The sequence below is a fragment of the Bubalus bubalis genome, chromosome 3, assembly GCF_019923935.1.
Source record: "Bubalus bubalis isolate 160015118507 breed Murrah chromosome 3, NDDB_SH_1, whole genome shotgun sequence".
NCBI lineage: Eukaryota > Metazoa > Chordata > Mammalia > Artiodactyla > Bovidae > Bubalus > Bubalus bubalis.
In genome coordinates this window covers 69,850,332-69,921,978 of record NC_059159.1, presented here as the reverse complement: position 1 = coordinate 69,921,978, position 71,647 = coordinate 69,850,332, and the positions used below count along the sequence as shown (strand labels likewise).

Sequence of the window (71,647 nt, the reverse complement as noted above, 5' to 3'; positions counted from 1 at the left end):
TGATAGTTTCTTAAATGTTAGCTGCAGTCAATGAAACTGAAAGCATATCAATAATAATTTTATCCAGTTACATTTAAAACTTATTGGAATAGCTTACATTTTGGATGAATATTTTACCACTTTGGAAAATTACTAAGTAACGAAGAGCTTCCACATTTGATACATTTCAATAAAAAAAGAAAAAAATTTAAAAAAGTCACAGCCAATCTTATCAGGAAAGACATTGTTAGAAAATGTGGTGGTTCCAAATTTTCCAAAATTCTAATAATTGAAAGGTTAAATGTTATTAATAACAAAAATAACTGTCAGTTGCTGTTACAATAGGCTTTGTTCATTTTAAAAGAAAATACCCTCCAGATAACTAGAACTGAATAACTATTGTTAATTGGTTGTTCTGTCTAGTAAAAATTGAATTCTGTAAAAGTAGCTAGTTTAGTTCTTGTTTAAGACAACCTCCATATCTCTGTTCACCAAAATGCTTTATATGAGCTCCCCATTTTATCACTCATAATAATAAAAAGATGTGTACTGAAGTGTAACAGAGCACAGTGAACTCAGCCTTTAGCACAGCAGCTGTTGCTGAGCATCATTACTCTGCACCCTGTTACCAGGCAGTGGATCCTGTGAAGCAACTGGGCACTGCAGCAGTGGGCCCTGCCCACAAGCAACCAACTGCTAAGAAACCACAGTTAGTGAGGGGATTCAGACAACAGTGGAGCGGTGGTCGTGAGGTGGAGAATGAGGTCAGAGGTGAATCCTGGCCTTCCCTTCCAGGCCCTTCAGGTCACCCAGCCTTGGGCCAGCAGATGAGCTGGGGCCCCAGAGAACAGGTTTAGGGCTGAGTCCTGCAGGGCTTCAGAGCCCTCACCACACTCACCCGCCAGCCTCAGCCCAGGCCTTCGGCAGCGGTGCCCCTCTCTCCCATTCTGCTCTCTGCAACCTAACAGCAGTGGCAGTGTGCTGGGCCGCAGTCTGTGGGACCTCGTCTCCCACTTTGGGTGGCCTGAGGAGCCTGAGAGCCAGCTGGGCTGGGCGCCTGGCTTCTTTAGAGATGACAGCTGGGTGGAGCCTGGGGACCCGGCCCTGAGGGAGCTGCCAACTGAGCTCTGTCTCCTCTTAGCCAGGACCAGGACCTTGCAGGGTGAAAGTTGGACCTTGGCACCTTGCCCTTTCTTGTCAAGTCAGAGAACAACATTCATTTGGTAGTGATTTACAGAAACATCGTCACCTGGCCATGACCTGACCTCAAGAACAAAGGATCTAAACCAGGAGATTTGCAACAACTAACCTCATCCCTCCCTCACCTTTTTTGCTTTTCAAAGGGCTTTGATGAGAGCTTTCAGTAATTTTGGGGCTTCTTAGAGCGTAAGCCACTCATCAGTTTACATGGCCGTGCAATAAACCTGTCTTCCAAACTGCAGTGTTTTAGCATTGTTTGGCCTCACTGTGTGTCGGACACTTGGACTTCTGTTGTTCAGTAACACAGGGAGGAGCATGCAATAAAGTTAATTCTACTGTTTCATCCGGCAGAAAGTGGCTTTTTGAAAAGTTCTGAGCGAGTCACCCCATCATGTAGAGGTCCTGGCCAAAAGAGACATCAGCTGAGGGCAAAGAGAACAAGAAATGGAAACAAGGAATTTCTGTCATCCGAATACACATACATAGCATCTATTTTATATATCCTTGTATATATTATAAATTCAGCAGCATTATCATTTTTTCCTCCTTGCTTTTCTCTCTTACCTTGAGATATGGCAAATTGGTGTTGGTGAACTTTATAATTCGGTTCTTAGAACACAGACTATCAAGGCGAGATTATAAGTGACTTAGAAAAGGAATGAACAGTACTCAAAGATAGAGCCAACAGGCAGATGGGGTATTTGATATTTCTTTTTGAAGCCACCTTCCTTCCTTGTGGAACTGCCAGGTGGGTTCCCAACTGGAAGTGACCCCTGTCTACAGCTCTTCCACTTACTTTTTGGTTTTCCAGTTTGCTGACTACAGATTTTGGGGCCTCTCATCTCCATACTCCGGTGACCAATTCTGAGCTGTGTCATCAAGGGACGCGTGAAATGGAGAGCAGGAAGTGTAACTTCCAGTGGGAAACCGGTGGGCCAAGTTCTGAGGAGAGCTGCTGTTTCACTTCACCCTGAAGGTAGGCCTACCTCAAAAATAAAAAAAAGTTCAGGTATTCGACTTTTTGTCTCTGTCTCAAGAGTACCATTCATTTCTTTTCTGGTTCACTCATATTTGTATCACCTCTTGGTTCTGTGTCTCAGGAGGACCCAGCTTTATGATTATGGTCTAGAGTCTTTTCAGACTCAAGCTTAGAGTCTCTTTCTCTAGCCCTTAGTGTGAACTTTGTAGTCAACCAATTCCCAGTGTTAAATCTTCCTTTTTAATGTAGTGGAGGAGTTTTTCCTAGTTTGCAGTGGAAGCCAGGCTGATGCAAATAAATTATTTTAACATCACTCCAAATTATAATTACTTCTTTGTGATGGTTTCCAGGAAACATAGTTTTATGTTGTTTATTACCCTGGTCAAATAATTACTGGAAATCTCAGTAGAATCAGTTCAGTTCAGTTCAGTTCCGTCGCTCAGTCGTGTTTGATTCTTTGAGACCCCGTGAATCAACCAGGCCAGGACTCCCTGTCCATCACCAACTCCCGAAGTTGACTCAAAATAATGTCCATCGAGTTGGTGATGCCATCCAGCCATCTCATCCTCTGTCGTCCCCTTCTCCTCCTGCCCCCAATCCCTCCCAGCATCAGGGTCTTTTCCAATGAGTCAACTCTTCACATGAGGTGGCCAAAGTATTGGAGTTTCAGCTTCAGCATCAGTCTTTCCAAAGAACACCCAGGACTGATCTCCTTTAGGATGGACTAGTTGGATGTCCTTGCAGTCTAAGGGACTCTCAAGAGTCTTCTCCAACACCACAGTTCAAAAGCATCAATTCTTTGGCGCTCAGCTTTCTTCACAGTCCAACTCTAACATCCATACGTGATCACTGGAAAAACCATAGCCTTGACTAGATGGACGTTTGTTGGCAAAGTAATATCTCTGCTGTTGAATATGCTATCTAGGTTGGTCATAACTTTCCTTCCAAGGAGTAAGCGTCTTTTAATTTTATGGCTGCAGTCACCATCCTCAGTGATATTGGGGCCCCCCAAAATAAAGCCTGACACTGTCTCCACTGTTTCCCCATCTATTTGCCATGAAGTGTTGGGACCAGATGCCATGATCTTTGTTTTCTGAATGTTGAGCTTTGAGCCCACTTTTTCACTCTCCACCCTCACTTTCATCAAGAGGCTTTTTAGTTCCTCTTCACTTTCTGCCATAAGGGTGGTGTCATCTGCATATCTGAGGTTATTGATATTTCTCTCGGCAATCTTGATTCCAGCTTGTGCTTCTTCCAGCCCAGCGTTTCTCATGATGCTCTCTGCATATAAGTTAATTAAGCAGGGTGACAATATACAGCCTTGATGTACTCCTTTACCTATTTGGAACCAGTCTGCTGTTCCATGTCCAGTTCTAACTGTTGCTTCCTGACCTGAGTACAGGTTTCTCAAGAGGCAGGTCGGGTGGTCTGGTATTTCCATCTCTTGAAGAATTTTCCACAGTTTATTGTGATCCACACAGTCAAAGGTTTTGGCATACTCAAGAAAGCAGAAATAGATGTTTTTCTGGAACTCTCTTGCTTTTTCCGTGATCCAGCAGATGTTGGCAATTTGATCTCTGGTTCCTCTGCCTTTTCTAAAACATCTGGAACATGAACATCTGGAAGTTCATGGTTCAAGAATTGCTGAAGCCTGGCTTGGAGAATTTTGAGCATTACTTTATTAGCGTGTGAGATGAGTGCTATTGTGCGGTAGTTTGAGCATTCTTTGGCATTGCCTTTCTTTGGGACTGGAATGAAAACTGACCTCTCCCAGTCCTGTGGCCACTGCTGCGTTTTCCAAATTTGCTGGCATATTGTGTGCAACACTTTCACAGCATCATCTTTCAGGATTTGAAATAGCTCAACTGGAATGCCATCACCTCCACTAGCTTTGTTTGTTGTGATGCTTTCTAAGGCCCACTTGACTTCACATTCCAGGATGTCTGGCTCTAGGTGAGTGATCACAGCATCTTGGTTATCTGCATCTTAAAGTCTTTTTTATACAGTTCTTCTGTGTATTCTTGCCACCTCTTCTTAATATATTCTGCTTCTGTTAGGTCCATACCGATTCTGTCCTTTATCGAGCCCATCTTTGCATAAAATGTTCCCTTGGTATCTCGAATTTCCTTGAAGAGCTCTCTAGTTTTTCCCATTCTGTTGTTTTCCTCTATTTCTTTGCATTGATTGCTGAGGAAGACTTTCTTATGTCTCCTTGCTATTCTTTGGAACTCTGTATTCAGATGCTTATATGTTTCCTTTGCTCCTTTGCTTTTCGCTTCTCTTCTTTTCACAGCTATTTGTAAGGCCTCCTCAGACAGTCATTTTGCTTTTTTAAATTGCTTTTCCTTGGGGATGGTCTTGATCTCTGTCTCCCGTCCAATCACGAACCTCCGTCCGTCGTTCATCAGGCACTCTGTCTATCAGATCTAGTCCCTTAAATCTATTTCTCACTTCCACTGTATAATCATAAGGGATTTGATTTAGGTCATACCTCAATGGTCTAGTGGTTTTCCCTACTTTCTTGAATTTAAGTCTGAATTTGGCAATAAGGAGTTCATGATCTGAGCCACAGGCAGCTCCCGGTCTTGTTTTTGCTGACTGTATAGAGCTTCTGCATCTTTGGCTGCAAAGAATATAGTCAATGTGATTTTGGTGTTGATCATCTGGTGATGTCCATGTGTAGAGTCTTCTCTTGTGTTGTTGGAAGAGTGTGTTTGCCAAGAGAATGCCAGTGCATTCTCTTGGCAAAACTCTATGAGCCTTTGCCTTGCTTCATTCTGTACTCCTGGGCCAAATTTGCCTGGTACTCCCGGTGTTTCTTGACTTCCTACTTTTGCATTCCAGTCCTGTATAATGAAAAGGACATCTTTTTTGGGTGTTAGCTCTGAAAGGTCTTGTAGGTCTTCATAGATTCGTTCAACTCAGTAGGAATAATTCCTTTAAAAATTATGAAATTATTTCAACTTATCAGAAAATGTATACATCCTCCTATGTTTCCAGTAAAGGTTTACATTTTACCACATTGTTCGTTTCTCTACTCACTGATTTTTAATATATATGACAATTGTTATTTGTATTGACTTGTAAGAATCCTTTACTTATTGTTTAAAATATTTTGTACTTTGTAAACTTTCTTCTTAGCTTTTAGAATTTTTATAGTAGAATTTTATATGTAGAAATTCATGTAAGCTACATTTAATGGCAGTTTTTATGTTTATTTTTCAGTTCCATAGTTTTTAATTCTGAATCTAATTGTTCTGGGTCCTGAGATAAAAAGTTAATATAAATAGTGACATTCACTTTGCTGTGCAGGTGAAACTAAAAGATTGTAAATCAACTATACTCAATAAGAATGTAAAAGTTAATGTAAGTGGTGACAAAGAAGAACACCGATTTATTCCCAGTTTCACTGGGAACTTCATTTTAAAGAATGTTCAATGATTAATTTTCAATGATATTTATTATTAGGTTAGGAAAGCTTGCTTTTATTCCTACCTGGCTATGAAGTACTTTTCATTGTCAAAAGAGTTTAAATGTTATTTAAGGCTTTTTCTGTATGTGCTGCGATGAGCATATGTTTTATGCTTTTAATATCCAGTAAGAAATTATATAAACTATGCTTGCCTTTAGAGAAATAAACCCTACTTTGTGAAAATGTTATTTTCTTCCTTCTGCTGAAGATGTTCTTTCCTCATTTTTGCTGAATTTGATATACTTGTTATTTGTGATTTTTGTTGGATCTCTGTACATGAAGTTGGTATTTCTTTCTTGTATTGCTTTTGTCCAGAGTTTTACTGGATGCATAATATTAGTTAAATACCTTATCCTTTGGTTTTATCCTGTAATGTAATTTCTGCTTGTGAATAACTGAGGTCTGTTCCTTAAGGTTTAACACTCAGCAGCTTACCTTTGAGGACTGCTGTCTGTGGGTAAAATGTAGGGAAAACAATCCATTTGTTATTAACTTCGTCGTGTTAATCAGATGTTTACTTTTTATAAATTGATACTATTCATTTATAGTTTCACTTAAAATGACACATCCCACGTAAGTGTCTTAGTAATTTTTTCATATGTTTAAATATCTGCTATGGTGGCAGAGGGTAAAGAATCTGCCTGTAATGCAGGAAATCCAGGTTCGATCCCTGAGTTAGGAAGATCCCCTGAAGTAAATGGCTACCCACTCCAGTATTCTTGCCTGGGAAATCCCATGGACAGAGCAGTGTGGCAGGCTACAGTCCATGGGGTCCCAAAGAGTCGGACATGAGTGAGCAACTGACACTGGCAACTCTCTTTCATTGTTTGAAATAGTGGAGGTGTTGGTGTCCAGCATTTGAAAGTGGACTGCCAGCTTTATGAATCTAATAGCAACAAGCATAATGGCAGTTCCCCAGCAGTGTAACAACGAGCCCAAAGAAGGGCACAGCCAAGAAAATGCCTCCTGGGACCCGAGTCATCAGCGTGTGTCTAGAAGGCTAGGCACATGTGCTAAGGTGTAACTACCCACTTAGAACAAGGAGAGTATGGTATGGGCAGACTTGAAACATTTCCAGGCCACGGTGGAATTTATTACAAAAGGGCGAAACTCTCATTCGCTACTGGGAGTCAAGCACATTTTGACCAAATACTAGATGGAGAAAAGGCCACTCTGAATATCAGTGAAGGCATAGAATGAAAATGAGTATTTCAGACCAAATGGAGAATCTTAAACTGCAGTAGAATAGCCAAAATTAAACATAAAATTAAATGCCCCTTTAAACTCAAAGGGAAGGGGTAGTGTTCTTGGAATCTTTGCAGTAGGTCCTGTGGGTCTAGTATGTGATCCCTGAGGAAAGGGTTAGCCTATCTGGTACGGGAAACTCAGGGATTTGGTGAACATTTAGACCTGGGACTCAAAACTGGGAGGCTACAATGCTTGGTAGCTGTGCCAGTATGGCTGAGACTTATAGTCTTGTTGGTTCTGAGTGTAACCAAATATGTATATAGCAGAAATTACGGGTGCTACTAAGGCGAAAGCTGTTAATGAGACAATTCTGACATGAACACAAATCAAATTTTCCCCGGGTTTCAAATCTTTCTCTAGTTCCTGCCATTGGTAGAAAGGAACAGGAGAGGATTGGCATATAAGACATGTAATCTGTAGGTAACCAGTCCTTGTGTGACAAGGCCAGAGTACAAGGAGGAAGGGCATGTGGGATAGAGGAACAGTAAATCAGACACACACACGAACACCATCCACAGACTGTCTCTGCTCCAGACACACACAGAGAATAATTCCATAAAAATTGACCACTTAAAATTGCTTAAAATAATGGAAAGTAGAAATAGGCTAGGGATTAGTAAATTTTGTTTACTGGTTGTTTATGGTCCCAAATGATTAGAAAAAGTTGGAATTTTTTGCCAATGATCTAGGACAAATGTTATAACATTGTTACTTCCAGGAGATTACAATCTAATACTTGGGAAAGATCATTAGGCTTGGGCAGTCTCTTGAAATAGGAGCTATTGGTTTTTCCTTCTTTGTTGTTTTTTCAGTAGGCACATTCTGTGTTTCTTCCTCAGGTAAAGTTAGAATATTCTGTGCTTTTATCCTAAGTGAAGCTGTAACATGTCTATTTTTTAGGTAGTTTTTGTGGAGTTTTCGCAGATTTTGGTGGAACAGAGGCTGTTGGTGGAACAGCCTCTTCTTGTTTTTCTTTCTTTTTTGGTCTCATGAATAGCAAAAGCAAAAGCAACAGACAAGGTATTAGAAACAAAAGAAGAAACAGTAAATATAGTAGCAGGTTCCTCTTTTCCGCCCTTTCTTCTGTTTGGCGCTCAGGGGCTGGGCCACTGTCCACACTGCCTCCTGTGCCGTTTTCCTGGCAGACGGGAGGGCCCCACCCATAGTGGCAGTGGCAGTGCTGTCTGTTGTTGCAGACTCCCCTCAAAGAGCAGAGCTGAGGCGAGCAGTTACGTGGCACAGTGGAATAAGAGACACACCTCCTTCTGATGCAGATGTTTTCGGGACCACACTTTGTACCATCTTTCACTGCACCAATATCAGCTATTCTTATCCCGAGGTGGTAGTCTGTACCCCAGCAAGTGTTATTATCGAATTTAGTCCAATGCAGAGTAATATGATCACTCATTAGAGGAATTTCTTTGACGTTCTCACACTGTATCCTCCCACACAGGCTGTCTGCCATGTTGCATCTTACGTATGAGGTTTCTGTGATACCACAGTTACCAAAACGGTCACCTCGGGTATTCATTGCCATGTAGCAACTCGAGTTTGCATTTTTGGCCTCTTTGCCAAAGATTTGCCTACAATGTTCATCACGATCATTGCATCTCTTTTGATAGCAGTAACTACCGCCTGTGCAGGAGGCCCCATCCTGCACGTACACATCATCTGGACACTGATTGGATGTCCCATTGCACCACTCTGGAAGATCACATTCATTTTCTACTTTCCTGCACAAAGTGCCTGATTGGCTGAACATGCAGTTATGGCAACAAAGCCCAAAAGCACAGTTGACACCAGCTGTCATAGTGCAGTTTAACTGACAACAGGGATCAGTGTTACACATCTCCAAGGATCCACAGTCACACTCTTCTCCTTCGTCAACAAAATTGTTTCCACAGCGTGGCACCCTGATGACTGTCTGTGGCTTTGGTGTATTGTACAAACAGGATCTTCTACGACCAACGTTCCAATAATCAGCATAGCTGCAGTTGCTGAATTTAGTTGATGCCTCTACTTCTGTAAACATTACACACTTTGGTGCTCCACAATTACATGTTGCGGTATCATGATGTATACCCAAATTATGACCCAGGTCATGAGCCACAATATATGAGAAAAAAAAAATCCCTTGATCGTGGAAAGTCTCAACTGAACAGCTAAAACGAATTATACATGCTTGTGCATCATAAGCTAGGCCAAATGGTTTACCAAAATCCTTTTTTACAAAAAGATGTGCCACATCATGGGGCAAACGATTTTGTAAGCCACTTCGCTTCCATCTGCAAAAGTTCCTCAAGGTAATTAAAATGCTTTCTATTGTAATAAGGCTTCTTATAGTCCATATCTCTATTCCCTTGAAACGTAACTCAAGATCCAGTGGTTTAAACATTTCACTTACTCCATTTAAAACAAGGTATGCTTCTTTCTGCACAATCGAAAGATTACTGTCATGATGAAGATATCGACTGTAATCTATGACCACTGCCACTTCAAGAAAATAGTGGTGGGTCCACCAGCCTGTATAGTCACTTTGCATCAAAGTGGAATTAATGCTTTCTTGAATCTTCAATTGTCCTGCTATTTTTTCATCTGTTAACCCACATTGAAAGTATGAAAAATTTGTGTCCTGATTGTCTAGCTTATATATTAGATGCTCAAATGCAGTAGAAAACCTTTTGGGTTCAATTTCATAAACAATGTCATTTGTCTGTAGCATTCCTTGAAAGCCCCCGAAGCAGTTACTGAGGGAAACCAGAGACTCTGGGTCCCCCTCCACGTAACCACGGTAATAACAGTCATCCTGGACAAAAGGGTGGTCTTCCAGGAGAACGCCCTTGTCTGCGTAGGTGAACACTGGGAAGTTTTTGGACAAAAAATTCTTCTTGACCTTTATATGAACAACATGTCTCTGGCCCCCAAAATGCAGTTTGTAAGAGAACCAGCCTTGAAGCTTCATGCCTCTGCCAGTGGGTGTTACCCTCCGGGGAATCACCACTTCTGGGGGGCCAAGTCTTTGGGAGTGCCCAAGCTGGGGCCATCCAGGAAGGAAGAGGAATACTTTCAGCCAGACAAGCAGGAGAGTAACCTTCATATACACCAGGAACTCACCAACACCTATCGCGGAGCCATCGTATCTAGCCATTGGTAGAAAAAGAGGGCAGGACAGCATACATCAATGTTCAGTCTCCTCCGTCTAGCTGATGTATTCAACGTTAACCTTTAGTTTGTTGTCTGGCAAAGTCATGCAGTCAAAGCAGCAGCACTAAAAGAAAAACAAAAAAGTAGAACAGGGACTGGGTGGGAGTGATGAGCAAACCAAGATAGAGGAAAAAGGAAGGGTACAGGTTAGGACGAATGAGAGTTTGGCTTAAGACATGTCTGACGTGCTCTTAAGTAATGGTGAGGCAGAGTGAGACTGTGTGAGTACACACGAATGGTGACTGGCCTACGATGACACTTGTTGGATCTAGAGGAAGGGCACATGGTGATTCGTGATACAGTTCTTTATGTCTATTAATATGTGCAAACGTTTCCACAATGTATAACACAAAAGAGTCTTACTGGAAGGTGAATGAGTATCATCTTCTGATAAAGGAGTCTTGTGTTACACATTTGGATGTTATGATAATAAACTATAGGTCTTCCTTTTACTTACAAGTGAGAATTCTTTCATCATAATACTCAGGAGAGATATAAATATTTTCACAGATATTATATTTTCTCATTGTCCATATAATGTATTTCCATGTAACAAGTCATTATTTGTCCTAAGTCCTCTGCATTTCTCTTCATCTAAGTCTATGAAATTGCAGGAGTCCAACATTGCTAACTTTCACAGCTTTGAGGATCTACTGTAATGCTACCTAATGCAATGATTGGTAGACCCAGGTGGTCGTGGGAGGGGGACTAAGTTGGGTTGTTGATGGATGTTACTCAAATGTATTTACATTCTATCATACTGTTAAGAAGAAGAGCATTTAAAAGCCTGTACCCTTATAAAATGGAAGGAAATCAGGGTAGCTGGGAGGGTAGCAATTGAAAATTGGAATGTACTGAATGCAAAATAACCTTCAGAAGTAAAAAGGAAATCAGTGGCTCCTTGAAGGAGGAAAGCTTGGAGTAAGGAAATATTGTCTTAGAGTGGCAAAGACATCAAAGTCTCCACATTATAGGACTTTAAGGTAATCAGTTCCCTAGTGCAACCTCACAATGTATTACTTCATAATAAAAACAGATAATACATATGCCATATGAAAATACCGTCTACAGTTATCTCCATCATACAAATGTATTATCATCTATTTGTTAGCATGAAATCTGACAACATGCCTGGCTGGCAATACTGATGTTCTGCTTTCTTCTTTGACCAAAGCATTTAAAAAACATGTAATGTTCATACATGATGGTATACATTTAGAAAACATAAATGAACACCCAGATGAAGATTATTAACTGGTCTAGAGCTCTAATTTGAACAGAGGTTTTAGGGAAACAGCACATTTGGAATTTTTAGAAGTGCTTTCAATACTTTATATTTAAAATGCTTGCTTTAACTTACCTAGTGAAATATCCACTGTCTTTATCAGATCATGAAAATAATTCTGTTGTGTACAGTCAGAAGCCTTGGCCTAGTTGAAAAAGACACAGAAAAGCTAGCTCTGAGGATGCTAATTCAGGTTGATCCAGTCTACTTCCCACACTAGGTATAAAAATGAAAGATGCGTGATTAAGGAAGGACCTGCCATCTACTAGATCCTGTAGTCATTTCTGCTTAATTAGAAAATATTTTGTGTCTATGTTCCTTGACTTCCTTTCTCTGGAATCGTTTTCCTGTCATTTATGGAATTTTCATTTCATAAAAGGAAGAAACAATGTCCTGTGAGCTCACACTTCTTCACAGAAAGCCTCTTATTCCTAGTTAGTTCTGCTAACCCTTTAAATCAAAAGGATAAGGTGACAATGTGTAGCCCAGCAGAGAAGATTTCCATTCTCAGAATCTCCATGTGCCATACAGACTAGACATTTGTTAGTAATTTGCTTTGATGATCAAACATACTTCCAGACCTCTAAACAGCTAGCCATCCCACTAAGCTGTGCTGTGCTTGGTCGTTTAGTTATGTCTGACTCTTTGTGACCCCATGAACTGTAGCTCACCTGGCCCTCTGTCCATGGAATTCTCCAGACAAGAATACTGGAGTGGGTTGCCAGGCTCTCCCTTCAGGGGATTTTTTCCAACCCAGGGATTGAACCCAGGTCTCCCGCATTGCAGGCAAATTCTTTACTGTCTGAACCACCAGGGAAGCCCCTCATTAAGCTACCATTTACATTACATTCTTACTCTTAAACCAGTTCTCAAATCAGTCCTACACAAACTTCAAAGAACTGGGCATCTGATTTACTAAGGTATTATCCACCAATAATTTCACTTACCTTCTGGGTACCAAGAGAGGGAACGTCTAGGCTAATTTCACAGCTCATTTTCAAAAATGTTTAGATGTTGACTTAAGGACATGGCCGGTATCTTAATATCACCTTGACTGCCCTAACTCCTCCGTAGTATGAAACTGTTAGCCACAACCTCACTCCTAATGAAAATTCACTCCTCGGATTTATAAAGGGTGAAGATAACTTTGCATCATTTCCCCCTTTTCAGGGCCCTTTATTTGACTCTTTACTACTGTAGTCTTGTTTTAGATCCCGTCAATTCAACCACTGTTGACTAAAATCCTGAACCCAAACTAGTGCAGATTTTTTCACTTGCTTTCACACTCTTAACAACAACTGCAGAACTGCTCAGGAAGTAAATTACAGATTTTTTTTTTGGTAATTAATGAGTAAAAGGCAGGCTAAAATTGGCACCAGGTACCTGGTGCGTGTGCTGTGTGTTAAGTCATGTCCAGCTCTTTGCCATTCTGTGGACGTAGCCCACCAGGCTTCTCTGTCCATGGGATTTCCCAGGCAAGAATGTTGGAGTGGGTTGCCATTGTCTACTCCAGGGGATCTTCCTGAACAGGGATTGAACCTGTATCCTCTTTCACCTCCTGCATTAGTAGGTGGATTCTTTACCACTGAGCCACCTGGGAAGCCTGAGATGCCTGATACTTTAGTCAAAATGATGAAATAATGAACTGATACTTTCTTCAACACTTTGTTTTTAATACATTCACCTTTTTTGCGAGCATATTGTAATATTGTTTAACTTGCTAGTTTTCTAAATTTTCTTTTCTGCTTGGATATAGTAATGTTGTTTCTTAACATGCTAGTTTTCTAAATTTTCTCTTCAGCACCTAGGACCCTCAGCTTAGCGATCTACTGTCTTTATTTCCACAAGTAGTTATTATTGAATTGAAAGGATGGTACTTTAAACCATAAAGCCACAAAATTTTTATTTTGTGTATGTTTAACGCAGAATTTGATACCTCTGTCCTTTATTGTTGCAGCGAGTTGGTGGGGGACTTAACTTTTTAGATTGAGTATTTTTTTTTTTTTTTCACCATTTAAGTAACCTGAGATCCTGGGGTATTAGGGTACTTTTCTTGTACTAAAGAGGAGCATATTTGACAAAATATCAAGGCTCCATAATGAAGGAAGATCCTAAATGGAATCCTTAAATGGGATCTATTTTAGGACAGCAACCTCTAAATTGTGAGTAGAATCCTTGCAATTTTCACCTCTACATTCTACGTATGGGAATACATGGGATGAGAATAAGGACAATAGTCATTATATAGTCCTAGGCAGGGACTCTAGGGACACTGCTCACGAGGGAATATAACACTTTCACTAGTAATGTGGTACAGTGCCATGTACTAGCACACACACTTCAACCTAGACTGACAAATGTTATCTCTAGATTCCTTTTTTCATTTTTTCCACAGCTTCGTCAAATTCAGTCATCTCGGTATCATAATTATCACAGCCTCCTCCCTTTCATTTACAGCCCAATTCAGTATTTTCCAAATTGCAAAAATGCATTTGTATACTATTTTTAAACTCTGAATCAAGTAGAATAGGGCAGAATAGGACATAATATAGGTCATAGATACCCCTCTAGTTTTGAAAAATTCACAAGGAATCATGTTGTGTTTGTATGGATGAGTGTTTGTGAATTCATGCGTGCACAAATGCTAGCACTTTTCCCTTCACAGTTAAATTCTTGAAAGACTTACCACAGGTAGAATTAAGGGTTACCATGGTATTTTCTAGTTACGACTTTGTGATAGTTTGTGCCACCAAGGTCTGTGAACAAAGATTTAAATGGAAACATCACATGACAAAGAACAATAAAAATCTCTCCCCTTTCATCTCTTCATTCTTTAAGCTCCAGATTGAAGTGCTTAGCAACAAGGCTCCTCGAGTTCTAAAGACCATGGCAATTGGATAAAGGTCTTCCACATTCTGGCTTTGCCTTCTCCATCATACTCTAATTACTCCTCAATATGAATAAACCTGAGTATAGTCCTTATTCCCATCCCATGTATTCCCTGCACGTAGTACAAGTGTTTAGTGTTTTTTATTCATACTTTAGTGCTTTGATTCATACTGTTTCACGCATCTCAGATTATTTCCTCAGCACAGAACCTCATAATGAAACAGTTGAATTGCTTCAAGTTCCAGAAATAAGTTTGATCTGGTTTAAACCATTGTTCAAGGATTGAGGCTTCAGTAACCATCTATGACTTTCACTCTAAGGTCAAGGATAACTTGGAGACACTTCACATGTGTGAATAAGTGTGCCTCATCCATTACAAGAACTGTTGTCAGTAAAGAAGTGGCACAAAGAGATTACAAAGAAGAGCGAGATGAAGCAAGTAGAGTGTGGGTGGTGATGCTAGCATCGTAGTGGCATAAGTTGTTCCTATTTTCTCTCTGCTTCATTTTACAGTTAATTTGACACCCTTGTATTAGCAAGACTGCTTGATACCAGAAGGGATTTGGGGAAACAGTCATCATTTGTGCATCAGAAAATAAACAAGAGCTTGTAAAGGCCTTGAATTCCTTGGAATTGGGTTAATAGTACCCACGGGGCTTCCCAGGAAGCTCGGTGGTAAAGAACCCGTCTGCCAATGCAGGAGATTTGGGTTGGATCCCAGGGTCAGAAGATACACTGGAGGGGGAAATGGCAACCCATGCCAGTATTCTTGCTGGAAAATCCTGTGGACAGAGGACAGTGGCGGGCTATTGTATATGGGTTCACAAAGAGTCAGACATGCTAAAGAACTGAGCACACACACATGGTCTTTTCTAGCCTTAGCCCTGCCATTGGAGAAGGCTCTAGTGACCCACTCCAGTGCTCTAGCCTGGACAAACCCATGGACGGAGGAGCCTGGAAGGCTGCAGTCCATGGGGTTGCTAAGAGTTGGACACGACTGAGCGACTTGACTTTCACTTTTCACTGTCATGCATTGGAGAAGGAAATGGCAGCCGACTCCAGTGGTCTTGCTTGGAGAATCCCAGGGACGGGAGAGCCTGGTGGGCTGCCATCTACGGGGTCGCACAGAGTCGGACACGACTGAAGTGACTTAGCATAGCATAGCATGTATGTGAACGCTAAGTTGCTTTAGGGTCTGACTCTCTGTGACCCTGTGAACTGTAGCCGGCCATCGAGTCCCTCTGTCCATGGATTCTTCAGGCAAGAATATTGAAGTGGTTGCCATACCCTCCTCCAGAGGATCTTCCCGTGTCTCTTATGTCTCCTGAATTGGTAGGTGGGTTCTTTACTGCTAGCACCACCTGGGTAGCCCAAAGCTAGAGGTAGTAAGAGAAGTGCAGCAGAGTTATTTACAATCATAAAAGATGATGCTATTAAAGTGCTGCACTCAATATGTCAGCAACTCAGCAGTGGCCACAGGACGGGAAAAAGTCAGTTTTCATTTCAGTCTTAAAGAAGGGCAATGCCTAAGAATGTTCAAACTACGGTACAGTTGCCCTCATTTCACATCCGAGGCAAGGTAATTCTCAAACTCCTGCTGAGTCCTGCAGGGCTTCAGAGCCCTCACCACTCTCACCCCCTAGCCTCAGCCCAGGCCTTCGGCAGCGGTGCCCCTCTCTCCCATTCTGCTCTCTGCAACCTAACAGCAGTGGCAGTGTGCTGGGCCACAGTCTGTGGGACCTCGTCTCCCACTTTGGGTGGCCTGAGGAGCCTGAGAGCCAGCTGGGCTGGGCGCCTGGCTTCTTTAGAGATGACAGCTGGGTGGAGCCTGGGGACCCGGCCCTGAGGGAGCTGCCAACTGAGCTCTGTCTCCTCTTAGCCAGGACCAGGACCTTGCAGGGTGAAAGTTGGACCTTGGCACCTTGCCCTTTCTTGTCAAGTCAGAGAACAACATTCATTTGGTAGTGATTTACAGAAACATCGTCACCTGGCCATGACCTGACCTCAAGAACAAAGGATCTAAACCAGGAGATTTGCAACAACTAACCTCATCCCTCCCTCACCTTTTTTGCTTTTCAAAGGGCTCTGATGAGAGCTTTCAGTAATTTTGGGGCTTCTTAGAGCGTGAGCCACTCATCTGTTTACATGGCTGTGCAATAAACCTTTCTGTCTTCCAAACTGCAGTGTTTTAGCATTGTTTGGCCTCACTGTGTGTCGGACACTTGGACTTCTGTTGTTCAGTAACACAGGGAGGAGCATGCAATAAAGTTAATTCTACTGTTTCATCCGGCAGAAAGTGGCTTTTTGAAAAGTTCTGAGCGAGTCACCCCATCATGTAGAGGTCCTGGCCAAAAGAGATATCAGCTGAGGGCAAAGAGAAAGAGAAATGGAAACAAGGAATTTCTGTCATCCGAATACACATACATAGCATCTATTTTATATATCCTTGTATATATTATAAATTCAGCAGCATTATCATTTTTTCCTCCTTGCTTTTCTCTCTTACCTTGAGATATGGCAAATTGGTGTTGGTGAACTTTATAATTCGGTTCTTAGAACACAGACTATCAAGGCGAGATTATAAGTGACTTAGAAAAGGAATGAACAGTACTCAAAGATAGAGCCAACAGGCAGATGGGGTATTTGATATTTCTTTTTGAAGCCACCTTCTTTCCTCGTGGAACTGCCAGGTGGGTTCCCAACTGGAAGTGACCCCTGTCTACAGCTCTTCCACTTACTTTTTGGTTTTCCAGTTTGCTGACTACAGATTTTGGGGCCTCTCATCTCCATACGCCGGTGACCAATTCTGAGCTGTGTCATCAAGGGACGCGTGAAATGGAGAGCAGGAAGTGTAACTTCCAGTGGGAAACCGGTGGGCCAAGTTCTGAGGAGAGCTGCTGTTTCACTTCACTCTGAAGGTAGGCCTACCTCAAAAGTAAAAAAAAGTTCAGGTATTCCACTTTTTGTCTCTGTCTCAAGAGTACCATTCATTTCTTTTCTGGTTCACTCATATTTGTATCACCTCTTGGTTCTGTGTCTCAGGAGGACCCAGCTTTATGATTATGGTCTAGAGTCCTTTCAGACTCAAGCTTAGAGTCTCTTTCTCTAGCCCTTAGTGTGAACTTTGTAGTCAACCAATTCCCAGTGTTAAATCTTCCTTTTTAATGTAGTGGAGGAGTTTTCCTAGTTTGCAGTGGAAGCCAGGCTGATGCAAATAAATTATTTTAACATCACTCCAAATTATAATTACTTCTTTGTGATGGTTTCCAGGAAACATAATTTTATGTTGTTTATTACCCTGGTCAAATAATTACTGGAAATCTCAGTAGGAATCAGTTCAGTTCAGTTCAGTTCAGTTCCGTCGCTCAGTCGTGTCTGATTCTTTGCGACCCCGTGAATCAACCAGGCCAGGACTCCCTGTCCATCACCAACTCCTGAAGTTGACTCAAAATCATGTCCATTGAGTTGGTGATGCCATCCAGCCATCTCATCCTCTGTCGTCCCCTTCTCCTCCTGCCCCCAATCCCTCCCAGCATCAGGGTCTTTTCCAATGAGTCAACTCTTCACATGAGGTGGCCAAAGTATTGGAGTTTCAGCTTCAGCATCGGTCCTTCCAAAGAACACCCAGGACTGATCTCCTTTAGGATGGACTGGTTGGATGTCCTTGCAGTCTAAGGGACTCTCAAGAGTCTTCTCCAACACCACAGTTCAAAAGCATCAATTCTTTGGCGCTCAGCTTTCTTCACAGTCCAACTCTAACATCAATACGTGATCACTGGAAAAACCATAGCCTTGACTAGATGGACGTTTGTTGGCAAAGCAATATCTCTGCTTTTCAATATGCTGTCTAGGTTGGTCATAACTTTCCTTCCAAGGAGTAAGCGTCTTTAAATTTCATGGCTGCAGTCACTGTCTGCAGAGATTTTGGAGCCCCCTAAAATAAAGCCTGACGCTGTCTCCACAGTTTCCCCATCTATTTGCCATGAAGTGACGGGACCAGATGCCATGATCTTCATTTTCTGAATGTTGAGCTTTAAGCCCAGTTTTTCACTCTCCTCTTTCACTTTCATAAAGAGGCTTTTTAGTGCCTATTCACTTTCTGCCATAAGGGTGGTATCATCTGCATATCTGAGGTTATTGATATTTCTCCTGGAAATCTTGATTCCAGCTTGTGCTTTTTCCAGCCCAGCATTTCTCATGATGCTCTCTGCATATAAGTTAAACAAGCAGGGTGACAATATATAGCCTTGATGTAGTCCTTTTCCTATTCGGAACCAGTCTGCTGTTCCATGTCCAGTTCTAACTGTTGCTTCCTGACCTGCGTAAAGGTTTCTCAAGAGGCAGGTCGGGTGGTCTGGTATTTCCATCTCTTGAAGAATTTTCCACAGTTTATTGTGATCCACACAGTCAAAGGCTTTGGCATACTCAAGAAAGCAGAAATAGATGTTTTTCTGGAACTCACTTGCTTTTTCCGTGATCCAGCAGATGTTGGCAATTTGATCTCTGGTTCCTCTGCCTTTTCTAAAACATCTGGAAAATGAACATCTCGAAGTTCACGGTTCATGTATTGCTGAAGCCTGGCTTGGAGAATTTTGAGTATTACTTTACTAGAGTGCGAGATGAGTGCTATTGTGCGGTAGTTTGAGCATTCTTTGGCATTGCCTTTCTTTGGGACTGGAATGAAAACTGACCTCTCCCAGTCCTGTGGCCACTGCTGCGTTTTCCAAATTTGCTGGCAGATTGTGTGCAACACTTTCACGGCATCATCTTTCAGGATTTGAAATAGCTCAACTGGAATGCCATCTCCTCCACTAGCTTTGCTTGTTGTGATGCTTTCTAAGGCCCACTTGACTTCACATTCCAGGATGTCTGGCTCTAGGTGAGTGATCACAGCATCTTGATTATCTGCATCTTAAAGTCTTTTTTGTACAGTTCTTCTGTGTATTCTTGCCACCTCTTCTTAATATATTTTGCTTCTGTTAGGTCCATACCGCTTCTGTCCTTTATCGAGCCCATCTTTGCATGAAATGTTCCCTTGGTATCTCGAATTTCCTTGAAGAGCTCTCTAGTTTTTCCCATTCTGTTGTTTTCCTCTGTTTCTTTACATTGATTGCTGAGGAAGACTTTCTTATGTCTCCTTGCTATTCTTTGGAACTCTGTATTCAGATGCTTATATGTTTCCTTTGCTCCTTTGCTTTTCGCTTCTCTTCTTTTCACAGCTATTTGTAAGGCCTCCTCAGACAGTCATTTTGCTTTTTTAAATTGCTTTTCCATGGGGATGGTCTTGATCTCTGTCTCCCATCCAATCACGAACCTCCATCCGTCATTCATCAGGCACTCTGTCTATCAGATCTAGTCCCTTAAATCTATTTCTCACTTCCACTGTATAATCATAAGGGATTTGATTTAGGTCATACCTCAATGGTCTAGTGGTTTTCCCTACTTTCTTGAATTTAAGTCTGAATTTGGCAATAAGGAGTTCATGATCTGAGCCACAGGCAGCTCCCGGTCTTGTTTTTGCTGACTGTATAGAGCTTCTGCATCTTTGGCTGCAAAGAATATAGTCAATGTGATTTCGGTGTTGATCATCTGGTGATGTCCATGTGTAGAGTCTTCTCTTGTGTTGTTGGAAGAGTGTGTTTGCCAAGAGAATGCCAGTGCATTCTCTTGGCAAAACTCTATGAGCCTTTGCCTTGCTTCATTCCGTACTCCAGGGCCAAATTTGCCTGGTACTCCCGGTGTTTCTTGACTTCCTACTTTTGCATTCCAGTCCCGTATAATGAAAAGGACATCTTTTTTGGGTGTTAGTTCTGAAAGGTCTTGTAGGTCTTTATAGATTCGTTCAACTCAGTAGGAATAATTCCTTTAAAAATTATGAAATTATTTCAACTTATCAGAAAATGTATACATCCTCCTATGTTTCCAGTAAAGGTTTACATTTTACCACATTGTTCGTTTCTCTACTCACTGATTTTTAATATATATGACAATTGTTATTTGTATTGACTTGTAAGAATCCTTTACTTATTGTTTAAAATATTTTGTACTTTGTAAACTTTCTTCTTAGCTTTTAGAATTTTTATAGTAGAATTTTATATGTAGAAATTCATGTAAGCTACATTTAATGGCAGTTTTTATGTTTATTTTTCAGTTCCATAGTTTTTAATTCTGAATCTAATTGTTCTGGGTCCTGAGATAAAAAGTTAATATAAATAGTGACATTCACTTTGCTGTGCAGGTGAAACTAATAGATTGTAAATCAACTATACTCAATAAGAATGTAAAAGTTAATGTAAGTGGTGACAAAGAAGAACACTGATTTATTCCCAGTTTCACTGGGAGCTTCATTTTAAAGAATGCTCAATGATTAATTTTCTTTTTCTTTTAAACAGTATCTCTGTTTCTTTATTGTATTCATAGAATGTTATTTATATTTGTGGGGCATATTCTAAATGCAGTTATGTATCATCTAAATCAGGTCCAGGATTACATACATAGTAATCTAGATTTATACAGTTTTGGTTGGTTTTCTTTGAAAAAGCTGATTCTCTTTTTGAATTTTAGAAATGATTTAATGACTTTAGCGTGGGTTTCTTTTTTTTTCAAACAAATTTATCAGTTGTATTAAGGGAAATTCACTAATGTGGTCCTTGTGGCAGCACCAACAAAAGGTGTTTATTATGAACTAGTGTCTTTGGTAGGCTTTCTGGGCTCAGCAGATGTTACCTCACACAAAACAAGTCTACTGTGGTTTTATCCACTAGGATTTGTTTTCATTCTTATGCTAGTTTAATTTTTTTTTTTAGACAAAGCAATTGATTTTCCATGCAAATTTCCTGACTGTTTCCCCTTCCTTCCATTTCTCAATGTCCACAATTGACTCACATTATTTTCATTTGCCTCTGCTAGTTTTGATTGATATATTTAATTATTTTTTAATTTTTTTAAATTTTATTTTATTTTTAAATTTTACAATATTGTATTAGCTCTGCCAAACATCGAAATGAATCCGCCACAGGTACACCCGTGCCCTGCATCCTGAACCCCCCCCCCCCCCCCCACACTCTCCCCCTGGGTCGTCCCAGTGCACCAGCCCCAAGCATCCAGTATCGTGCATCGAACCTGGACTGGCAACTCGTTTCATACATGATATTATACATGTTTCAATGCCATTCTCCCAAATCTCCCCACCCTCTCCCTCCCCCCCAGAGTCCATAAGACTGATCTATACATCAGTGTCTCTTTTGCTGTCTCGTACACAGGGTTATTGTTACCATCTTTCTAAATTCCATATATATGCGTTAGTACACTGTATTGGTGTTTTTCTTTCTGGCTTACTTCACTCTGTATAACAGGCTCCAGTTTCATCCACCTCATTAGAACTGATTCAAATGTTTTCTTTTTAATGGCTGAGTAATGCTCCATTGTGTATATGTACCACAGCTTTCTTATCCATTCATCTGCTGATGGACATCTAGGTTGCTTCCACGTCCTGGCTATTATAAACAGTGCTGCGATGAACATTGGGGTACACGTGTCTCTTTCCCTTCTGGTTTCCTCAGTGTGTATGCCCAGCAGTGGGATTGCTGGATCATAAGGCAGGTCTATTTCCAGTTTTTTAAGGAATCTCCACACTGTTCTCTGTAGTGACTGTACTAGTTTGCATTCCCACCAACAGTGTAAGAGGGTTCCCTTTTCTCCACACCCTCTCCAGCATTTATTGCTTGTAGACTTTTGGATTGCAGCCATTCTGACTGGTGTGAAATGGTACCTCATAGTGGTTTTGATTTGCATTTCTCTGATAATGAGTGATGTTGAGCATCTTTTCATGTGTTTGTTAGCCATCTGTGTGTCTTCTTTGGAGAAATGTCTATTTAGTTCTTTGGCCCATTTTTTGATTGGGTCATTTATTTTTTTGGAGTTGAGCTGTAGGAGTTGCTTGTATATTTTTGAGATTAGTTGTTTGTCAGTTGCTTCATTTGCTATTATTTTCTCCCATTCTGAAGGCTGCCCTTTCACCTTGCTAATAGTTTCCTTTGTTGTGCAGAAGCTTTTAAGTTTAATTAGGTCCCATTTGTTTATTTTGGCTTTTATTTCCAATATTCTGGGAGGTGGGTCATAGATCGTGCTATGATGTACGTTGGAGAGTGTTTTGCCTATGTTCTCCTCTAAGAGTTTTATAGTTTCTGGTCTTACGTTGAGATCGTTAATCCATTTTGAGTTTATTTCTGTGTATGGTGTCAGAAAGTGTTCTAGTTTCATTCTTTTACAAGTGGTTGACCAGTTTTCTCAGCACCACTTGTTAAAGAGATTGTCTTTAATCCATTGTATATTCTTGCCTCCTTTGTCAAAGATAAGGTGTCCATATGTGTGTGGATTTATCTCTGGGCTTTCTATTTTGTTCCATTGATCTGTATTTCTGTCTTTGTGCCAGTACCATACTGTCTTGATAACTGTGGCTTTGTAATAGAGCCTGAAGTCAGGTAGGTTGATTCCTCCAGTTCCATTATTCTCTCTCAAGATAGCTTTGGCTATTCGAGGTTTTTTGTATTTCCATACAAATTGTGAAATTATTTGTTCTAGCTCTGTGAAGAATGCTGTTGGTAGCTTGATAGGGATTGCATTGAATCTATAGATTGCTTTGGGTAGTATACTCATTTTCACTATATTGATTCTTCCAATCCATGAACATGGTATATTTCTCCATCTGTTAGTGTCCTCTTTGATTTCTTTCACCAGTGTTTTATAGTTTTCTATATATAGGTCTTTAGTTTCTTTAGGTAGATATATTCCTAAGTATTTTATTCTTTCCGTTGCAATGGTGAATGGAATTGTTTCCTTAATTTCTCTTTCTGTTTTCTCATTATTAGTGTATAGGAATGCAAGGGATTTCTGGGTGTTGATTTTATATCCTGCAACTTTACTATAGTCATTGATTAGTTCTAGTAATTTTCTGGTGGAGTCTTTAGGGTTTTCTATGTAGAGGATCATGTCATCTGCAAATAGTGAGAGTTTTACTTCTTCTTTTCCAATTTGGATTCCTTTTATTTCTTTTTCTGCTCTGATTGCTGCGGCCAAAACTTCCAAAACTATGTTGAATAGTAATGGTGAAAGTGGGTACCCTTGTCTTGTTCCTGACTTTAGAGGAAATGCTTTCAATTTTTCACCATTGAGGATAATGTTTGCTGTGGGTTTGTCATATATAGCTTTTATTATGCTGAGGTATGTTCCTTCTATTCCTGCTTTCTGGAGAGTTTTTATCATAAATGGATGTTGAATTTTGTCAAAGGCTTTCTCTGCATCTATTGAGATAATCATATGGTTTTTACTTTTCAATTTGTTAATGTGGTGTATTACATTGATTGATTTGCGGATATTGAAGAATCCTTGCATCCCTGGGATAAAGCCCACTTGATCCTGGTATATAATCTTTTTAATGTGTTGTTGGATTCTGATTGCTAGAATTTTGTTAAGGATTTTTGCATCTATGTTCATCAGTGATATTGGCCTGCAGTTTTATTTTTTTGTGGGATCTTTGTCATGTTTTGGTATTAGGGTGCTGGTGGCCTCATAGAATGAGTTTGGAAGTTTACCTTCCTCTGCAATTTTCTGGAAGAGTTTGAGCAGGATAGGTGTTAGCCCTTCTCTAAATTTTTGGTAGAATTCAGCTGTGAAGCTGTCTGGACCTGGGCTTTTGTTTGCTGGGAGATTTTTGATTACAGTTTCAATATCCGTGCTTGTGATGGGTCTGTTAAGATTTTCTATTTCTTCTGGGTCGAGTTTTGGAAAGTTGTACTTTTCTAAGAATTTGTCCATTTCTTCCATGTTGTCCATTTTATTGGCATATAATTGTTGATAGTAGTCTCTTATGATCCTTTGTATTTCTGTGTTTTCTGTTGTAATCTCTCCATTTTCATGTCTAATTTTATTGATTTGATTTTTCTCCCTTTGTTTCTTGATGAGTCTGGCTAATGGTTTGTCAATTTTTTTTTTATCTTTTCAAAGAACCAGCTTTTGGCTTTGTTGATTTTTGCTATGGTCTCTTTTGTTTCTTTTGCATTTATTTCTGCCCTAATTTTTAAGATTTCTTTCCTTCTACTAACCCTGGGGTTCTTCATTTCTTCCTTTTCTAGTTGCTTTAGGTGTAGGGTTAGGTTATTTATTTGACTTTTTTCTTGTTTCTTGAGGTATGCCTGTATTGCTATGAACTTTCCCCTTAGGACTGCTTTTAAAGTGTCACATAGGTTTTGGGTTGTTGTGTATTCATTTTCATTCGTTTCTATGCAAATTTTGATTTCTTTTTTGATTGCTTCTGTGATTTGTTGGTTATTCAGCAGCGTGTTGTTCAGCCTCCATATGTTGGAATTTTTAATAGTTTTTCTCCTGTAATTGAGATCTAATCTTACTGCATTGTGGTCAGAAAAGATGCTTGGAATGATTTCTACTGTTTTGAATTTACCAAGGCTAGCTTTATGGCCCAGGACATGATCTATCCTGGAGAAGTTTCCATGTGCGCTTGAGAAAAAGGTGAAATTCATTGTTTTGGGATGAAATGTCCTATAGATATCAATTAGGTCTAACTGGTCTATTGTATCATTTAAAGTTTGTGTTTCCTTGTTAATTTTCTGTTTAGTTGATCTATCCATAGGTGTGAGTGGGGTATTAAAGTGTCCCACTATTATTGTGTTATTGTTAATTTCTCCTTTCATACTTGTTAGCGTTTGTCTTACATATTGCGGTGCTCCCATGTTGGGTGCATATATATTTATAATTGTTATATCTTCTTCTTGGATTGATCCTTTGATCATTATGTAGTGACCATCTTTGTCTCTTTTCACAGCCTTTGTTTTAAAGTCTATTTTATCTGATATAAGTATTGCTACTCCTGCTTTCTTTTGGTCCCTATTTGCATGGAAAATCTTTTTCCAGTCCTTCACTTTCAGTCTGTATGTGTCCCCTGTTTTGAGGTGGGTCTCTTGTAGATAACATATGTAGGGGTCTTATTTTTGTATCCATTCAGCCAGTCTTTGTCTTTTGGTTGGGTCATTCAACCCATTTACGTTTAAGGTAATTACTGATAAGTATGATCCCGTTGCCATTTACTTTATTGTTTTGGGTTCGATTTTATACACTGTTTTTGTGTTTCCTGTCTAGAGAATATCCTTTAGTATTTGTTGGAGAGCTGGTTTGGTGGTGCTGAATTCTCTCAGCTTTTGCTTGTCTGAAAAGCTTTTGATTTCTCCTTCATATTTGAATGAGATCCTTGCTGGGTACAGTAATCTGGGCTGTAGGTTATTTTCTTTCATTACTTTAAGTATGTCTTGCCATTCCCTCCCGGCTTGAAGAGTTTCTATTGAAAGATCAGCTGTTATCCTTATGGGAATTCCCTTGTGTGTTATTTGTTGTTTTTCCCTTGTTGCTTTTAATATTTGTTCTTTGTGTTTGATCTTTGTTAATTTGATTAATATGTGTCTTGGGGTGTTTTGCCTTGGGTTTATCCTGTTTGGGACTCTCTGGGTTTCTTGGACTTGGGTGATTATTTTCTTCCCCATTTTAGGGAAGTTTTCAACTATTATCTCTTCAAGTATTTTCTCATGGTCTTTTTTTTTGTCTTCTTCTTCTGGGACCCCTATGATTCGAATGTTGTAGCGTTTAATATTGTCCTGGAGGTCTCTGAGATTTTCCTCATTTCTTTTAATTCGTTTTTCTTTTATCCTCTCTGATTCATTTATTTCTACCATTCTATCTTCTAATTCACTACTCCTATCTTCTGCCTCTGTTATTCTACTATTTGTTGCCTCCAGAGTGTTTTTGATTTCATTTATTGCATTATTCATTATATATTGACTCTCTTTTATTTCTTCTAGGTCCTTGTTAAACCTTTCTTGCATCTTCTCAATCTTTGTCTCCAGGCTATTTATCTGTGATTCCATTTTGATTTCAAGATTTTGGATCAATTTCACTATCATTATTCGGAATTCTTTATCAGGTAGATTCCCTATCTCTTCCTCTTTTGTTTGGTTTGGTGGGCATTTATCCTGTTCCTTTATCTGCTGGGTATTCCTCTGTCTCTTCATCTTGTTTAAATTCCTGAGTTTGGGGTGTCCTTTCTGTATTCTGGCAGTTTGTGGAGTTCTCTTTATTGTGGCATTTCCTCGCTCTGTGTGGGTTTGTACAGGTGGCTTGTCAAGGTGTCTTGGTTAGGGAAGCTTGTGTCGGTGTTCTGGTGGGTGGAGCTGTATTTCTTCTCTCTGGAGTGCAATGAAATGTCCAGTAATGAGTTATGGGATGTCTGTAGTTTTGGGGTGACTTTGGGCTGCCTGTATCTTGGAGCTCAGGGCTGTGTTCCTTGTTGCTGGAGAATTTGCTTGGTATGTCTTGCCCTGAAACTTGTTGGCCCTTGTGTGGTGCTTGGTTTCAGTGCAGGTATGGAGGCATTTGATGAGCTCCTGTCAATTAATGTTCCTTGGAGTCAGGAGCTCCCTGGAGTCAGGGTTTGGACTTAAGCCTTCTGCTTCCAGTTATTGGTCTTATTTTTACAGTAGTTTCAAAGCTTCTCCTTCTATACAGCACCATTGATAAAACATCTACGTTAAAGATGAAAAGTTTCTCTACTGTGAGGGTCACCCAGAGAGGTTCACAACGTTACATGGAGAAGAGAAGAGGGAGGAGGGAGTTAGAGGTGACCCGAATGAGATGAGGTGGGATCAATAGAGGAGAGAGTGGGCTAGCCAGTAATTTCTTCCTTATGTGCACTCCACAACTGGACCACTCAGAATTGTTCACGGAGTTATACAGAGAAGAGAAGAAGGAGGAAGGAGACAGAGGTGGCCAGGAGGATAAAAGGGGGGAATGAAAAGGAGGGAGACAGATCCAGCCAGTAATCAGTTCCCTAAGTGTTCTCCACCGTCTGGAACACACAGAAATTCACAGAGTTGGGTAGAGTAGAGGGGGGTTAGGGAGGAGACACAGGCGACCTGGTGGAGAAAAAGGAGAGTCCAAAGGGAGAGAGCAGTCAAGCCAGTAATCTCGCTCCCTAGTGAAAAATGGGTCCTGAAGATTGGGTTCTTAAAGGTACAAAATTGGTAACAAATACATAAAAGCAAAAATTAAAAATCTAGAGTAGAGTGTGGAATTTCAAAAATATGATGTTAAAAAAAAGAAGAAGGAAAAGAGAGAAAAAATGAACAAACAAAAACAAACAAGGTCACGAAAATTATAAAGAAAATATAGGTACAAAATTGATAACTAATACCAAAAAGCAAAAGTTAAAAATCTAGAGTAGAGTTTAGAATTTCAAAAATACAATGTTAAAAAAAGAAGAAAATGAAAGAGAGAGAAAAAAGAACAACAAAAAAAGAAAAATAAACAAGAACAAACAAAGTCATATAAATTATAAAGAAAATACAGGTACAAAATTGATAACAAATACCAAAAAGCATAAATTAGAAATCTACAGCAGAGTTTGGAATTTCAGATATACAATGTTATTTAAAAGAAGAAGAGAAAGAAAGAGAAAAAGAAAAAGAAAAATTAAAAAAGGGTCACAGAATTATAAACAAAAAACTATAGGTACAAAATTGATAACAAATACCAAAAAGCTAAAATTAAAAATCTAGAGTAGAGTTTGGAATTTCAAAACTACAATGTTAAAGAAAAGAAGGAAAAAAAAAAAAACAAGGTCAAAAAAATTATAAAATATATATATATATATGAAGTTTGCTTTAAAAAAAAAGAATAGGGTCTTCTCTTTCTTTTTCTTTTTTTTTTTTTTTTGCAAAGTAATCGGTTATAAAAGTGAAAATTAAAGGGATAATAGAGGACTTAACATTTTTTTAAATTAAAAAAAATAAAAATAAAAAAAGAAAGAATGATCGTAAAAATAGTAAAAATATATCTAGGACTTTCTCTGGTTTTGTTGTGAGTGTTGTGGGTTCAGTTCATTTTTGGCTAGTTCCTTGGTCCGACTTATATTTCTCAAGATCTATAGACCCCTTCCTATGTAGTTGGTAGTAACCACAGGGTTTTAATCTATTGCCTGTAGTGTCCAAGGCGGTTCCCTCTGTTATAGCTTCTTCTGTTTGCTGGTCTCTTCAGTGTCTGGTTTCCGCCCCGATGGAGGACACTTTTTTTTTTTAGGCTCACTTGTTCAGTCGCGCTGAGGGGAGGTAGGGAGGGATGCTGCAAACAAATAACACTGGCGTGTGCTCGCAGTGCCTCAGCCACACTGGGTCTGCCCCCCGTTCATGGCACGTGTAGCCTTCCTGCTCACGCTGCTCAGGCTCTAGGTTGCTCCGCCGGGAACCATCCAAGGCCGGCCCTGGGCTGCCTGCACTTCCCAGGTCCAAGCCGCTCAGGTCCAGGCACTCCGGTAGTCCTCAGAGGCGCAGACTCTTGGTTGGGCCTGCGTTTTGTGCCCTTCCCAGATCCGAGCAGCTCAGGTGATGAGGTGTTTGGCGCGCGCGATTGCTGCGACTTATCGCCTCCCCTCCGCTCAGTTATCTAGGTATGCAACCGGCACATCTTCTCAGGCAGATTTTGACTGTCCAGACCCCCAAGAAGTTTTAGTTAGCAAAGAAGCCTGCTTACAGTTTTATAGGTAATGTCTCTCTGGGGCTGCGATTGTCCCCTTCTGGCTCTGGCTGCCTGTCACCGGAGGGGGATGGTCTGCCGCCCGCTATCTCTGTTCAGTCCTTTGTTCCGTGCGCGGGTATGGCGGTGTCTTAGGTTAGGGCTGGCTTTTCGCGTGGTAGATATCCCACAGTCTAGTTTGCTAGCCCATATTATTTTGCTCAGATAGCGCTCGGGGTATTAAGGCCAGATCCTTGCGATGCAGCCCGCGCCGCGCCTCCCTGCCCAGCCCCCGCTTGCTAATGGCTGATGCAGGCATCTGCGCTGCTTCTCCGCTGGGTGAGTTACCGTAGGTCTCGCAATGTGCGGGTTTTAATTGTTTATTTATTTTTCCTCCCTGTTATGTTGCCCTCTGTGCTTCCAAGGCTCGGCACAGATTCGGCAGTGAGAAGGTTTCCTGGTGTTTGGAAACTTCTCTCTTTTTAAGACTCCCTTCCTGGGACAGAACTCTGTCGCTCCCTCTTTTGTCTCTTTTTTTGTCTTTTATATTTTCTTCCTACCTCCTTTCGAAGACTTGGGTTGCTTTTCTGGGTGCCTGATGTCCTCTGCCAGCATTCAGAAGTTGTTTTGTGGAATTTACTCAGCATTTAAATGTTCTTTTGATGAATTTGTAGGGGAGAAGTGTTCTCCCCGTCTTACTCCTCCGCCATCTTAGCTCCTCCAATGATTATTTTTCAATGATATTTATTATTAGGTTAGGAAAGCTTGCTTTTATTCCTACCTGGCTATGAAGTACTTTTCATTGTCAAAAGAGTTTAAATGTTACTTAAGGCTTTTTCTGTATGTGCTGCGATGAGCATATGTTTTATGCTTTTAATATCCAGTAAGAAATTATATAAACTACGCTTGCCTTTAAAGAAATAAACCCTACTTTGTGAAAATGTTATTTTCTTCCTTCTGCTGAAGATGTTCTTTCCTCATTTTTGCTGAATTTGATATACTTGTTATTTGTGATTTTTGTTGGATCTCTGTACATGAAGTCGGTATTTCTTTCTTGTATTGTTTTTGTCCAGAGTTTTACTGGATGCATAATATTAGTTAAATACCTTATCCTTTAGTTTTATCCTGTAAAGTAATTTCTGCTTGTGAATAACTGAGGTCTGTTCCTTAAGGTTTAACACTCAGCAGCTTACCTTTGAGGACTGCTGTCTGTGGGTAAAATGTAGGGAAAACAATCCATTTGTTATTAACTTCGTCGTGTTAATCAGATGCTTACTTTTTATAAATTGATACTATTCATTTATAGTTTTACTTAAAATGACATATCCCACGTAAGTTTCTTAGTAATTTTTTCATATGTTTAAATATCTGCTACGGTGGCTCAGAGGGCAAAGAATCTGCCTGCAATGCAGGAAATCCAGGTTCGATCCCTGGGTCAGGAAGATCCCCTGAAGTAAATGGCTACCCACTCCAGTATTCTTGCCTGGGAAATCCCATGGACAGAGCAGTGTGGCAGGCTACAGTCCATGGGGTCCCAAAGAGTCGGACATGAGTGAGCAACTGACACTGGCAACTCTCTTTCATTGTTTGAAATAGTGGAGGTGTTGGTGTCCAGCATTTGAAAGTGGACTGCCAGCTTTATGAATCTAATAGCAACAAGCATAATGGCAGTTCCCCAGCAGTGTAACAACGAGCCCAAAGAAGGGCACAGCCAAGAAAATGCCTCCTGGGACCCGAGTCATCAGCGTGTGTCTAGAAGGCTAGGCACATGTGCTAAGGTGTAACTACCCACTTAGAACAAGGAGAGTATGGTATGGGCAGACTTGAAACATTTCCAGGCCACAGGGAAATTTATTACAAAAGGGCGAAACTCTCATTGGCTACTGGGAGTCAAGCACATTTTGACCAAATACTAGCTGGAGAAAAGGCCACTCTGAATATCAGTGAAGGCATAGAATAAAAATGAGTATTTCAGACCAAATGGAGAATCTTAAACTGCAGTAGAATAGCCAAAATTAAACATAAAATTAAATGCCCCTTTAAACTCAAAGGGAAGGGGTAGTGTTCTTGGAATCTTTGCAGTAGGTCCTGTGGGTCTAGTATGTGATCCCTGAGGAAAGGGTTAGCCCACCTGGTACAGGAAACTCAGGGATTTGGTGAACATTTAGACCTGGGACTCAAAACTGGGAGGCTACAATGCTTGGTAGCCATGCCAGTATGGCTGAGACTTATAGTCTTGTTGGTTCTGAGTGTAACCAAATATGTATATAGCAGAAATTACGGGTGCTACTAAGGCGAAAGCTGTTAATGAGACAATTCTGACATGAACACAAATCAAATTTTCCCCGGGTTTCAAATCTTTCTCTAGTTCCTGCCATTGGCAGAAAGGAAAAGGAGAGGATTGGCATATAAGACATGTAATCTGTAGGTTACCAGTCCTTGTGGACAAGGCCAGAGTACAAGGAGGAAGGGCATGTGGGATAGAGAAACAGTAAATCAGACACACACACGAACACCATCCACAGACTGTCTCTGCTCCAGACACACACAGAGAATAATTCCATAAAAATTGACCACTTAAAATCGCTTAAAATAATGGAAAGTAGAAATAGGCTAGGGATTAGTAAATTTTGTTTACTGGTTGTTTATGGTCCCAAATGATTAGAAAAAGTTGGAATTTTCTGCCAATGATCTAGGACAAATGTTATAACATTGTTACTTCCAGGAGATTACAGTCTAATACTTGGGAAAGATCATTAGGCTTGGGCAGTCTCTTGAAATAGGAGCTATTGGTTTTTCCTTCTTTGTTGTTTTTTTCAGTAGGCACATTTTGTGTTTCTTCCTCAGGTGAAGTTAGAATATTCTGTGCTTACATCCTAAGTGAAGCCGTAACATGTCTAGTTTTTAGGTAGTTTTTGCGAAGTTTTCGCAGATTGTGGTGGAACAGAGGCTGTTGGTGGAACAGCCTCTTCTTTTTCATCTTTCTTTTTTGGTCTCATGAATAGGAAAAGCAAAAGAAACAGACACAGTAGTAGAAACAAAAAAGGAATCAGGAAATATGGTAGCAGGTTCCTCTTTTCCACCCTTTCTTCTGTTTGGGGCTCAGGGGCTGGGCCACTGTCCACACTGCCTCCTGTGCCGTTTTCCTGGCAGACGGGAGGGCCCCACCCATAGTGGCAGTGGCAGTGCTGTCTGTTGTTGCAGACTCCTCTCAAAGAGCAGAGCTGAGGCAAGCAGTTACGTGGCACAGTGGAATAAGAGACACACCTCCTTCTGATGCAGATGTTTTCGGGACCACACTTTGTACCATCTTTCACTGCACCAATATCAGCTATTCTTATCCCGAGGTGGTAGTCTGTACCCCAGCAAGTGTTATTATCGAATTTAGTCCAATGCAGAGTAGTATGATCACTCATTAGAGGAATTTCTTTGACGTTCTCACACTGTATCCTCCCACACAGGCTGTCTGCCATGTTGCATCTTACGTATGAGGTTTCTGTGATACCACAGTTACCAAAACGGTCACCTCGGGTATTCACTGCCCTGTAGCAACTCGAGTTTGCATTTTTGGCCTCTTTGCCAAAGATTTGCCTACAATGTTCATCACGATCATTGCATCTCTTTTGATAGCAGTAACCACCGCCTGTGCAGGAGGTCCCATCCTGCATGTACACGTCTTCTGGACACTGATAGGATGTCCCATTGCACCACTCTGGAAGATCACATTCATTTTCTACTTTCCTACACACGGTGCCTGATTGGCTGAACATGCAGTTATGGCAACAAAGCCCAAAAGCACAGTTGACACCAGCTGTCACAGTGCAGTTTAACTGACAACAGGGATCAGTGTTACACATCTCCAAGGATCCACAGTCACACTCTTCTCCTTCTTCAACCACACTGTTTCCACAGCGTGTCTCCCTGATGACTGTATGTGGATTTGGTGAAGTGTACAAACAGCGTCTTCTATGACCAAGGTTGCAATAATCAGCATAGCTGCAGTTGCTGAATTTAGTTGTTAATGCTACAGATGGAAACAATATGCACTTTGATGCTCCACATTTACATATTTTGGGATTATCATGATCCATACCCAAATTATGACCCATCTCATGAGTCACAACATATGATAAAAGAAAAATTCGTTGATCATGGAAAGTCTCAATTCCACAACTAAATCGACTTAAACACACTGTCCCAATAAAGGCTAAGCCAAGAGTTTCACCATAATTCTTTTTTACAAAAATATGTACCACATCGTGGGGCACACGATTATGGAAGCCCTTTTGCTTCCATTTGCAAAAGTTGTCCAAGGTCTTTCCAACGCCTCCTATTGCAATAAGGCTCTCTTCAGTCCATATCTCTATTCCCTTGAAACATACCTCAAGATCCAGTGCTTTCATAAGGTCACTTACTCCATTTAAAACAAGGAACACTTCTTTCTGCACAAGCGAAGAATTACTTTGATGATGAAGATATCGACTGTGATCTACGACCACTGCCACTTCAAGAAAATAGTGGTGGGTCCACCAGCCTGTATAGGCACTTTGCATCAAAGTGGAATTAATGCTTTCTTGAATCTTCAATTGTCCTGCCATTTTTTCATCTGTTAACCCACATCGAAAGTATGAAAAATTTGTGTCCTGATTGTCTAGCTGATATATTAGATGCTCAAATGCAGTAGAAAACCTTTTGGGTTCAATTTCATAAACAATGTCATTTGTCTGTAGCATTCCTTGAAAGCCCCCGAAGCAGTTACTGAGGGAAACCAGAGACTCTGGGTCCCCCTCCACGTAACCACGGTAATAACAGTCATCCTGGACAAAAGGGTGGTCTTCCAGGAGAACGCCCTTGTCTGTGTAGGTGAACACTGGGAAGTTTTTGGACAAAAAATTCTTCTTGACCTTTATATGAACAACATGTCTCTGGCCCCCAAAATGCAGTTTGTAAGAGAACCAGCCTTGAAGCTTCATGCCTCTGCCAGTGGGTGTTACCCTCCGGGGAATCACCACTTCTGGGGGGCCAAGTCTTTGGGAGTGCCCAAGCTGGGGCCATCCAGGAAGGAAGAGGAATACTTTCAGCCAGACAAGCAGGAGAGTAACCTTCATATACACCAGGAACTCACCAACACCTATCGCGGAGCCATCGTATCTAGCCATTGGTAGAAAAAGAGGGCAGGACAGCATACATCAATGTTCAGTCTCCTCCGTCTGAGCTGATGTATTCAACGTTAACCTTTAGTTTGTTGTCTGGCAAAGTCATGCAGTCAAAGCAGCAGCACTAAAAGAAAAACAAAAAAGTAGAACAGGGACTGGGTGGGAGTGATGAGCAAACCAAGAAAGAGGAAAAAGGAAGGGTACAGGTTAGGACGAATGAGAGTTTGGCTTAAGACATGTCTGACGTGCTCTTAAGTAATGGTGAGGCAGAGTGAGACTGTGTGAGTACACACGAATGGTGACTGGCCTACGATGACACTTGTTGGATCTAGAGGAAGGGCACATGGTGATTCGTGATACAGTTCTTTATGTCTATTAATATGTGCAAACGTTTCCACAATGTATAACACAAAAGTGTCTTACTGGAAAGGTGAATGAATATCATCTTCTGATAAAGGAGTCTTGTGTTACACATTTGGATGTTATGATAATAAACTATAGGTCTTCCTTTTACTTACAAGTGAGAATTCTTTCATCATAATACTCAGGAGAGATATAAATATTTTCACAGATATTATATTTTCTCATTGTCCATATAATGTATTTCCATGTAACAAGTCATTATTTGTCCTAAGTCCTCTGCATTTCTCTTCATCTAAATCTATGAAATTGCAGGAGTCCAACATTGCTAACTTTCACAGCTTTGAGGATCTACTGTAATGCTACCTAATGCAATGATTGGTAGACCCAGGTGGTCGTGGGAGGGGGACTAAGTTGGGTTGTTGATGGATGTTACTCAAATGTATTTACATTCTATCATACTGTTAAGAAGAAGAGCATTTAAAAGCCTGTACCCTTATAAAATGGAAGGAAATCCGGGTAGCTGGGAGGGTAGCAATTGAAAATTGGAATGTACTGAATGCAAAATAACCTTCAGAAGTAAAAAGGAAACCAGTGGCTCCTTGAAGGAGGAAAGCTTGGAGTAAGGAAATATTGTCTTAGAGTGGCAAAGACATCAAAGTCTCCACATTATAGGACTTTAAGGTAATCAGTTCCCGAGTGCAACCTCACAATGTATTACTTCATAATAAAAACAGATAATACATATGCCATATGAAAATACCGTCTACAGTTATCTCCATCATACAAATGTGTTATCATCTATTTGTTAGCATGAAATCTGACAACATGCCTGGCTGGCAATACTGATGTTCTGCTTTCTTCTTTGACCAAAGCATTTAAAAAACAAGTAATGTTCATACATGATGGTATACACTTAGAAAACATAAATGAACACACAGATGAAGATTATTAACTGGTCTAGAGCTCTAATTTGAACAGAGGTTTTAGGGGAAACAGCACATTTGGAATTTTTAAAAGTGCTTTCAATACTTTATGTTTAAAATGCTTGCTTTATTCCTCTGGAATCATTCTCATGTCATTTATGGAATTTTCATTTCATAAAAAGAAGAAACAATGTCCTGTGAGCTCACACTTCTTCACAGAAAGCTTCTTATTCCTAGTTAATTCTGCTAACCCTTTAAATCAAAAGGATAAGGTGACAATGTGTAGCCCAGCAGAGAAGATTTCCATTCTCAGAATCTCCATGTGCCATACAGACTAGACATTTGTTAGTAATTTCCTTGGATGATCAAACATACTTCCAGACCTCTAAACAGCTAGCCATCCCACTAAGCTGTGCTGTGCTTGGTCGTTTAGTTATGTCTGACTCTTTGTGACCCCATGGACTGTAGCCCACTTGGCCCTCTGTCCATGGACTTCTCCAGACAAGAATACTGGAGTGGGTTGCCAGGCTCTCCCTTCAGGGGATTTTTTCCAACCCAGGGATTGAACCCAGGTCTCCCGCATTGCAGTCAAATTCTTTACTGTCTGAACTACCAGGGAAGCCCCTCATTAAGCTACCATTTACAGTACATTCTTACTCTTAAACCAGCTCTCAAATCAGTCCTACATAAGCCTCAAAGAACTGGGCATCTGATTTACTAATGTATTCTCCACCAATAATTTGACTTATCTTCTTGGTACCAAGTTAGTGCATGTCTAGGTTAATTTCACAGCTCATTTTCAAAAATGTTTAGACATTGACTTAAGGACATGGTCTGTATCTTAATATCACCTTGACTGCCCTAACCCTACACATTATGAAACTGTTAGCGACAACCTCACTCCTAATAAAAATTCACCCCTCAGATTTATAAATGATGAAGATATCTTTTCATCATATCTCCCCTTTTCAGTGCCCTTTATTTTATGTTTTACTACTGTAGTCTCTGATATTCAATATGCTATCTAGGTTGGTCATAACTTTTCTTCCAAGGAGTAAGCGTCTTTTAATTTCATGGCTGCAGTCACCATCTGCAGTGATTTTGGAGCCCCCCAATATAAAGTCTGACACTGTTTCCACTGTTTCCCTATAATTTCCCATGAATTGAAGGGACCAGATGCCATGAACTTCGTTTTCTGAATGTTGAGCTTTAAGCCCACATTTTCACTCTCCTCTTTCACTTTCATCAAGAGGATTTATAGTTCCTCTTCACTTTCTACAATAAGGGTGATGTCATCTGCATATCTGAGGTTATTGATATTTCTTCCGGCAATCCTGATTCCAGCTTGTGTTTCTTCTAGTCCAGTGTTTCTCATGATGTACTCTGCATACAAGTTAAATAAGCAGGGTGACAATATACAGTCTTGACATACACCTTTCAGACTTGATTTTTTTGGGCTCCAAAATCACTGCAGAAGGTGACTGCAGCCATGAAATTAAAAGACACATACTCTCTGAAAGAAAAGTTATGACCAACCTAGATAGCATATTGAAAAGCAGAGATATTACTTTGCCAAAAAAGGTCCATCTAGTCAGGGCTCTGGTTTTTCCAGTGGTCAGGTATGGTTGAGATAGTTGGAATATGAAGAAAGCTGAGTGCCAAAGAATTGATGCTTTTGAACTGTGGTGTTGGAGAAGACTCTTGAGAGTCCCTTGGACTGCAAGGAGATCCAACCAGTCCATTCTAAAAGAGAGCAGCCCTGAGTGTTCTTTGGAAGGAATGATGCTAAAGCTGAAACTCCAGTACTTTGGCCACCTCATGTGAAGAGTTTACTCATTGGAAAAGACTCTGATGCTGGGAGGGATAGGGGGCAGGAGGAGAAGGGGACGACAGAGGATGAGATGGCTGGATGGCATCACCGACTTGATGGACATGAGTTTAAGTGAACTCTGGGGGATGGTGATGGACAGGGAGGCCTGGCGTGCTGCGATTCATGGGGTTGCAAGGAGTTGGACACAACTGAGGGACTGAGCTGAACTGAACTGTAGTCTTGTTTTAGATCCCATCAATACAACCACTGTTGACTAAAATCCTCAACCCAAACTAGTGCAGATTTTTTCACTTGCTTTCACACTCTTAACAAAAACTGCAGAACTGCTCAGGAAGTAAATTACAGAGTATGTTTCCAGTAATTAATGAGTAAAAGGCAGGCTAAAATTGGCACCAGGTACCTGGTGCGTGTGCTGAGTCCTGTCCAACTCTTTGCCATTCTGTGGACGTAGCCCACCAGGCTTCTCTGCCCATGGGATTTCCCAGGCAAGACTATTGGAGTGGGTTGCCATTGTCGACTCCAGGGGATCTTCCTGAACAGGGATTGAACCTGTATCGTCTTTCATCTCCTGCATTAGTAGGCGGATTCTTTACCACTGAGCCACCTGGGAAGCCTGAGATGCCTGATACTTTAGTCAAAATGATGAAATAATGAACTGATACTTTCTTCAACACTTTGTTTTTAATACATTCACCTTTTTTGCCTGCATATAGTAATATTGTTAACTTGCTAGTTTTCTAAATTTTCTTTTCTGCTTGGATATAGTAATGTTGTTTCTTAACATGCTAGTTTTCTAAATTTTCTCTTCAGCACCTAGGACCCTCAGCTTAGCGATCTACTGTCTTTATTTCCACAAGTAGTTATTATTGAATTGAAAGGATGGTACTTTAAACCATAAAGCCACAAAATTTTTATTTTGTGTATGTTTAATGCAGAATTTGATACCTCTGTCCTTTATTGTTGCAGCGAATTGGTGGGGGACTTAACTTTTTAGATTGAGTATTTTTTTTTTTCCCACTATTTAAGTAACCTGAGATCCTGGGGTATTAGGGTACTTTTCTTGTACTAAAGAGGAGCATATTTGACAAAATATCAAGGCTCCATAATGAAGGAAGATCCTAAATGGAATCCTTAAATGGGATCTTTTTTAGGACAGCAACCTCTAAATTGTGAGTAGAATCCTTGCAATTTTCACCTCTACATTCTATGTATGGGAGTACATGGGATGAGAATAAGGACGATAGTCATTATATAGTCCTAGGCAGGGACTCTAGGGACACTGCTCACGAGGGAATATAACACTTTCACTAGTAATGTGGTACAGTGCCATATACTAGCACACACACTTCAACCTAGACTGACACATGTTATCTCATAGATTCCTTTTTTCATCTTTTCCACAGCTTCGTCAAATTCAGTCATCTCGGTATCACAATTATCACAGCCTCCTCCCTTTCATTTACAGCCCAATTCAGTATTTTCCAAATTGCAAAAATGCATTTGTATACTATTTTTAAACTCTGAATCAAGTAGAATAGAGCAGAATAGGACATAATATAGGTTCATAGATACCCCTCTAGTTTTGAAGAATTCACAAGGAATCATGTTGTGTTTGTATGGATGAGTGTTTGTGAATTCATGCGTGCACAAATGCTAGCACTTTTCCCTTCACAGTTAAATTCTTGAAAGACTTACCACAGTAGAATTAACGGTTACCATGGTATTTTCTAGTTATGACTTTGTGATAGTTTGTGCCACCAAGGTCTGTGAACAAAGATTTAAATGGAAACATCACATGACAAAGAACAATAAAAATCTCTCCCCTTTCATCTCTTCATTCTTTAAGTTCCAGATTGAGGTGCTTAGCAACAAGGCTCCTCGAGTTCTAAAGACCATGGCAATTGGATAAAGGTCTTCCACATTCTGGCTTTGCCTTCTCCATCATACTCTAATTACTCCTCAATATGAATAAACCTGAGTATAGTCCTTATTCCCATCCCATGTATTCCCTGCACGTAGTACAAGTGTTTAGTGTTTTTTATTCATACTTTAGTGCTTTGATTCATACTGTTTCACGCATCTCAGATTATTTCCTCAGCACAGAACCTCATAATGAAACAGTTGAATTGCTTCAAGTTCCAGAAATAAGTTTGATCTGGTTTAAACCATTGTTCAAGGATTGAGGCTTCAGTAACCATCTATGACTTTCACTCTAAGGTCAAGGATAACTTGGAGACACTTCACATGTGTGAATAAGTGTGCCTCATCCATTACAAGAACTGTTGTCAGTAAAGAAGTGGCACAAAGAGATTACAAAGAAGAGCGAGATGAAGCAAGTAGAGTGTGGGTGGTGATGCTAGCATCGTAGTGGCATAAGTTGTTCCTATTTTCTCTCTGCTTCATTTTACAGTTAATTTGACACCCTTGTATTAGCAAGACTGCTTGATACCAGAAGGGATTTGGGGAAACAGTCATCATTTGTGCATCAGAAAATAAACAAGAGCTTGTTAAGGCCTTGAAATCCTTGGAATTGGATTAATAGTATCTTGGGGCTTCCCAAGAAGCTAGGTGGTAAAGAACCCTGCCGGGAGTCGGCATATTGCATATTGAGTGCGTATTGCATATTGCATATTGAGTGCAGCTCTTTCCACAGCATCATCTTTCAGGATCTGGAATAGCTCAACTGGAATTCTATCACTGCCGGGAGCCAGCGTGAGGAACTCCTTCCGTGGCAAAGGTCATGAGGAAGGAGGCTCGGCATACGCAAAGGTGGGATCGAGCCTCAGGAGTCCCCTGGAAATTCTTGAGCATCTACCCCCCAAAACCAGAGTCTGCCTACTTTCTGCTTTGTGCTTTCACCTACACCTCTGACTTTACGGGGGGCTGTCCCCCACTACCTCTCTCTGAAAAAAAAGTTAACTTACAGCTCCAGTTAATAAAGTTCCTGGGTGTGATAGTGTTTCAACCTACAAATTCCTTTGGAAGTCCTCTAGCCTGCCTGAATAGGTTTTTCCAGCCACATGTGATTGCTCAGAGCCTCCCAACTGTGAGAGGCATGAGATGTTCTAAACTGTCTAAATACAGATTCCTTTGAGCAGTTAAAAGATTGATTAGAAATTGTATTGGTGAAGGGATTTTCACTTGTTGGGCCGTTGTTTGCTGTTAAGTTTCCATATCCCTTACCTGCTGTGTCCCTGGCAGTGTATTGATTAATATAATTGGTGTAAGTAGTAGCTTTAATGTTTGTAACCTGGGACCCTTGAGTTAATTCTTTTTCTTGTTATAGCGCACCACACCTTTGCTCTGTAGGAATGCAACTTTATCTAATGCTTTTGGAGGGTGGCGCTTGACTTATCACCTTTAGAGAAAAATAAGTTTTCTGAAGAAAGGGTCTTAAAATGTTAACAGGCCTCCGGGCCAGAAGATGATGCAAATCACCTAAGCTTTTGCATATGATAAGTTTGCAGGAAGAAAGCCTGGCTTGCTGTATGACTCTACCCCTTCCCCCATTATCCTCTATGCATAACTTAAGGTATAAAAACTACTTTGGAAAATAAAGTGCGGGCCTTGTTCACCGAAACTTGGTCTCCCCATGTCGTTCTTTCTCTCACCTTCTGGCTGAATTATTTCGGCCTCTTTTCTCCACTGAATTTCCTCACTGAGCTATCCTTATTTCAGCTGCTTTTCTCCACTGAATTTCCTCACTGAGCTATCCTTATTCTATTACTCTTTATATCCTTAAAGTTTAATTAAGCAGTTGTTTCCTGATCCTCACCAATGCCGTCCCTGCTTCGAATTCCCTGGATCCACTGGGGCTTGACCCCGGCAGAACCCGTCTGCCAATGCAGGAGATTTGGGTTCGATCCCAGGGTCAGAAGATACACTGGAGGGGGAAATGGCAACCCATGCCAGTATTCTTGCTGGAAAATCCTGTGGACAGAGGACAGTGGCGGGCTACTGTACATGGGTTCACAAAGAGTCAGACATGCTAAAGAACTGAGCACACACACATGGTCTTTTCTAGCTTTAGCCCTGCCATTGGAGAAGGCACTGGCGACCCACTCCAGTGCTCTAGCCTGGACAAACCCATGGACGGAGGAGCCTGGAAGGCTGCAGTCCATGGGGTCGCTAAGAGTTGGACACGACTGAGCGACTTGACTTTCACTTTTCACTGTCATGCATTGGAGAAGGAAATGGCAGCCGACTCCAGTGTTCTTGCCTGGAGAATCCCAAGGACGGGGGAGCCTGGTGGGCTGCCATCTACGGGGTCGCACAGAGTCGGACACGACTGAAGTGACTTAGCATAGCATAGCATGTATGTGAACGCTAAGTTGCTTTAGGGTCTGACTCTCTGTGACCCTATGGACTGTAGCCGGACATCAAGTCCCTCTGTCCATGGATTCTTCAGGCAAGAATATTGAAGTGGTTGCCATACCCTCCTCCAGAGGATCTTCCCGTGTCTCTTATGTCTCCTGAATTGGTAGGTGGGTTCTTTACTGCTAGCACCACCTGGGTAGCCCAAAGCTAGAGGTAGTAACAGAAGTGCAGCAGAGTTATTTACAATCATAAAAGATGATGCTATTAAAGTGCTGCACTCAATATGTCAGCAACTCAGCAGTGGCCACAGGACGGGAAAAAGTCAGTTTTCATTTCAGTCTTAAAGAAGGGCAATGCCTAAGAATGTTCAAACTACGGTACAGTTGCCCTCATTTCACATCCAAGGCAAGGTAATTCTCAAACTCCTGCTGCGTCCTGCGGGGCTTCAGAGCCCTCACCACACTCACCCGCCAGCCTCAGCCCAGGCCTTCGGCAGCAGTGCCCCTCTCTCCCATTCTGCTCTCTGCAACCTAACAGCAGTGGCAGTGTGCTGGGCCGCAGTCTGTGGGACCTTGTGTCCCACTTTGGGTGGCCTGAGGAGCCTGAGAGCCAGCTGGGCTGGGCGCCTGGCTTCTTTAGAGATGACAGCTGGGTGGAGCCTGGGGACCCGGCCCTGAGGGAGCTGCCAACTGAGCTCTGTCTCCTCTTAGACAGGACCAGGACCAGGACCTTGCAGGGTGAAAGTTGGACCTTGGCACCTTGCCCTTTCTTGTCAAGTCAGAGAACAACATTCATTTGGTAGTGATTTACAGAAACATCGTCACCTGGCCATGACCTGACCTCAAGAACAAAGGATCTAACCAGGAGATTTGCAACAACTAACCTCATCCCTCCCTCACCTTTTTTGCTTTTCAAAGGGCTTTGATGAGAGCTTTCAGTAATTTTGGGGCTTCTTAGAGTGTGAGCCACTCATCTGTTTACATGGACGTGCAATAAACCTTTCTGTCTTCCAAACTGCAGTGTTTTAGCATTGTTTGGCCTCACTGTGTGTCGGACACTTGGACTTCTGTTGTTCAGTAACACAGGGAGAAGCATGCAATAAAGTTAATTCTACTGTTTCATCCGGCAGAAAGTGGCTTTTTGAAAAGTTCTGAGCGAGTCACCCCATCATGTAGAGGTCCTGGCCAAAAGAGACATCAGCTGAGGGCAAAGAGAACAAGAAACGGAAACAAGGAATTTCTGTCATCCGAATACACATACATAGCATCTATTTTATATATCCTTGTATATATTATAAATTCAGCAGCATTATCATTTTTTCCTCCTTGCTTTTCTCTCTTACCTTGAGATATGGCAAATTGGTGTTGGTGAACTTTATAATTTGGTTCTTAGAACACAGACTATCAAGGCGAGATTATAAGTGACTTAGAAAAGGAATGAACAGTACTCAAAGATAGAGCCAACAGGCAGATGGGGTATTTGATATTTCTTTTTGAAGCCACCTTCCTTCCTTGTGGAACTGCCAGGTGGGTTCCCAACTGGAAGTGACCCCTGTCTACAGCTCTTCCACTTACTTTTTGGTTTTCCAGTTTGCTGACTACAGATTTTGGGGCCTCTCATCTCCATACGCCAGTGACCAATTCTGAGCTGTGTCATCAAGGGACGCGTGAAATGGAGAGCAGGAAGTGTAACTTCCAGTGGGAAACCGGTGGGCCAAGTTCTGAGGAGAGCTGCTGTTTCACTTCACTCTGAAGGTAGGCCTACCTCAAAAATAAAAAAAAGTTCAGGTATTCCACTTTTTGTCTCTGTCTCAGGAGTACCATTCATTTCTTTTCTGGTTCACTCATATTTGTATCACCCCTTGGTTCTGTGTCTCAGGAGGACCCAGCTTTATGACTATGGTCTAGAGTCCTTTCAGACTCAAGCTTAGAGTCTCTTTCTCTAGCCCTTAGTGTGAACTTTGTAGTCAACCAATTCCCAGTGTTAAATCTTCCTTTTTAATGTAGTGGAGGAGTTTTCCTAGTTTGCAGTGGAAGCCAGGCTGATGCAAATAAATTATTTTAACATCACTCCAAATTATAATTACTTCTTTGTGATGGTTTCCAGGAAACATAATTTTATGTTGTTTATTACCCTGGTCAAATAATTACTGGAAATCTCAGTAGGAATCAGTTCAGTTCTGTTGCTCAGTCGTGTCTGACTCTTTCCGACCCCATGAATCTCAACATGCCAGGACACCCAGTCATCACCAACTCCCAGAGTTGACTCAAAATCATGTCCATCGAGTCGGTGATGCCATCCAGCCATCTCATCCTCTGTCGTCCCCTTCTCCTCCTGCCCCCAATCCCTCCCAGCATCAGGGTCTTTTCCAATGAGTCAACTCTTCACATGAGGTGGCCAAAGTATTGGAGTTTCAGCTTCAGCATCAGTCTTTCCAAAGAACACCCAGGACTGATCTCCTTTAGGATGGACTGGTTGGATGTCCTTGCAGCTCAAGATTTTCTCAAGAGTCTTCTCCAACACCACAGTTCAAAAGCATCAATTCTTTGGCGCTCAGCTTTCTTCAGAGTCCAACTCTAACATCCATACGTGATCACTGGAAAAACCATAGCCTTGACTAGATGGACCTTTGTTGGCAAAGTAATATCTCTGCTTTTGAATATGCTATGTAGTTTGGTCATAACTTTCCTTCCACGGAGTAAGTGTCTTTTAATTTCATGGCTGCAGTCACCTTCTGCAGTGATTTTGGAGCCCCCCAAAATAAAGCCTGACACTGTGTCCACCGTTTATGCAACATAAACATCTGGAAGTTCACAGTTCAAGTACTGCTGAAGCCTGGCTTGGAGAATTTTGAGCATTACTTTACTAGCATGTGAGATGAATGCTATTGTGCTGTACTTTGAGCATTCTTTGGCATTGCCTTTCTTTGGGACTGGAATGAAAACTGACCTCTCCCAGTCCTGTGGCCACTGCTGCGTTTTCCAAATTTGCTGGCATATTGTGTGCAACACTTTCACAGCATCATCTTTCAGGATTTGAAATAGCTCAACTGGAATGCCATCTCCTCCACTAGCTTTGTTTGTAGTGATGCTTCCTAAGGCCCACTTGACTTCACATTCCAGGATATCTGGCTCTAGGTGAGTGATCACACCATCTTGATTATCTGCATCTTAAAGTCTTTTTTGTACAGTTCTTCTGTGTATTCTTGCCACCTCTTCTTAATATATTCTGCTTCTTTTAGGTCCATACCGCTTCTGTCCTTTATCGAGCCCATCTTTGCATGAAATGTTCCCTTGGTATCTCGAATTTCCTTGAAGAGCTCTGTAGTCTTTCCCATTCTGTTGTTTTCCTCTGTTTCTTTGCATTGATCGCTGAGGAAGGCTTTCTTATGTCTCCTTGCTATTATTTGGAACTCTGCATTCAGATGCTTATATGTTTCCTTTGCTCCTTTGCTTTTCGCTTCTCTTCTTTTCACAGCTATTTGTAAGGCATCCTCAGACAGTCATTTTGCTTTTTAAAATTGCTTTTCCATGGGGATGGTCTTGATCTCTGTCTCCCGTCCAATCACGAACCTCCGTCCGTCGTTCATCAGGCACTCTGTCTATCAGATCTAGTCCCTTAAACCTATTTCTCACTTTCACTGTATAATCATAAGGGATTTTTTTAGGTCATACCTCAATGGTCTAGTGGTTTTCCCTACTTTCTTGAATTTAAGTCTGAATTTGGCAATAAGGAGTTCATGATCTGAGCCACAGGCAGCTCCCGGTCTTGTTTTTGCTGACTGTATAGAGCTTCTGCATCTTTGGCTGCAAAGAATATAGTCAATGTGATTTCGGTGTTGATCATCTGGTGATGTTTATGTGTAGAGTCTTCTCTTGTGTTGTTGGAAGAGTGTGTTTGCCAAGAGAATGCCAGTGCATTCTCTTGGCAAAACTCTATGAGCCTTTGCCTTGCTTCATTCCGTACTCCAGGGCCAAATTTGCCTGGTACTCCCGGTGTTTCTTGACTTCCTACTTTTGCATTCCAGTCCCATATAATGAAAAGGACATCTTTTTTGGGTGTTAGTTCTGAAAGGTCTTGTAGGTCTTCATAGATTCGTTCAACTCAGTAGGAATAATTCCTTTAAAAATGATGAAATTATTTCAACTTATCAGAAAATGTATACATCCTCCTATGTTTCCAGTAAAGGTTTACATTTTACCACATTGTTCGTTTCTCTACTCACTGATTTTTAATATATATGACAATTGTTATTTGTATTGACTTGTAAGAATCCTTTACTTATTGTTTAAAATATTTTGTACTTTGTAAACTTTCTTCTTAGCTTTTAGAATTTTTATAGTAGAATTTTATATGTAGAAATTCGTGTAAGCTACAATTAATGGCAGTTTTTATGTTTATTTTTCAGTTCCATAGTTTTTAATTCTGAATCTAATTGTTCTGGGTCCTGAGATAAAAAGTTAATATAAATAGTGACATTCACTTTGCTGTGCAGCTGAAACTAATAGATTGTAAGTCAACTATACTCAATAAGAATGTAAAAGTTAATGTAAGTGGTGACAAAGAAGAACACCGATTTATTCCCAGTTTCACTGGGAACTTCATTTTAAAGAATGTTCAATGATTATTTTTCAATGATATTTATTATTAGGTTAGGAAAGCTTGCTTTTATTCCTACCTGGCTATGAAGTACTTTTCATTGTCAAAAGAGTTTAAATGTTATTTAAGGCTTTTTCTGTATGTGCTGCGATGAGCATATGTTTTATGCTTTTAATATCCAGTAAGAAATTATATAAACTACGCTTGCCTTTAAAGAAATAAACCCTACTTTGTGAAAATGTTATTTTCTTCCTTCTGCTGAAGATGTTCTTTCCTCATTTTTGCTGAATTTGATATACTTGTTATTTGTGATTTTTGTTGGATCTCTGTACATGAAGTCGGTATTTCTTTCTTGTATTGTTTTTGTCCAGAGTTTTACTGGATGCATAATATTAGTTAAATACCTTATCCTTTAGTTTTATCCTGTAAAGTAATTTCTGCTTGTGAATAACTGAGGTCTGTTCCTTAAGGTTTAACACTCAGCAGCTTACCTTTGAGGACTGCTGTCTGTGGGTAAAATGTAGGGAAAACAATCCATTTGTTATTAACTTCGTCGTGTTAATCAGATGCTTACTTTTTATAAATTGATACTATTCATTTATAGTTTTACTTAAAATGACATATCCCACGTAAGTTTCTTAGTAATTTTTTCATATGTTTAAATATCTGCTATGGTGGCTCAGAGGGCAAAGAATCTGCCTGCAATGCAGGAAATTCAGGTTCGATCCCTGGGTCAGGAAGATCCCCTGAAGTAAATGGCTACCCACTCCAGTATTCTTGCCTGGGAAATCCCATGGACAGAGCAGTGTGGCAGGCTACAGTCCATGGGGTCCCAAAGAGTCAGACATGAGTGAGCAACTGACACTGGCAACTCTCTTTCATTGTTTGAAATAGTGGAGGTGTTGGTGTCCAGCATTTGAAAGTGGACTGCCAGCTTTATGAATCTAATAGCAACAAGCATAATGGCAGTTCCCCAGCAGTGTAACAACGAGCCCAAAGAAGGGCACAGCCAAGAAAATGCCTCCTGGGACCCGAGTCATCAGCGTGTGTCTAGAAGGCTAGGCACATGTGCTAAGGTGTAACTACCCACTTAGAACAAGGAGAGTATGGTATGGGCAGACTTGAAACATTTCCAGGCCACAGGGAAATTTATTACAAAAGGGCGAAACTCTCATTGGCTACTGGGAGTCAAGCACATTTTGACCAAATACTAGCTGGAGAAAAGGCCACTCTGAATATCAGTGAAGGCATAGAATAAAAATGAGTATTTCAGACCAAATGGAGAATCTTAAACTGCAGTAGAATAGCCAAAATTAAACATAAAATTAAATGCCCCTTTAAACTCAAAGGGAAGGGGTAGTGTTCTTGGAATCTTTGCAGTAGGTCCTGTGGGTCTAGTATGTGATCCCTGAGGAAAGGGTTAGCCCACCTGGTATGGGAAACTCAGGGATTTGGTGAACATTTAGACCTGGGACTCAAAACTGGGAGGCTACAATGCTTGGTAGCTGTGCCAGTATGGCTGAGACTTATAGTCTTGTTGGTTCTGAGTGTAACCAAATATGTATATAGCAGAAATTATGGGTGCTGCTAAGGCGAAAGCTGTTAATGAGACAATTCTGACATGAACACAAATCAAATTTTCCCCGGGTTTCAAATCTTTCTCTAGTTCCTGCCATTGGTAGAAAGGAACAGGAGAGGATTGGCATATAAGACATGTAATCTGTAGGTTACCAGTCCTTGTGGACAAGGCCAGAGTACAAGGAGGAAGGGCATGTGGGATAGAGAAACAGTAAATCAGACACACACACGAACACCATCCACAGACTGTCTCTGCTCCAGACACACACAGAGAATAATTCCATAAAAATTGACCACTTAAAATCGCTTAAAATAATGGAAAGTAGAAATAGGCTAGGGATTAGTAAATTTTGTTTACTGGTTGTTTATGGTCCCAAATGATTAGAAAAAGTTGGAATTTTCTGCCAATGATCTAGGACAAATGTTATAACATTGTTACTCCAGGAGATTACAATCTAATACTTGGGAAAGATCATTAGGCTTGGGCAGTCTCTTGAAATAGGAGCTATTGGTTTTTCCTTCTTTGTTGTTTTTTTCAGTAGGCACATTTTGTGTTTCTTCCTCAGGTGAAGTTAGAATATTCTGTGCTTACATCCTAAGTGAAGCCGTAACATGTCTAGTTTTTAGGTAGTTTTTGCGAAGTTTTCGCAGATTGTGGTGGAACAGAGGCTGTTGGTGGAACAGCCTCTTCTTTTTCATCTTTCTTTTTTGGTCTCATGAATAGGAAAAGCAAAAGAAACAGACACAGTAGTAGAAACAAAAAAGGAATCAGGAAATATGGTAGCAGGTTCCTCTTTTCCACCCTTTCTTCTGTTTGGGGCTCAGGGGCTGGGCCACTGTCCACACTGCCTCCTGTGCCGTTTTCCTGGCAGACGGGAGGGCCCCACCCATAGTGGCAGTGGCAGTGCTGTCTGTTGTTGCAGACTCCCCTCAAAGAGCAGAGCTGAGGCGAGCAGTTACGTGGCACAGTGGAATAAGAGACACACCTCCTTCTGATGCAGATGTTTTCAGGACCACACTTTGTACCGTCTTTCACTGCACCAATATCAGCTATTCTTATCCCGAGGTGGTAGTCTGTACCCCAGCAAGTGTTATTATCGAATTTAGTCCAATGCAGAGTAGTATGATCACTCATTAGAGGAATTTCTTTGACGTTCTCACACTGTATCCTCCCACACAGGCTGTCTGCCATGTTGCATCTTACGTATGAGTTTTCTGTGATACCACAGTTACCAAAACGGTCACCTCGCGTATTCATTGCCATGTAGCAACTTACGTTTGCATTTTTGGCCTCTTTGCCAAAGATTTGCCTACACTGTTCATTGGGCTCATTGCATCTCTTTTCATAGCAGTAACCACCGCCTGTGCAGGAGGCCCCATTCTGCACATACACATCATCTGGACACTGATTGGATGTCCCATTGCACCACTCTGGAAGATCACATTCATTTTCTACTTTCCTACACAGGGTGCCTGGTTTCCTGAACATGCAGTTATGGCAACAAATCCCAAAAGCACAGTTAATACCAGCTGTCACACTGCAGTTTAACTGACAACAGGGATCAGTGTTACACATCTTTAAGGATCCACAGTCACACTCTTCTCCTTCGTCAACAAAACTGTTTCCACAGCGTGCCTCCCTCACGAGTGTGTGTGGATTTGGTATATTGTACAAACAGGATCTTCTACGACCAACGTTCCAATAATCAGCATAGCTGCAGTTGCTGAATTTAGTTGTTGCTTCTACTTCTTCAAACATTATGCACATTGGTGCTCCACAATGACATGTTGCGGTATCATGACGCATACCCAAATTATGACCCACGTCATGAGCCACAATATATGAGTAAAAAAAAAACCCTTCATCGTGGAAAGTCTCAACTGAACAGCTAAAACGAACTGCACACGCCTGTGCATCATAAGCTAGGCCAAAATCCTCACCATAATCCTTTTTTACAAAAAAATGTGCCACATCATGGGGCACACGATTATGGAAGCCCTTTTGCTTCCAGGTGCAAAAGTTCACCAAGGTTCTTATAATGTCTTCTACTGAAATAAGGCTTTGTTTAGTCCATATCTCCATTCCCTTGAAAAATACTTCAAGATCCAGTGGTTTCATAAGGTCACTTACTGCATTTAAAACAAGGAACACTTCTTTCTGCACAAGCGTAGCATTACTTTTATGATGAAGATATCGACTGTGATCTACGACCACTGCCACTTCAAGAAAATAGTGGTGGGTCCACCAGCCTGTATAGGCACTTTGCATCAAAGTGGAATTAATGCTTTCTTGAATCTTCAATTGTCCTGCCATTTTTTCATCTGTTAACCCACATCGAAAGTATGAAAAATTTGTGTCCTGATTGTCTAGCTGATATATTAGATGCTCAAATGCAGTAGAAAACCTTTTGGGTTCAATTTCATAAACAATGTCATTTGTCTGTAGCATTCCTTGAAAGCCCCCGAAGCAGTTACTGAGGGAAACCAGAGACTCTGGGTCCCCCTCCACGTAACCACGGTAATAACAGTCATCCTGGACAAAAGGGTGGTCTTCCAGGAGAACGCCCTTGTCTGTGTAGGTGAACACTGGGAAGTTTTTGGACAAAAAATTCTTCTTGACCTTTATATGAACAACATGTCTCTGGCCCCCAAAATGCAGTTTGTAAGAGAACCAGCCTTGAAGCTTCATGCCTCTGCCAGTGGGTGTTACCCTCCGGGGAATCACCACTTCTGGGGGGCCAAGTCTTTGGGAGTGCCCAAGCTGGGGCCATCCAGGAAGGAAGAGGAATACTTTCAGCCAGACAAGCAGGAGAGTAACCTTCATATACACCAGGAACTCACCAACACCTATCGCAGAGCCATCGTATCTAGCCATTGGTAGAAAAAGAGGGCAGGACAGCATACATCAATGTTCAGTCTCCTCCGTCTAGCTGATGTATTCAACGTTAACCTTTAGTTTGTTGTCTGGCAAAGTCATGCAGTCAAAGCAGCAGCACTAAAAGAAAAACAAAAAAGTAGAACAGGGACTGGGTGGGAGTGATGAGCAAACCAAGAAAGAGGAAAAAGGAAGGGTACAGGTTAGGACAAATGAGAGTTTGGCTTAAGACATGTCTGACGTGCTCTTAAGTAATGGTGAGGCAGAGTGAGACTGTGTGAGTACACACGAATGGTGACTGGCCTACGATGACACTTATTGGATCTAGAGGAAGGGCACATGGTGATTCGTGATACAGTTCTTTATGTCTATTAATATGTGCAAACGTTTCCACAATGTATAACACAAAAGAGTCTTACTGGAAGGTGAATGAGTATCATCTTCTGATAAAGGAGTCTTGTGTTACACATTTGGATGTTATGATAATAAACTATAGGTCTTCCTTTTACTTACAAGTGAGAATTCTTTCATCATAATACTCAGGAGAGATATAAATATTTTCACAGATATTATATTTTCTCATTGTCCATATAATGTATTTCCATGTAACAAGTCATTATTTGTCCTAAGTCCTCTGCATTTCTCTTCATCTAAGTCTATGAAATTGCAGGAGTCCAACATTGCTAACTTTCACAGCTTTGAGGATCTACTGTAATGCTACCTAATGCAATGATTGGTAGACCCAGGTGGCTGTGGGAGGGGGAGTAAGTTGGGTTGTTGATGGATGTTACTCAAATGTATTTACATTCTATCATACTGTTAAGAAGAAGAGCATTTAAAAGCCTGTACCCTTATAAAATGGAAGGAAATCCGGGTAGCTGGGAGGGTAGCAATTGAAAATTGGAATGTACTGAATGCAAAATAACCTTCAGAAGTAAAAAGGAAACCAGTGGCTCCTTGAAGGAGGAAAGCTTGGAGTAAGGAAATATTGTCTTAGAGTGGCAAAGACATCAAAGTCTCCACATTATAGGACTTTAAGGTAATCAGTTCCCGAGTGCAACCTCACAATGTATTACTTCATAATAAAAACAGATAATACATATGCCATATGAAAATACCATCTACAGTTATCTCCATCATACAAATGTGTTATCATCTATTTGTTAGCATGAAATCTGACAACATGCCTGGCTGGCAATACTGATGTTCTGCTTTCTTCTTTGACCAAAGCATTTAAAAAACATGTAATGTTCATACATGATGGTATACATTTAGAAAACATAAATGAACACACAGATGAAGATTATTAACTGGTCTAGAGCTCTAATTTGAACAGAGGTTTTAGGGGAAACAGCACATTTGGAATTTTTAGAAGTGCTTTCAATACTTTATATTTAAAATGCTTGCTTTAACTTACCTAGTGAAATATCCACTGTCTTTATCAGATCATGAAAATAATTCTGTTGTGTACAGTCAGAAGCCTTGGCCTAGTTGAAAAAGACACAGAAAAGCTAGCTCTGAGGATGCTAATTCAGGTTGATCCAGTCTACTTCCCACACTAGGTATAAAAATGAAAGATGCGTGATTAAGGAAGGACCTGCCATCTACTAGATCCTGTAGTCATTTCTGCTTAATTAGAAAATATTTTGTGTCTATGTTCCTTGACTTCCTTTCTCTGGAATCGTTTTCCTGTCATTTATGGAATTTTCATTTCATAAAAGGAAGAAACAATGTCCTGTGAGCTCACACTTCTTCACAGAAAGCCTCTTATTCCTAGTTAATTCTGCTAACCCTTTAAATCAAAAGGATAAGGTGACAATGTGTAGCCCAGCAGAGAAGATTTCCATTCTCAGAATCTCCATGTGCCATACAGACTAGACATTTGTTAGTAATTTGCTTTGATGATCAAACATACTTCCAGACCTCTAAACAGCTAGCCATCCCACTAAGCTGTGCTGTGCTTGGTCGTTTAGTTATGTCTGGCTCTTTGTGACCCCATGGACTGTAGCCCACCTGGCCCTCTGTCCATGGAATTCTCCAGACAAGAATACTGGAGTGGGTTACCAGGCTCTCCCTTCAGGGGATCTTTCCAACCCAGGGATTGAACCCAGGTCTCCCGCATTGCAGGCAAATTCTTTACTGTCTGAACCACCAGGGAAGCCCCTCATTAAGCTACCATTTACAATACATTCTTACTCTTAAACCAATTCTCAAATCAGTCCTACACAAACTTCAAAGAACTGGGCATCTGATTTACTAAGGTATTATCCACCAATAATTTCACTTACCTTCTGGGTACCAAGTGAGGGAACGTCTAGGCTAATTTCACAGCTCATTTTCAAAAATGTTTAGACGTTGACTTAAGGACATGGCCGGTATCTTAATATCACCTTGACTGCCCTAACTTCTCCGTAGTATGAAACTGTTAGCCACAACCTCACTCCTAATGAAAATTCAGTCCCCGGATTTATAAAGGATGAAGATAACTTTGCATCATTTCCCCCTTTTCAGGGCCCTTTATTTGACTCTTTACTACTGTAGTCTTGTTTTAGATCCCGTCAATTCAACCACTGTTGACTAAAATCCTGAACCCAAACTAGTGCAGATTTTTTCACTTGCTTTCACACTCTTAACAACAACTGAAGAACTGCTCAGGAAGTAAATTACCGAGTATGCGTGCGGTAATTAATGAGTAAAAGGCAGGCTAAAATTGGCACGAGGTACCTGGTGTGTGTGCTGTGTGCTGAGTCATGTCCAACTGTTTGCCATTCTGTGGACTGTAGCCCACCAGGCTTCTCTGCCCATGGGATTTCCCAGGCAAGAATACTGGAGTGGGTTGCCATTGTCTACTCCAGGGGATCTTCCTAAACAGGGATTGAACCTGTATCCTCTTTCATCTCCTGCATTAGTAGGCGGATTCTTTACCACTGAGCCACCTGGGAAGCCTGAGATGCCTGATACTTTAGTCAAAATGATGAAATAATGAACTGATACTTTCTTCAACACTTTGTTTTTAATACATTCACCTTTTTTGCCTGCATATAGTAATATTGTTTAACTTGCTAGTTTTCTAAATTTTCTTTTCTGCCTGGATATAGTAATGTTGTTTCTTAACATGCTAGTTTTCTAAATTTTCTCTTCAGCACCTAGGACCCTCAGCTTAGCGATCTACTGTCTTTATTTCCACAAGTAGTTATTATTGAATTGAAAGGATGGTACTTTAAACCATAAAGCCACAAAATTTTTATTTTGTGTATGTTTAATGCAGAATTTGATACTCTGTCCTTTATTGTTGCAGCGAGTTGGTGGGGGACTTAACTTTTTAGATTGAGTATTTTTTTTTTTTTCACCATTTAAGTAACCTGAGATCCTGGGGTATTAGGGTACTTTTCTTGTACTAAAGAGGAGCATATTTGACAAAATATCAAGGCTCCATAATGAAGGAAGATCCTAAATGGAATCCTTAAATGGGATCTTTTTTAGGACAGCAACCTCTAAATTGTGAGTAGAATCCTTGCAATTTTCACCTCTACATTCTATGTATGGGAATACATGGGATGAGAATAAGGACGATAGTCATTATATAGTCCTAGGCAGGGACTCTAGGGACACTGCTCACGAGGGAATATAACACTTTCACTAGTAATGTGGTACAGTGCCATATACTAGCACACACACTTCAACCTAGACTGACACATGTTATCTCATAGATTCCTTTTTTCATCTTTTCCACAGCTTTGTCAAATTCAGTCATCTTGGTATCATAATTAACACCTGCACCCTCCCTTTCATTTACAGCCCAATTCAGTATTTTCCAAATTGCAAAAATGCATTTGTATACTATTTTTAAACTCTGAATCAAGTAGAATAGAGCAGAATAGGACATAAAATAGGTTCATAGATACCCCTCTAGTTTTGAAGAATTCACAAGGAATCATGTTGTGTTTGTATGGATGAGTGTTTGTGAATTCATGCGTGCACAAATGCTAGCACTTTTCCCTTCACAGTTAAATTCTTGAAAGACTTACCACAGGTAGAATTAACGGTTACCATGGTATTTTCTAGTTATGACTTTGTGCCACCAAGGTCTGTGAACAAAGATTTAAATTGAAACATCACATGACAAAGAATAAAAATCTCTCCCCTTTCATCTCTTCATTCTTTATGTTCCAGATTGAGGTGCTTAGCAACAAGGCTCCTTGTGTTCTAAAGACCATGGCAATTGGATAAAGGTCTTCCACATTCTGGCTTTGCCTTCTCCATCATACTCTAATTACTCCTCAATATGAATAAACCTGAGTATAGTCCTTATTCCTATCCCATGTTTTCTCTGCACGTAGTATAAGTGTTTAGTGTTTTTTATTTATACTTTAGTGCTTTTATTCATACTGTGTCCCTCATCTCAGATTATTTCCTAAGCACAAAACCTCATAATGAAACAGTTGAATTGCTTCAAGTTCCAGAAATAAGTTTGATCTGGTTTAAACCATTGTTCAAGGATTGAGGCTTCAGTAACCATCTATGACTTTCACTCTAAGGTCAGGGATAACTTAGAGACACTTCACATGTGTAAATAAGTGTGCCTCATCCATTACAAGAACTGTTGTCAGTAAAGAAGTGGCACAAAGAGATTACAAAGAAGAGCGAGATGAAGCAAGTAGAGTGTGGGTGGTGATGCTAGCATCGTAGTGGCATAAGTTGTTCCTATTTTCTCTCCGCTTCATTTTACAGTTAATTTGACACCCTTGTATTAGCAAGACTGCTTGATACCAGGAGGGATTTGGGGAAATAGTCATCATTTGTGCATCAGAAAATAAACAAGAGCTTGTTAAGGCCTTAAATTCCTTGGAATTGGATTAATAGTACCCGTCTGCCAATGCAGGAGATTTGGGTTCAATCCCAGGGTCAGAAGATACACTGGAGGGGGAAATGGCAACCCATGCCAGTATTCTTGCTGGAAAATCCTGTGGACAGAGGACAGTGGCGGGCTACTGTACATGGGTTCACAAAGAGTCAGACATGCTAAAGAACTGAGCACACACACATGGTCTTTTCTAGCTTTAGCCCTGCCGTTGGAGAAGGCACTGGCGACCCACTCCAGTGCTCTTGCCTGGACAAACCCATGGACGGAGGAGCCTGGAAGGCTGCAGTCCATGGGGTCGCTAAGAGTTGGACACGACTGAGCGACTTGACTTTCACTTTTCACTGTCATGCATTGGAGAAGGAAATGGCAGCCGACTCCAGTGTTCTTGCCTGGAGAATCCCAGGGACGGGGAAGCCTGGTGGGCTGCCGTCTATGGGGTCGCACAGAGTTGGACACGACAGAAGCAACTTAGGAGCAGCAGCCCTATCATAGGGAGTAACCAACTGATTGCTGAGCAAAGATTTTTATATGAGATCTTACATGACAAAAGAGAAAAGGCACATTTTTAAATTTGATTACTTTCTAGGTTTAACTGCTGCATTTAAAACTGTACCAATTTTATATCCATAGCAACTGAGTAATGGTCCTCCTGATTCTCGACCTGGGAAGAGCCTTGTGAATATTGCACTGGGACATGAACAGCTAAGGCCTCGGAAAGGCTGCATATGTTCTTCTGGGTGTAGCTGATAGAACAAGGGACTTAATAAAAAAATAAAGGAACTGTGCCATCATCAACAATGTCAATAAATCTCTAGCAACTTATCCCAGAGCCATGAATCCTGAAAAAGAGGTGCTTAAGAATTGAAAATAGGTATACTGAAGAAAGTCAGTGAACTATAAGAAATCCTAGAAAGGCAGTTCAATTAGATTAGGAAAATATAAATGAACTGAATGAGTTCTTTACCAAAACCAAAACAAAACTGAAAACAACGAAAATGAGAAAGGTTAACAAAGAACAGAACAAATTCTGGAGCTGAAGAACATGATGAGTGAGATGAAGGATATAATATAGATATTATAGATATAGAAAAAAAGGAAGACAGAATAAATGACTTAGAGGATAGGAATTTTGAAATAAGTTACAAAGAAACAAAGAGTGAGAAATTAAAATGAATGAAAAAAGCCTACATTATCTATGGGCCTCCATTGAAATGGTGCATATCTAAATAATTGTGTGATGGTAAAGAGAGAAAGTGAGTTGATAGAAAATTTAGTTCAATTAGTAATAGCAGAAATCTTCCCACAACCGCACATACTAGGAGATCTTAGTTGAAGAAACTAATATTTCACACTATTATCTCAATGCAAAAGATATTCTTTGAGACAGATTATACTGAAACTATCACAATCAGGTAATTCTGATTGCAGTCCAGGTAAGGAGGGGATATGCAGATTGTAATTTACAAATTAGCTCTATTAAGCTTTCAGTGGATTTCACAGTGGAAACTCTACTGGTCAGGAGAAACTACAGTGGCAAATTTAAAGGATTAAAAGATTGCCTGTTAAGAATACTCTATCATTCAAAGTTATTATTCATATTGGAAGGATAAATACTTTCACCAACAAACAAAAACTAAGGGAGTTTATCACTAGTAGACCTGCCTTACAGGGAATATTGAAAGGAGTTCTTCAAGCTAACATGAAAGAAACTAATCAGCTATATGGAACCCTAAGGTACACAATGCCCTGATAAATGTGAAAAACTAGTTAGATTTAGAAATTTCTAATTGTATAACAGAATGGAGTATTAACTACTTAACAATAGTGTAGAGGTTGAAGAAAAATTATGAAAAATTACTATAACTACTATCATTTGTTAATTAATACACATCATTAAAAGCGATAGTAATTGTGACATCAAACATATAAAGAGTGACCTATAGGCAAATGAAGATAATTTGTTATCATTATAAGATGCACAGTTTCATCTGTGAGATATTTTCAGTAATCCTCGGGGTAATTACAAAGCAAAAATCTAGAGTATAGTCTAGAAATAGAAAAAAGAAAATAGAGCATTCCTATGGAAAGTTATCAATTTATAAAGATAGGCAGAAACAGAGGAATAAAGAAACTGGAAATATAAAACATGGAAAACCTTTACATATCAATAAGCACTCTGATAGATGAAAGTATTCTCAAGAAAGTTAGGAAATGAACTCAGGAACAAAATAAAATGTTCATACACCATGACCAATTGGCATTTTAGCTGGATGCAAAGATGTTTCTATGTACACAAATCAATATATGGGACACATTAATAGAATGAACAAAAAGCCACATGGTCATCTCAATAGATGCATAAAATCATTTGATAAAATACAACGTCTTTTCATGATAAATATCCTCCACAGAATAGTTATAGAAGAAACACACCTCACATAGGAAAGGTCTTATATGACAACCCCGCAACCACCATTATTCTCAGTTGCTCAAAATTGAAATCTTTTTGTCAAGATCAAGAAGAAGACGAGGATGTCCCCTCTTAGCACTCTTATTTAATATGGTACTGGAAGTTTTAGCTGGAGCAGTTAGACATGATAACGAAATAAAAGGCATATGAATGACAAGAAGATTATAAATTTGTCTTTATTTGGACATGACATAATTTTGTATGTGTATATATGTGTGTGCTAAGTTGCTTTAGAGTCTGACTCTCTGTGACCCTATGGACTGCAGCTGGCCAGGCCCCTCTGTCCATGGATTCTTCAGGCAAGAATATTGGAGTGGTTGCCATACCCTCCTCCAGAGGATCTTCCCAACCCAAGGACCAAACCCTTGTCTCTTATGTCTCCTGCATTGTCAGGGGGGTTCTTTACTGCTAGCACCACCTGGGTAGCCCAAAGCTAGAGGTAGTAACAGAATTCTAGCTGAGTTATTTAAAATCATAAAAGATGATGCTATTAAAGTGCTGCACTCAATATGTCAGCAACTTAGGAAAACTCAGCAGTGGCCACAGGACAGGAAAAGGTCAGTTTTCATTTCAGTCTTAAAGAAGGGCAATGCCTAAGAATGTTCAAACTATGGTACAGTTGCCCTCATTTCACATCCGAGGCAAGGTAATTCTCAAATTCCTTCAAGCTAGGCTTCAGCAGTACATGAACCAAGAACTTCCAGATGTACAAGCTGGGTTTCTGAGAGGCAGAGGAACCAGTGATCAAACTGCCAACATTCGTAGAATCATAGATAAAGCAAGGGAGTTCCAGAAAAACAACTACTTCTACTTCATTGACTCCACTAAAGTCTTTGACTTTGTGAACCACAACAAACTGTGGAAAATGCTTAAAGAAATGAGATCCAAAATCAAAATCACTCCAAAATCACTACATACCAGACCACCTCACCTCTCTCTTGAGAAACCTGTATGTGCGTCAAGAAGCAACAGTTAGAACCAGACATGGAACAATAGACAGTTCAAAATTTGGAAAGGAGTATGACAAAGCTGTGTATTGTCACCCTGCTTATTTAACTTTCATGCAGAGTACATCATGTTAATTGCCAGGCTGGATGAATCACAAGCTGGAATCAAGATTGTCAGGGGAGATATCAATAACCTCAGATATGCAGATGATACCACTATAATGGCAGAAAGTGAAGAGGAACTAAAGAGGCTCTTGATGAGGATGAAAGAGGAAAGTGCAAAAGCTTGCTTGAAGCTGAACATTAAAAAAAAACTAAGATCATGGTAGCTGGTCCCATCACTTCATGGCAAATGGAAGAGGACCAAGTGAAAGTAGTGACAGACTTTATTTTCTTGGGCTCCAAAATGACTGCAGACAGTGACTTCAGCCATGAAATTAAAAGATGTTTGCTCCTTGGAAGGAAAGCTGTGACAAAACTAGACAGTATATTAAAAATCAGAGGTACCATTTTGCTGACAAAGGTCTGTATAATCAAAGATTTGGTTTTCCCAGTAGTAATGTATGGATGTGAGAGTTGGATCATAAAAAAGATGAAGCACCAAAGAATTGATGCTTTTGAATTGTGGTGCTGGAGAAGATTCTTGAGAGTCCCTTGGACTGCAAGGAGATCAAACTGATCAATTCTAAAGGAAATCAACCCTGAATATTCATGGGGAGAATAGATGCTGAAGCTGAAACTCCAGTACTTTGTCCACCTGATGCGAAGAGTCAACTCATTGGAAAAGACCCTCATGCTGGGAAAGATTGAGAGCAGGAGGAGAAATGGGTGGCAGAGGATGAGATGGTTAGATAGTATCACTAATTCAATGGACCCGAATTTGAGTAAACTTCAGGAGATCATAGAGGATGGAAGAGCCTGGCATGCTGCAGTTCATGGTGTCACAGAGCTGGCCATAACTTAGTGACTGAATAACAAAAACAACCACTCATTCTGCTATTCATTCTTTATACAATTTTTTTTAAGAAATTCAGTAATTGAATTAGCCATGTCTGATTGCATAGTTTTTATATCTTCTTGTTCATTGTTAAAACAGGCACTGCTTACATCAATTATTTTTCTTAATTCAGTTAACATTTTTACCACCAATATTTTGAATTCTGTATCTGATAAATTGTTGATTTCTGTTTCATTATTTTCAGCGGTTCCTTTTTTTTTTTTTCAATTGAGAGTAGTTTCTCTGCCTTTTCACTTTGCTTAACTTTCTCTGCCTCTAATAATTTAGGTAAAACAGTTATCTTTTGAGGTTCTTACACGTGAGCTTCCATATATGGGCTGTGTGTGTCCAGTACCTTTGATGATAGTACAGACTTGATGTAGATACATGTCTTTCCTGGTTACTACAGCCTTGGCAGGTGATGGGGCTGCATATGAAGGGGCTAGGGCCAGTGCCTTGTGTGAGGCAAGACTTCATCTCTGCCTAGTGGCCATCAACCCCCTGTCAGAGGTGGGGGTCTGATCACAAGTTTCAGGAACAGAAGCCCTGAGAGCCAGAATTGATCTGGCTCTGTTCCCATTAAGTGTGTGTTTTTCCCTCCCTCTGCATTGCCCCAGGACCTTTGCCTACAAGGAAGAGGGTGCTGAAGCAAGTAGGACCCATGAACAGATGGAGGTCCAGTGTATTGATTATGTAAGCATCTGTGTCTCTGTTCAGATGCAGCCATAATGGCAAGTCCCCTTTGTCTCTCACAGCCAAGAACTGCACCCCTGTCTCTAGCTCAGCCCCTTGCTCCAGAACCGTTGTGGAACTGCTCTGCGGGGTTGGCAGGCCTCTGTATGGACTCTCAGCATGAATAGGGAGGTTAGCTGTGGTGGAGACATGGGAAAAAATGATTATGATTTAGCGGCCCCTCAGTGTCTAACTATTGGAGAAGGCAATGGCACCCCACTCCAGTACTCTTGCCTGGAAAATCCCACGGATGGAGGAGCCTGGTAGGCTCCAGTCCATGGGGTCGCTAAGAGTCGGGCACGACTGAGCGACTTGACTTTCACTTTTCACTTTCATGCATTGGAGAAGGAAATGGCAACCCACTCCAGTGTTCTTGCCTGGAGAATCCAGGGACGGGGGAGCCTGGCGGGCTGCCGTCTATGGGGTCACACAGAGTCGGACACGACTGGAGCGACTTAGCAGCAGCAGTGTCTAGCTTGTGAATCCAGCACTGGCTAGTAACTAAGAGCACTGGGTACTGCTTCCTTCAGCCGATGTCCTTTCACTGGGCCACACCTAATGCTTAAATCACATACAGTATCAGCAAGTGCTCAGGGGAAAACCTAGCTAGCAAGTATCCAAATTTTCAGAAATCCTTTTTGATGCCTGAAGTTTTAGTTTTTTTACTCTATGTTGTTGCTTCAGCTCTCTGATGTCCTTAAATTTGGTTCTTAAAATATAGTTGGTATTATCTAGGGTTTTTCTAGAGGAAAGATGGTTGCTATGACTTACATGTCCTAAAGAGAATTGCAAGCATGTTTTTCATCGATTTTAGAAATAAAAGTTATGAAGTTTGAGTGGCACATATAATTTTCCTCTTTTTTCTGATTTTAAAGTTATTCCAAGTTTAAACTATGTCCCCAAGATGGTAAGGGCCGTAGTGTGAATATTTCGAATCTTCTGATGTCAGACTCCTTTCTGTGTTCTCCATTATGCCACATACTGTACCACTCAGAGTTCAGTCAAAGAGAGGAATGCACACCATGGGGATAGCAATGAGTTATGAAGAAGAAGATGTAGCTGTTACTGCTCGGGCTGGCGCTTGAAGGGAAGAGGTAGTATTAATAAACCTACATGTTTTGAATAGGTCCCGTGGATCTAGGGCTCACTCTAGGATTCAGGTATTTGATAACTCAAGGACTTGGGACTGAAAACTGAGAAAGGTAAGATGCTTGGTGGCCGTGCCAGTATCTCTGAAGCTGAAAAGTAATGTCCATTAAGGACTCACTAATATATAAATATAATGTAATGAACTATTATACATAGATATGAAAACTCAGTATATGTATGTTTGAGTATATAGTAATAAAACACAGACTGAAATTTACCTTCATGTAAAGAAAGAGCTGTTAAAGATACAACACTGACATGAACAGTGGTGAAAAATTCCCCAGGCATCCAGTCTGCCCAGTCTCCCTCTAGTTCTGTTAGCAGAAATGAATAAGAAGAGGACTGGCAAAGAAGAAATGAGATTCGTAGGTTTCCATTCACTGTGTGACAAAGCAGAGTACAAAGGAGAAGGATGTTTAGAATTAAGAGACAGCAAATAAAAAGTACTCACACAAGCACACTGTGCGAGCTGTGCTTTTGCTCAGGAAACACACAGATAATTTTATGAAAAATTTAGCATTAAATTGCTTCAAATAACAAAATGTTCTGGGAATTAGCATATTTTTACTCATTGTTTAATTGGTAATATTTATGATGCAGAATAATGAAATGTCTCGGGTTTTCTGTGATCTCTGACACATGCTGTAACATGTCTACTAAACTAAAAACAAAACAGTGAGAAATTTCAAAGATTTTGAATTTTTTTTTAACCACAAATCTAGGCTTTTATTTCTAAGATGAAGTTGGAACTTTTTCCCTTTTTCCTTAGGTGAAATCAGAACATTTGGTACTTTTTCCTTAAGTATTGTCTCAACACATTGTCCTTCTCACTGAGGTTCAGCTGGAGCACTTTTCTCTTCTTGCCCAATTAATTCTTTTAGTTTCTTAAACAGCCACATTAACAAACAAAATAACATGAAAAACAAAGGAGTCAAGCGAAATAGCAGCAGGTAACGGTGGTCCTGCACTTCATCTCTGCCTGGCGGTGGGCCGCTGTCCACACTACCTCCAGTACCTTTTTCCTGGCAGTGGGGAGGGTCCCACTCGGAGTTGCAGTGGCAGTGTTGTCTGTTGTTGCAGACTCCATTCATATTGCAGGTCTCAGGTGAACAGCCACTTTCGAAACTGGGCATAAAAGTACACTTCCTTTCCATGCAGATATGATTTGCACCGCACTCTGTACCATCTTTCACTTCACCAATATCAGGTATGGTCATCCCAAGATGGTAGTCTGTACCCCAGCAGTTGACTCCATTTATTCGAGTCCAATGCACAGTAGAATGATCTCTTAGGCGGGGGATTTCTGTCACATTCTCACACTGAACCCTACCACACAGAATATCTGGGATTCCACATTGTATATAAGAACTGGCTGTGAGACCACAGTTACCAAAACGGTCACCTCGCATATTCACTTCCTTGTAGCAATTCTCATTTGCATTCTTGGCCTCTTTGCCAAAAATTTTCCTACACTGTTCATTGCGGTCATTGCATCTCTTTTCATAGCAGTAACCACCGCCTGTGCAGGAGGTCCCATCCTGCATGTACACATCTTCTGGACACTGATAGGATGTCCCATTGCACCACTCTGGAAGATCACATTCATTTTCTTCTTTCCTACACATGGAGCCTGATGGCATGAACGTGCAGTTCTCACAGCAAAGGCCAAAAGCACAAGTAGCCCCAACTCTCCGAGTGCAGTCTGACTGACAGCAGGGATCTTTTGCACAGGTATATGTGGAACCACAGTCACACTCTTCTCCTTCTTCAAGCACACTGTTCCCACAGCGTGTCTGCCTGAAGATATTCTCTGGATTTGGTGAAATGTGCATGCACCTCACGTTGCCAACAACGTTCCAGTATGAAGCATAACTGCAGTTGCTGAATCGAGTTGCCACAGTTTTACTTGGAAACATTATGCATTTTCTACTTCCACATTTACATATTTTATCATCATGTCGCATACCCAGATTGTGACCAATCTCATGTGATACAATATATGCAAACTCTTGCAATTCGTCATTCAGAAAGCTATCAACCCCACAGTTATAAAGTTGATTACACACAGTTCCAACATAGGCTAAGCCAAGAAGGCGGCCGTAATTTTCCTTTATGAAAACATGTGCAATATCATGTGGTAAGCGGGTATTAAAACTTTTTCCCTTCCACATGCAAAATTCTTCCAAGAGAATACTTATGTTTGTTGTTGGAAGGAGGTTGTCTTCAGACCAGATCTCGATTCCAATCAAAACCACATTAACATCCAGTGAATGTAAAAAGTTATCTATTCCATTGACAACCATGCATACTTCAGACTGCACACTTGAGGTATTACTTTGGTGATAAAGATACCGACCGTGGTCTACCAACACTGCCAGTTCAAGGAAACGCCTGTGAGTCCACCAGCCAACATATCCACTTTGCTTCAAAGTATAATTAACACTCTCTTGAAGAAATTTCAGTTGTCGTGCTATTTCTTCATCTGTTAATCCACATCTCTTGGGTGGAAATTCTGTCTCATCTACCATCTTGTATAGCAGATGCTCAAATGAGGTAGAAAGCCTTTTGGGCTTGATTTCATAAACAACGTTATGTATCTGTAATGTTCCTTGAAAGCCCCCCAAACATGTACTGAGGGCAACCAGGGATTCTGGATCCCCTTCCATGTAACCCTGATAGTAACAGTCATTCTGGACAAAAGGCTGGTCCTCTGTTAGCCCGTGCTGGTCTGTGTAGGTGAACACTGGTAGGTGTTTAGAGAACAAAAGCTTGTTGACTTTCATGTGAAGAATGTGTCTCTGGCCTCCAAAGCGCAGGCTGTAAGAGAGCCATCCAGAAGGCTTCATGCCGCTGCCAGTGTATGTTATCTTCAAGGGTACCACCACCTCTGGAAGACCATGGTGTTGGGAGTGCTCAATGGAGGATGATCCAGAAAGGAATAGAAACACCCCCAACCGGAGCAGCAGGAGACTGATCCTCACATACACCGGTGTCTCACCCCCAGCCATTTATGACATCACGTGGAGCCAGTGGTGAGAGCCTAAGAACAGAGCAGGCCACATCACTGTGAGCTGGGGGTGTACAGCACAAGCCTTTGATCTGTTTTCTGTTAGAGTCACCGTGCCAGAGCCATAACACTAAAAAAAAAAAAAAAAGAGCAGAGACAGATCTGGGAGTTATGAGCAAATTAAGACAAAGGGCGATGAGAAGGGCATGGGTTAAAATAACTAAAAGTTTGGCTAAAGGCATGGCTCATGATACTGCATTGCATTGCTGTCAAGTAAGGTGAGGCAGAGTGAGACTGTAGGTGTCCAAAGCAGTGGTGATTGGCCTGGGGGACAACTTGTTGAACCTTGAGGAAGGACAGATAGTGGTTCATTGTTCTGTCCTCTAAATATACGACACTGTGTGGACATGTCTACAGAAATAAGTAAGACAAAAAGGCCTTAATGGAAGGAGGATATAGATCTTCTTTTCATTTATAAAAAAATAAAGGGAATTTTTATTTATACATATTGACTGGGTATAATTACCACTTTATAGTGATTCTTTTCTATTTTCAGTGATAAATTAGTCACATTACTTAGGACATATATTAAAAAAATACATATATAATTATTTTCTCTCATTCATGTAACTAATTATTGCCTGTCCTACCTTCTGTTTTCCCTTTTTCTTTTCAGTTCAGTAGCTCAGTCATGTCTGACTCTTTGCTACCCGGTGGACTGCAGCATGCCAGGCCTCCCCGTCCATCACCAACTCCCAGAGTTTTCTCAAACTCATGTCCATTGAGTCGGTGATGCCATCTAACCTCTGTCATCCCCTTCTCCTCCTCTGTCGTCCCCTTTTCCTCCTACCTTCAATCTTGCCCAGCATCAGGGTCTTTTCAAATGAGTCAGTTCTTCACATCAGGTGGCCAAAGTATTGGAGTTTCAGCTTCAGCATCAGTCCTTGCAATGAATATTCAGGACTGATGTCCTTTAGGATGGACTGGTTGGATCTCTTTGTGGTCCAAGGGACTCTCAACAGTCTTCTCCAACACCACAGTTCAAAAGCATCAATTCTTTGGTGCTCAGCTTTTTTTATAGTCCAACTCTCACATACATACATGACTACTGGAAAAACCATAGCTTTGACTAGATGGACTTTTGTTGGCAAAGTAATATCTCTGCTTTTTAATATGCTGTCTAGGTTGGTCATAACTTATCTCCCAAGGAACAAGCATCTTTTAATTTCATGGCTGCTGTACTATCTGCAGTGATTTTGGAGCCCAAGAAAATAAAGTCTGTCACCGTTTCCACTGTTTCCCAATCTATTTGCCATGAAGTGATGGGACCAGATTCCGTGATCTTAATTTTCTGAATGTTGAGTTCTAAGCCAACTTTTTCACTCTCCTCTTTCATTTTCATCAAGGGGCTCTTTAGTTCTTCTTTGCTTTCTGCCATAAGAGTGGTGTCATCTGCATATCTGAGGTTATTGATATTTCTACCGGCAATCTTGATTCCAGCTTGTGCTTCATCCAGTTCAGCGTTTCTCATGATGTACTCTGCAAATGCGTTAAATAAGCAGGGTGACAATATACAGCCTTGACTTACTCCTTTCCCGATTTGGAACCATCTGTCATTCCATGTCCAGTTCTAACTGTTGCTTCTTGACATACATACAGATTTCTCCAGAGGCAGGTCAGGTGGTCTGGTATTCCCATCTCTTGAAGAATTTTCCACAGTTTATTGTGACCCACACAGTCAAAGGCTTTGGCATACTCAATAAATAAAGTAGAAGTATATATATATTTTTTAACTCTCTTGCTTTTTAGATGATCCAATGGGTGGTGGCAATTTGATCTCTGGTTCCTCTGCCTTTTCTAAATCCAGCTTGAACATCTGGAAGTTCATGGTTCATGTACTGTTGAAGCCTGGCTTGGAGAATTTTGAGCATTACTTTGCTAGCGTGTGAGATGAGTGCAATTGTGCAGTAGTTTGATTCTTTGGCATTGCCTTTCTTCGGGATTGGAATGAAAACTGACTTTTTCCAGTCCTGCGGCCACCATGGAGTTTTCCAAATTTGTTGGCATATTGAGTGCAGCACTTTCATAGCATCATCTTTTAGGATTTGAAATAGCTCAACTGGAATTCCATCACCTCCACTAGCTTTGTTCATCGTGATGCTTCCTAAGGCCCAGTTGACTTCGCGTTCTAGGATTTCTGGCTCTAGGTGACTGATCACACCATCGTGATTATCTGGGTCGTGAAGATCTTTTTTGTATAGTTTGTGTATTCTTGCCACCTCTTAATATATTCTGCCTTTTCTTTTAATTCTGTCCAACTCTAAGGATCAAAGAATCAATTGTCTTACACATAGAGTAGTGGGGTCACTCAATAATAGGCAGTTTTATATTTGGGATTGGAGGACCATGGATTGTGATGGGTGTTGTTCAGTTATTTTTTTTAAGGAAAAAAATTAAGGCAGTTTTATTGGATATTTTCAAAAGATCTCTGCGAAGTTTATGCCATTTTGGATTTTTTCCATATAGTTCTGAAATAAATATTTTCATTAAGCATGCTGCTGCTAAGTCGCTTTAGTCATGTCCGACTCTGTGCGACCCCATAGACGGCAGTGTCTATGGGGTTCATTAAGTATACAGATTTTATTTATTAGAAGATGGCTCCTTCAACCAGGAGTGCTGTATTGACTGTACTAAAGTTTAGCTAGTTGAAGGACATTGGATACACATAAGCCTGGTTCAGACCCCAACACTCTCACCTACTCCTTGCTTGGCCCTGGGTAACTTACTATGCTTTTTTGTGTCTCAGATATGTTTGTATTTGATTATTCTCTTAAGAAGGACAACATTTTCAAATCATCTGGAAATGTTTAATTGTAGGAAATCCAACTTGCTGAGAAAGTAAGAGTTAGAGATGGGAGCACAGTGGCCTTCTTTATCTACAAAGTTCACTTCTCTGGATTAAACCAGTGTGAATCAAAAATGTGCAGGAAAAAAATCCAGAGAGTTCTGAAAAGCAAGACTTGAGTTGCACACTGACAGATATTTATGTAATATTTGCATCCTATCTAAAACTTTCTACGTAACATTTATTTCGTATTCAGTTCAGTCAGCCATGTCTGACTCTTTGCGACCCCATGCATCACAGCACACCAGGCCTCCCCATCCATCACCAACTCCCGGAGTTCACTGAGACTCATGTCCATCGAGTCAGTGATGCCATCCAGCCATCTCATCTTCTGTCATCCCCTTCTCCTCCTGCCCCCAACCCCTCCCAGTATCAGAGTCTTTTCCAATGAGTCAACTCTTCACATGAGGTGGCCAAAGTACTGGAGTTTCAACTTTAGCATCATTCCTTCCAAAGAAATCCCAGGGCTGATCTCCTTCAGAATGGACTGGTTGGATCTCCTTGCAGTCCAAGGGACTCTCAAGAGTCTTCTCTAACACCACAGTTCAAAAGCATCAATTCTTTGGTGCTCAGCTTTCTTCATTCATATTAGTTAGTTTAAATAACCTGGAGATGATTTGAGGTATATGGGAAAATGTGCATAGTAGCTTATATGCAAACACTGTAACATTTTACATAAGGTCATGAGCATTTGTGGATTTTGGTATTCATGGGGGATTTTCAAACCCCACCCCCGCCATGGATACCAAGGGACGACCATATACTGAAGGCCAAATAAATGCAAAAATGCATGGAAAATCAGTCAGTCACTACGAGAGGGAGGAAAATGTTGGGGCAGGTATTATTTTCTACAAGGGCGAAGGCATCTAAGTTCCCTCATTTTTTGGATTACAAGGTAACCAACTCCCAAGTTCAACCTTCCTATGTACAAATTTTATAAAAAGTATGTAGCCTATATGAAGAATACCTATACACAAAGTTTGACAGGAATAATACAAATGTATTATCACACATTTGTAAAAATGAGGAAACTGGTACTAGCACAATGCCTGTTTGCCAACACTGATGTTACATTCTTCCTTGAATAACATATTAATAAAGCACATAATCTGCTGACATTGTTCTACACACTTAGGAGACATAAAAGAACTAAATAAGCCTAATAATTTGATGGTCTAGAGTACAAATTTAGACAAAGTTGTTGAGGCAAAGATACACAGTAGGTATTTGTAAAATTGTATTCACCATTTCACATATAAAATGTCCATTTTTATTTATCTAATGAATATCCAACTGTCTTTGTCAAATCGTTAAAGTACACAGACTGCCTGAAGTAATGATATCAAGAACAGCTGGACAAACTGGAGAAACAGAAGAAAATGAAGTCACCTTTGAGGGTTGTAGAACACCCTGACCAAATACAGAGTTCATAGTAGGTCCTGCTGCTGCTGCTGCTAAGTCACTTCAGTCGTGTCTGACTCTGTGCGACCTCATAGACGGCAGCCCACCAGGCTCCGCCGTCCTTGGGATTCTCCAGGCAAGAACACTGGAGTGGGTTGCCATTTCCTTCTCCAATGCATGAAAGTGAAAAGTGAAAGTGAAGTCGCTCAGTCGTGTCCGACCCTCAGCGACCCCATGGACTGCAGCCTTCCAGCCTCCTCTCCGTCCATGGGATTTCCAGGCAAGAGTACTGGAGTGGGTGCCATTGCCTTCTCCGATAATAGGTCCTATAGATATGCTAATTGCCTGATTCTGCTGCTGCTGCTGCTGCTAAGTTGCTTCAGTCGTGTCCGACTCTGTGCGACCCCATAGATGGCAGCCCATCAGGTTCCCCCGTTCCTGGAATTCTCCAGGCAAGAAAACTGGAGTGGGTTGCCATTTCCTTCTCCAATACATGAAAGTGAAAAGTGAAAGTCAAGTTGCTCAGTCATGTCTGACTCCTAGCGACCCCATGGACTGCAGCCTTCCAGGCTCCTCCATCCATGGGATTTTCCAGGCAGACCTGTCATAGCCTGGACGATGTGCCCATTTCTGCTCAATTTTTTAAAAACCTTGGTTCTACATTTGATGTCTTTTCTCTAGAATCAGTTTTCTTTTCCTCTTGGAATTTTATTTTCATAAAAAGAAACAGAAACCTCTCTCCTCACACTTCTATCCTTATTCCTACCCAATTCTGTTAAACCTGTCAACAATGTGAAGTCAGCAAAAAAGAAAATTTTTGTGTTTAGAATTCCTGTATGATACATGCACTGGTGTTCTGGTTGCAATTTGCTTGGATTACCTAAGCCACTTTCAATCCACTAAACCAGTAGCTCTCTCATTGCACCTCTATTTATCTTTCTTTTTCACTCTTACACCAACTAACTCTCAATCAGTCCTATGGAAACGTCAGAGTTTGGACATCTGTCTGATTTACTGATTTATTAGTCACTCAGTCGTGTCTGACTCTTTGCAACCACCTGGACTGTAGCTCACCAGGTTCCTCTGTCCCTTGGGATTCTCTAGGCCAGAATACTGGAGTGGGTTGCCTTTTCCTCTTCCAGGGGATCTTCCCAACCCAGGGATCAAACCCAGGTCTCCTGCATTGCAGGCAGATTCTTTACTGTCTAGTTTTAGCCATATCTTCTTTTAAGCAAGCATGCAGACAACCCATACAACACTCAGGTTATTTTACCACAGCAACTCCTTTTCACCTCTGACATCTTATTAGCACCCATGACTGTACTGATGCTTACATAAAAAATTAATCGTAACTATTACTCAATATATTTATTTGCTCTTAAATCTTTCTAATTTTCTCCAATTTTTTTTTTTCCATTTACTTTTAATCTTCATGGTTACCTCTAGGCTCCATCACTTTCAACCACCATCACCTAAAATCCTCAACTCAAACTAGATTAAACCTTTTTGCTTACTTTCCTTATTCCTACAACAAACTGTCAACACTGCTGGAAGACAGAGTACTAGTGGGGGAATGCATCAAAGGAGGAAATTACCAATTGGGATGACAATCCCAGGGACGGGGGAGCCTGGTGGGCTGCCGTCTATGGGGCCGCACAGTCGGACATGACTGAAGCGACTTAGCAGCAGCAGCAGCAGTCTGACACTTTAGACTAAAGAATGAAGTAAAAAAATATTTCAACTCTTTATGCTTGCAATAATTTGAGCTTTGTTTTTCATATTCTTCACTTTCTGATTCTAAATTCCTTCAATCAATACATAGCTTTCAGTCGAAAGCTCCACTTTCTTTGTTTTCTCAAGTTGTAATTATTACATTTCAAAAATGTTAGTTTTGACTGTAATTCCAATAATCCTGCATTTTGTGGTGTTTAAGACAGGATCTGGTATGATACCTTGAGTTTGCTTGATTATTGCAAAGTCTTGGTGGGAGACTTGTTTCAGGCCAAACGCTACTGTAATCATTAAAGTGACCTGAGTTCCCAGGGTACCTGGATACTCTTCTAGTACTAAATGGGAAGAATATTTCCCCAAATCTTAAGAACCCAGGAGAAGAAAGCATGGTCACTAACTGAAATTTTTGAGGCTGGTATTTCTAAATGGTAAGTATAATCCTAATATGCTGGTTTCTTCTCCATGTCGCTCTTGGTATCTATTTTAGAATTGTTATGGAATATGAATTACTGTGATTAAACAGTGAAGTATTTATGAGGAATAGAGTACTGTTGAGGGTGAACTTAAGTAGCATGATATCATCAGAATTTATTCCTAATATCTCATCTTCCAAGCAGGGAGCAGGAGAACAAATTCCAAAGAATATTTAAGCAATACTACATTTCCCCCCCATTACATTATTTATACAGTGAGTAGAGAGGCCACATCTTCTGAGAGAATATAACAATGTTAATGAGGCACTGTACACAGTGGTGCAGAGCCTGCCAAGTAGACTGTTGTACATCATTTTTCATAAATTCTTTTTGTCTCCTCACCGTTTGACCAAATTCATCTATCTTTTGTACCCCAATTGCACATCCCTTCTCGCTTTCATGTATAGCTTAATTCACTGTTATCCAGAATATGAATAACATAGTTTTGTGGCTCCCAACCAAACAAACCAGAGTAAAATAGGAAATAATCAATGCCAAAGTT

General features: G+C 40.7%; 4 protein-coding genes across 4 annotated transcripts; all 4 read right to left on the bottom strand.

Moving 5' to 3' along the window:
- Window positions 1–7,523: 7,523 nt before the first annotated feature.
- LOC112583834 (disintegrin and metalloproteinase domain-containing protein 20) lies at window positions 7,524–11,979 on the bottom strand. Its single transcript, XM_025281332.2, has 2 exons — window positions 11,443–11,979; window positions 7,524–10,146 (listed from the first exon to the last, which is right to left on the bottom strand). Exon 2 carries the CDS (start codon window positions 10,051–10,053, stop codon window positions 7,768–7,770), a length of 2,286 nt encoding a protein of 761 aa, XP_025137117.1. The 5' UTR covers window positions 10,054–10,146; window positions 11,443–11,979; the 3' UTR covers window positions 7,524–7,767.
- A 19,039-nt stretch (window positions 11,980–31,018) lies between these two features.
- On the bottom strand, window positions 31,019–34,134 carry LOC112583832 (disintegrin and metalloproteinase domain-containing protein 20-like). Its single transcript, XM_044938440.1, has 2 exons — window positions 31,911–34,134; window positions 31,019–31,198 (listed from the first exon to the last, which is right to left on the bottom strand). Exons 1-2 carry the CDS (start codon window positions 34,011–34,013, stop codon window positions 31,019–31,021), a joined length of 2,283 nt encoding a protein of 760 aa, XP_044794375.1. The 5' UTR covers window positions 34,014–34,134.
- Window positions 34,135–47,937: 13,803 nt separating this feature from the next.
- On the bottom strand, window positions 47,938–52,423 carry LOC112583833 (disintegrin and metalloproteinase domain-containing protein 20). Its single transcript, XM_025281330.2, has 2 exons — window positions 51,887–52,423; window positions 47,938–50,589 (listed from the first exon to the last, which is right to left on the bottom strand). Exon 2 carries the CDS (start codon window positions 50,494–50,496, stop codon window positions 48,211–48,213), a length of 2,286 nt encoding a protein of 761 aa, XP_025137115.2. The 5' UTR covers window positions 50,497–50,589; window positions 51,887–52,423; the 3' UTR covers window positions 47,938–48,210.
- Window positions 52,424–62,421: 9,998 nt separating this feature from the next.
- Window positions 62,422–64,653, bottom strand: LOC102392334 (disintegrin and metalloproteinase domain-containing protein 20). Its single transcript, XM_006060275.3, has one exon. It carries the CDS (start codon window positions 64,634–64,636, stop codon window positions 62,456–62,458), a length of 2,181 nt encoding a protein of 726 aa, XP_006060337.1. The 5' UTR covers window positions 64,637–64,653; the 3' UTR covers window positions 62,422–62,455.
- Window positions 64,654–71,647: the final 6,994 nt, after the last annotated feature.

Excerpts from the sequence above, each read along its gene's own strand:
- LOC112583834 (XM_025281332.2), bottom strand. The coding sequence starts at position 10,053 with ATGCTGTCCTGCCCTCTTTTTCTACCAATGGCTAGATACGATGGCTCC.
- LOC112583832 (XM_044938440.1), bottom strand. The coding sequence starts at position 34,013 with ATGCTGTCCTGCCCTCTTTTTCTACCAATGGCTAGATACGATGGCTCC. Across the intron at positions 31,199-31,910 it reads AGCCCCAAACAGAAGAAAGG|GAACTAGAGAAAGATTTGAA; the intron begins GTGGAAAAGAGG and ends TGCCAATGGCAG.
- LOC112583833 (XM_025281330.2), bottom strand. The coding sequence starts at position 50,496 with ATGCTGTCCTGCCCTCTTTTTCTACCAATGGCTAGATACGATGGCTCT.
- LOC102392334 (XM_006060275.3), bottom strand. The coding sequence starts at position 64,636 with ATGGCTGGGGGTGAGACACCGGTGTATGTGAGGATCAGTCTCCTGCTG.